Source organism: Oncorhynchus nerka, linkage group LG15, assembly GCF_034236695.1.
Source record: "Oncorhynchus nerka isolate Pitt River linkage group LG15, Oner_Uvic_2.0, whole genome shotgun sequence".
Taxonomy (NCBI): Eukaryota; Metazoa; Chordata; class Actinopteri; order Salmoniformes; family Salmonidae; genus Oncorhynchus; species Oncorhynchus nerka.
This window is the reverse complement of record NC_088410.1, coordinates 12,152,525-12,224,613: the sequence shown is the minus strand read 5'-3', so window position 1 is coordinate 12,224,613 and position 72,089 is coordinate 12,152,525. Positions and strand designations below refer to the sequence as shown.

At 41.4% G+C, this 72,089-nt stretch overlaps 2 protein-coding genes across 2 annotated transcripts; one reads left to right on the top strand and one right to left on the bottom strand.

Annotated features, from left to right (window-relative positions):
* The first annotated feature begins 11,590 nt into the window (after positions 1–11,590).
* Positions 11,591–32,506, top strand: LOC115122274 (myosin heavy chain, fast skeletal muscle-like). Its single transcript, XM_065000989.1, has 39 exons — positions 11,591–11,818; positions 12,186–12,332; positions 12,529–12,685; positions 13,283–13,310; positions 13,574–13,688; positions 13,811–13,903; positions 14,081–14,141; positions 14,288–14,386; positions 14,685–14,788; positions 15,205–15,343; positions 15,624–15,742; positions 15,903–16,052; positions 16,147–16,317; positions 16,534–16,837; positions 17,162–17,226; positions 17,320–17,407; positions 17,524–17,641; positions 17,791–17,914; positions 20,791–20,927; positions 21,416–21,671; positions 21,846–22,088; positions 22,434–22,610; positions 22,707–22,852; positions 23,319–23,409; positions 23,748–24,137; positions 24,268–24,394; positions 25,626–25,744; positions 26,859–27,055; positions 27,193–27,376; positions 27,483–27,648; positions 28,201–28,325; positions 28,493–28,801; positions 29,023–29,226; positions 29,377–29,502; positions 29,640–29,810; positions 31,475–31,579; positions 31,675–31,770; positions 31,889–32,020; positions 32,374–32,506. Exons 1-39 carry the CDS (start codon positions 11,603–11,605, stop codon positions 32,392–32,394), a joined length of 5,820 nt encoding a protein of 1,939 aa, XP_064857061.1. The 5' UTR covers positions 11,591–11,602; the 3' UTR covers positions 32,395–32,506.
* An 11,154-nt stretch (positions 32,507–43,660) lies between these two features.
* LOC115118685 (myosin heavy chain, fast skeletal muscle-like) lies at positions 43,661–63,494 on the bottom strand. Its single transcript, XM_065000964.1, has 40 exons — positions 63,450–63,494; positions 63,089–63,316; positions 62,590–62,736; positions 62,224–62,380; positions 61,191–61,218; positions 60,818–60,926; positions 60,559–60,651; positions 60,339–60,399; positions 60,106–60,204; positions 59,666–59,769; positions 58,391–58,529; positions 58,044–58,162; positions 57,729–57,878; positions 57,464–57,634; positions 56,945–57,248; positions 56,522–56,586; positions 56,341–56,428; positions 56,107–56,224; positions 55,834–55,957; positions 53,767–53,903; positions 53,041–53,296; positions 52,597–52,839; positions 52,152–52,328; positions 51,911–52,056; positions 51,640–51,730; positions 50,910–51,299; positions 50,662–50,788; positions 50,326–50,444; positions 49,428–49,624; positions 49,119–49,302; positions 48,817–48,982; positions 48,532–48,656; positions 48,044–48,352; positions 47,619–47,822; positions 47,336–47,461; positions 47,030–47,200; positions 45,070–45,174; positions 44,894–44,989; positions 44,340–44,471; positions 43,661–43,793 (listed from the first exon to the last, which is right to left on the bottom strand). The coding sequence occupies exons 2-40, from the start codon at positions 63,302–63,304 to the stop codon at positions 43,773–43,775; spliced, it is 5,814 nt and encodes a 1,937-aa protein (XP_064857036.1). The 5' UTR covers positions 63,305–63,316; positions 63,450–63,494; the 3' UTR covers positions 43,661–43,772.
* Between the last annotated feature and the right edge of the window lie 8,595 nt (positions 63,495–72,089).

Genomic DNA, 72,089 nt, shown 5'->3' with positions numbered 1-72,089 from the left:
GTGCGTTCTTGATCACTTCGGGTGTACCATAGCACTCTTCTAGTCATTGCCAGACCATGTTAAGCCCTGCTGTTGCATTGAAAATATGGGCAGATATTATTCTCTTTGCTTGCTCAGATGACTCTGCCCCCCTATAGCCACTTGGTAATTAGATCTAACTCTTCCCTGGCTGATAAATGTGTCTCTGGTCGCATTGAAAAAGGATCCTTTCCATGCCCAATCATTTTCAGGGCGATTATCAAACTTCAGGAGTCCGGAACTCACCATCTCACGGCGTAGGAGGTTCTAGATGAGGTCTGGTGACACCTGTGACTCAGGGAAGCTTTGTGTGTGTGACTGAAAGTGGGCTTGTTTTCCATTTCCACTGTGCTGCTGTTCAGTTCTTTTGACCGGAGTGTCTCTGTTCATGCTACTTTCTAGATTGTGGCATGTAGCTGGGTCAACACTAAGCTCTTGTGTCTACTTCAAATGGAAGTTCAGCAAAGTAGGGCCTAGCATGTTGTTGCACATACTCACATGTACGTTGGACTGGACTTAAGGGCTGTGTCCCTGTGTCTAGTTCTTTGCGATACTCTCTGCGTTCTGATCTTACAGCTTCTTCAAAGGCTGCAGCTTCAGCCAACGCAGCAGCTTCAGCCAATGCAGCAGCTTCAGCCAATTCAGCCAATGCAGCAGATTCAGCCAATGCAGCAGATTCAGCCAATGCAGCAGATTCAGCCAATGCAGCAGATTCAGCCAATGCAGCAGCTTCAGCCAATGCAGCAGCTTCAGCCAACGCAGCAGCAGCTGTTCTTTCAACTTGGAGAACATATAAACTTGCCTCGAGGTCAGCTTTTTCATTCAACAAGCTGGCCTCTATTTCCGCCTTTTGTTTCATCACAGAAGCTTCCTTATCAGTATAGGAGACTTGAGCACGCACTGCTTCCACCTTGGCGCATGCTTTGATGGCTGCAGAACTCGCCGTTAAGGATCTGCTTGACTATTTTGATGACCTTGATCTTGTAGAGTGAGACTTGGTCTCCAAGGCGTGACTTTTCTTGAATGAATATTTTTTTCACAACATAAACGTTTTCAATATATTCATTCAAGAAAAGAAACGCCTTGGGAGTTTTATTGAAGACTTAGTTATTAGCTATCTGTCCAGTTTTGCATGGGAACGCGATTCAAAGGCAGAATACACATTATAAACCAGGTAATACACATCATTAACAGGCTAAATACATTGCTCTGTTTCTGTTCCTCTGAAAATTATGTTATTTTGCGGTTTTTGGTTCTGCTCCCTGAAATGGTTAAAACCCCTAATATAATATACCATTGCTTGTACTAGCTAGCCATTACATACAGTTGAAGTGGGAAGTTTACATACACCTTAGCCAAATACATTTAAACTCTGTTTTTCCACAATTCCTGACATTTAATCCTAGTAAATATTCCATGTCTTAGGTCAGTTAGGATTACCACTTTATTTTAAGAATGTGAAATGTCAGAATAATAGTAGAGAGAATTATTTATTTCAGATTTGATTGATTTTATCACATTCCCAGTGGGTCAGAAGTTTACACACACTCAATTAGTATTTGGTAGCATTGCCTTTAAATTGTTTAACTTCGGTCAAATTTTTTGGGTAGCCTTCCACAAGCTTCCCACAATAAGTTGGGTGAATTTTGGCCCATTCCTCCTGACAGAGCTGGTGTAACTTAATCAGGCTTGTAGGCCTCCTTGCTCGCACCTGCTTTTTAAGTACACATTTTCTATAGGATTGAGGTCAGGGCTTGGTGATGGCCACTCCAATACCTTGACTTTGTTGTCCTTAAGCCATTTTCCACAACTTTGGAAGTATGCTTGTGGTCATCGTCCATTTGGAAGACCCATTTGCGACCAAGCTTTAACTTCCTGACTGACATCTTGAGATGTTGCGTCAATATATCCACATAAACATCCCTCTTCATGATGACATCTATTTTGTGAAGTGCACCAGTCCCCCCTGCAGCAAAGCACCCCCACAACATGATCCTGCCACCCCCATGCTTCACGGTTGGGATGGTGTTCTTCGGCTTGCAAGCCTCCCCCTTTTTCCTCCAAACATAACGATGGTCATTATGGAAAAACAGTCTTATTTTGGTTTCATCAGACCAGAGGATATTTCTCCAAAAAGTATGATCTTTGTTCCCATGTGCAGTTGCAAACCGTAGTCTGGCTTTTTAATGGTGGTTTTGGAGCAGTGGTTTCTTCCTTGCTGAGCGGCCTTTCAGGTGTAGGACTCGTTTTACTGTGGATATAGATACTTTTGTACCTATTTCCTCCAGCATCTCCACAATGTCCTTTGCTGTTGTTCTGGGATTGATTTGCACTTTTCGCACCAAAGTACGTTCATCTCTAGAAGACAGAACGCGTCTCCTTCCTGAGCGGTATGACGGCTGCGTGGTCCCATGGTGTTTATACTTACTATTGTTTGTACAGATGAACGTGGTATCCTCAGGTGTTTGGAAATTGCTCCCAAGGATGAACCAGACTTGTGGAGGTCTACACTTTTTTTCTGAGGTTGTGGCTGATTTCTTTTGATTTTCCCATGATGTCAAGCAAAGAGGCACTGAGTTTGAAGGTAGGCCTTTGAGCATTGAACAATATCTTCCTCTACAGCAATCGTTCCCAAACTTTATATAGTCCCGTACCCCTTCAAACATTCAACCTCTGGCTATACCCCCTTTAGCATCAGGGTCAGCACACTCTCAAATGTTGTTTTTTGCCATCATTGTAAGCCTGCCACACACACACTATACATTTATTAAACATACGAATGAGTGTGATTCTTTGTCACAATCCGGCTCGTGGGAAGTGACAAAGAGCTCTTATAGGTACAGGACACAAATAATAATATAACAATAATCAATAATTTTGCTCTTTATTTAGCCAACTTGTTCTCAACCTGCCTACCTGGTTAAATAAAGGTGGAAAAAAAACATCTTACAATATAAAATCTTATTTGTTCGTTGAAAATTGTGAATAACTCACCACAGGTTAATGAGAAGGGTGTGCTTGAAAGGATGCACATAACTCTGCAATGTTGGGTTGTATTTGAGAGAGTCTCAGTCTTAAATAATTTTCCACACACAGTCTGTGCCTGTATTTAGTTTTCATGTTAGTGAGGGCCGAGAATCCACTCTCACATAGATAGTGGTTGCAAAAGGCATCAGTGTCTTAACAGCGCAATTTGCTAAGGCAGGATACTCTGAGCGCAGCCCAATCCAGAAATCTGTCTGTGGCTTCTGATTAAATTGAATTTTCACAGAACCGCTTGTTACAATTTCGATGAGGCTCTCTTGTTCAGATATCGGTAAGTGGACTGGAGGCAGGGCATGAAAGGGATAACGAATCCAGTTGTTTGTGTCATCCATTTCAGGAAAGTACCTGCGTAATTGCGCACCCAACTCACTTAGGAGCTTCGCTATTTCACATTTGACATTGTCTGTAAGCTTGAGTTCATTTGCACACAAAAAATCATACCATGATGGAAAGACCTGTGTGTTGTCCTTGTTAATGCAGACAGAGAAGAGCTCCAACTTCTTAATCATAGCCTCAATCTTGTCCATTAAATGAAATATAAACATAAATAATAAACATTAAATATTGTTGCGGATAGTCCCTGTAATCCTAGATTCAGATCATTCATGCGAGAAAAAACATCACCCAGATAGGAGAAGCAGTCAGACAAGTGAAAAATATCACACAGATAGGAGAAGCAGTCAGACAAGTGAAAAATATCACACAGATAGGAGAAGCAGTCAGACAAGTAAAAAACATTACCCAGATAGGAGAAGCAGTTAGACAAGTGAAAAACATCACCCAGATAGGAAAAGCAGTCAGACAAGTGAAAAACATTACCCAGATAGGAGAAGCAGTCAGACAAGTGAAAAACATCACCCAGATAGGAGAAGCAGTCAGACAAGTGAAAAACATCACCCAGATAGGAAAAGCAGTCAGACAAGTGAAAAACATCACCCAGATAGGAGAAGCAGTCAAACAAGTGAAAAACATCACCCAGATAGGCAAAGCAGTCAGACAAGTGAAAAACATCACCCAGATAGGAGAAGCAGCCAGACACGTGAAAAACATCACCCAGATAGGAGAAGCAGTCAGACAAGTGAAAATCATCACCCAGATAGGAGAAGCAGTCAGACAAGTGAAAATCATCACCCAGATAGGAGAAGCAGTCAGACAAGTGAAAATCATCACCCAGATAGGAGAAGCAGTCAGACAAGTGAAAATCATCACCCAGATAGGAGAAGCAGTCAGACAAGTGAAAATCATGGTCAGTAAAGAAAAAGCTTGTCTCTCAATTTTTTAAAACGTGTCAATACTTTGGTAACCAGCGGACCTCTGTATGTTGTAAAAGCGTTACATGTTTGCTGCCCATATCATTGCATAATGTAGAAAATACACAAGAGTTCAGGGGCCTTGCTTTAACAAAGTTAACCATTTTCACTGTAGTGTCCAAAACGTCTTTCAAGCTGTCAGACATTCCCTTTGGCAGCAAGAGCCTCTTGGTGGATGCTGCAGTGTACCCAAGTGGCGTCGGGAGCAACTGCATACACACGCGTTACCACTCGACTATGTCTCCCTGTCATGGCTTACAGATACCAACACGAGCAACCTGCTCTACAGGATCGGTGCCCCCCCCCCATGGGACGGTTGAGCTAACGTGCGCTAATGTGATTAGCATGATGCTGAACATTTCCCAGGACATAGACATATCTGATATGGGCAGCACTGTCCAATTTACAGTAGCTATTACAGTGAAATAATACCATGCTATAGTTTGAGTAGAGTGTATAGTTATGAACTTGAAAATGTATTAATAAACCAATTAAGCACATTTGGGCCGACTTGATACAACATTTTGAACAGAAATGCAATGGTTCATTGGGTCAGTCTAAAACTGTGCACATACACTACTGCCAACTAGTGGCCAAAATCTAAATTGCGGCCTTTCTCTTGGATTTCAAAGATGATGCTACTAAAAAATGAAATAATAATAATAAATACGTTTTTTTCTTTGTATTATCTTTCACCAGATCTAATGTGTTATATTTTCCTACATTAATTTAACATTTCCACAAACTTCAAAGTGTTTCCATTCAAATGGTTTCCCAAATATTCATATCCTTGCTTCAGGTCCTAAGCTACAGGCAGTTAGATTTGGGTATGTCATTTTAGCTGAAAAAAAAGGCCATACGTTTGGCTACATACGGACTGTTAGTGGAATTCCCACGAGAGAGTAACGGTTAATGTGATTGGATGTTAATTATTTGTTAATTATGTTTGCTTTTTTGCTGAACACTAGATGGTTCAATTTTATTTTTGGCAGTGAAACGAGGCTACTCAGGCGAGAAAATAAACTCTACCAAATGTATAGCCCTGTCGGAAAATATAAATGGACTGTTTGAAAGTGTGAAGATTTAAAATAATAATAATAAAGATAAAAAAATATATAAAATTGTGAATCATGTTTTTATTTGGCGTACCCCCAACGACATTGTGCGTACCCCTTGTAGGAATACCTGATCCTTTGGAATGGACTGTCACTTGTCCTGACTCTTCAAAAGTCTTGGCTAGGAAGAGTCCCCTGCTCCCCCAGAGACACTTGTGTTCCAACAGCTGCAGCTGAAAGGAGGTTGTGGGATTCCAGTTTTATTTATGTTCTCTGTTATGGACCTGACTGTGTCTTCCTACAATCTATATCATATATGGTCATATCCTCTGGTGTCCGGCTCAAATGGAAGCAGATCTGCTGATGAAGCAATAAAGCAATGCCAAATTAACTGAGATATATTGCTGTGGAAGCTGGGATTATTTCTGACGCAACCATTTCTGAACATGTCCATATTGGGCTTGTACATTATCTGTGGCTTTGGTAACTCTGCTATGGACTGTATGGGATCAAATTGGAGTTTCAAGAACAGTTCAGAAGATGTGGTTTGATACCATCTCTTTGACGGAGGGACATAGAGCAGGCTGCATGTATTTCCGACAGCCAGTTGTGGATCATGGCCATAGTTGGAGGTCACTGACAGCCAGTTGTGGATCATGGCCATAGTTGGAGGTCACTGACAGCCAGTTGTGGATCATGGCCATAGTTGGAGGTCACTGACAGCCAGTTGTGGATCATGGCCATAGTTGGAGGTCACTGACAGCCAGTTGTGGATCATGGCCATAGTTGGAGGTCACTGACAGCCAGTTGTGGATCATGGCCATAGTTGGAGGTCACTGACAGCCAGTTGTGGATCATGGCCATAGTTGGAGGTCACTGACAGACAGTTGTGGATCATGACATCATAGTTGGAGGTCACTGACAGCCAGTTGTGGATCATGGCCATAGTTGGAGGTCACTGACAGCCAGTTGTGGATCATGGCCATAGTTGGAGGTCACTGACAGCCAGTTGTGGATCATGGCCATAGTTGGAGGTCATTGACAGCGAGTAATAATAACTACAAAGAGTTTATCCGTGTAAATGTATTAGATTAATATTACATTTAGCCCTCCATTGACTTCACACTGCGTGCTGAAAGGTGAACACCTCAAACCTTTACTGTAGACCACAGAGAGATCTGATACAGGCCAGCACATTATTTTGACCTTTTTAGTCGACCAGAAGGTCCTCACATTGCTGACACCATAATAGATCTACAGCGAAATATGTGACCTGGAAAACAAAACCTTAATTAGTCATTCTTGGTTGTCATGTGAATCCATGTCACAGCATGACCCCACCTCTCTTATTACTGGCTGTGACATTTGAATGGAATCATGTAAAGAAAATGCTGACGTGAGCCAAAGCGCTGGGGTGTCTCAGGCAAACTCCTGTCTGTGGTTAAAAAACTACTTTGTGAGCACAGACTGATTTGTTTAAAGCACCTTTAAAATTTATTGGATCAAGAGATGCTATCGTCCCAAGGCAATGCCAAAATACATCAAATATGTACAATTACTTTTATAATGATAGTTTGCTCAATTGCTTAATAATGTTTGGCAGTTAATAACAGTATATCAGGGGCCTTCAACACCTGTTCTGGACAGCACATCCTCATGGTGTGCAGACTCAAATTCCACCCAGCAATAACACAGCAGGTTCCTCTAAATCAAATTATCATAATCTAAAATATTGCCCTTAATTACTTGAAATCAGATTCAGTATGTTAGGCTGCGTTTAGACAGGCAGACCAAGTCTGAACTTTTTTTCAATCATTGGTATTTTCACCAATCAGATCAGCTCTTAAAAGGGGTGGTGAAAATACCAGTGAGGGAGTTCTATTAATGTCCAGTGCCCCGGGTCAAAGGGGTTAGTGTCTATTGCATTCATTTTGGAACCAGGCTGCCTCCCGGGTGTGAGCCAGGTTCCCCATTTTGTCCGAAGGCGAAGTCGTCTCAAAATAAAAGTGAATTAAATAAGAACGTGGAGTGATGAGTACGATTCCATGTTTTCACATACAAAAGTGATAACTTTTGATAAACAGTCTATCTGCCTTCCCAATGAAAACTAGTTTGAAAATTCAAACATATTTTATGGAAAAGAGGTGTTGTATGTTTCTGAACAATGAATCACATTGCCTTGTTGACAACATGACCGTGCGGCACATATTACTGTTAGACATGGGGCAGAGATACTTTTTTTTGCAATTTTAAGCTAATTTCCTTAAATTCTACCCATTTTGCCTTAGGGTGGAGAGAATTTTTTACCTTTATTTAACTCTGTAAGTCAGTTACAAACAAGTTCTTATTTACAATGACAGCTTACCAAGGAACAGTGTGTTAACTGCCTTGTTCAGGGGCAGAACAACTGAGTTTTACCTTGTCAGCTCAGGGATTCGATCCAGCAACCTTTCGGTTACTGGCCCAACCCTCTAACCACTAGGCTACCTGCCGACCTTATGTTGACAAAAATATAAATAGTATATAAAGTACAGATACCCCAAAAAACTACTTAAGTAGTACTTTAATGTATTTTTACTTAAGTACTTTACACACTGCTAATTTGATATACATCTCTTTTCGTAAAGCCATTGGGCATCTTCTCCATCCTTGAAGAGGAGTGCATGTTCCCCAATTCTTCAGACACCACCTTCAAGGACAAGCTGTACGCCCAGCATCTTGAGCATCTTGGCAAAACAAAGTCGTTTGAGAAGCCCAAGCCTGCCAAAGGCAAGGCAGAGGCCCACTTCTCCCTGGTGCACTACGCCAGTACTGTGGACTACAAGATCACTGGTCCAACGCTCTATCCACTAGGATACCAGTTCTACACATTTTGCAATGGGGCAGAGTTTTTTGTTTGTTGCTCCTTTAATGCCATGATTTTTTGCCATGTTAATGATATCTGAGTGAGATTGTTTAACAAAATCAATAGGGGCACCCCTGGAGTTTAGGGGTCCTCGGCACGTGCCCTACATGTCGGGTCGTTATTTTGCCATGATTAGATAGCTGGCTAGACTAATTTACCAATCTAAAAACTGTTAGCTGACATGCATAGTTGAGTGATTGTCAAAACTGCTGATGCATAACCAAATGTATAACTTGCACATTATTATACTATTGTAACTCTTAACAGTAAGTTGAGACCCTGACTGAATCCCCCTAGCAACCCCTGGGGCCCCCTTAGCAACCACATTGGTCACTTATGCTTGGAGCCGGCCCTGCAGGTGTACATATTACATTGTTGCACGTTAAAAAATAACTTAATGTCATAAACATTTAGTCTGCATGGTGCTAATGTTCTCTCCACCCACAAACACGTCAAGTAAATATCTTGTCTAATAACAGTGTCATCGGTGCCAGAATTAGGCTGTGTTGGCAGATATATCAAACAATAAACCTTGGCTGTAGTGAAGATGAGATCACAGTCCAAGAAATGAAAAGGCTTTGATGGGATCCTTCCAGATGGTCACCCTGCTCAACTAGTGTATCCGGCAGCTGCCCCCTATGAGGCTTCTTGCACTGATGTGCTGGGTGGACACTGAACCTGAACAAACAGGGTGTATTCAGTGAGGTGAAATGTTCTGAACGTTGCTGATAGAAATGTATTGTATAGAGCTGACACGATTCCCTGTTCAACCTGACAGACAGTTCTATCTGTTCTTAACAATACATTTCTATCTGAACGTTCTGTAAGGTTTCATCCTATTGAACATTAATTTAGCTGCACCATATTAGACACAAATCATTTAAAGGACTAATTGAATGTGAAGGTTTGAAAGCAGAAGAGATGTGATCAACACTGAAGAATGTGTGCAATAACTGACTTCAAAAAAGAACTTGCTTAATTACTTCAAAATAATTTCTCTCTACAAGTTGCTAGAGCTGTCTTTTATAAAAGTTATAAAAACTGTAATATTAATGATGGACTGAGATGTAATGTAAATGTAAAGAAATCTGTTACTTTATTGTAACTATTCCCTATTAATTTTATAACAGTTTTATTGAAGCCAGTTCAGCTGCTAAGCTGCTAAGTGGTTAACCTCAGAGAGTAATACATGTTTGAGACAGCTACATCGCTGTCAGCAATATGAGTGGATAAGATGATTGAAATACTGGTATGGTGTTTTTACCAACTGAAATGTGAGACAAATAGAACAAGTCTCCAGTATCTTCAATATATCAAACTGTAGATAAAAACGACACATTCAATTTATACGTTTTATAAACTGAAATTGAAATGTTTCCATTCTACCTGTTAAATATGAATTTAATGTTGTTCCACAGGGGTGATACATCAAAGTGAGCAAAGCACGAGGTAACGACCATCTACATCACAAGCATGAGGTGAGGAGACAGTTCAGATGTGTTTACAAGCTAAACAATATAAATAACAGGTGAACATATATATAAAGTTGTTGATGAGGATTAATGCCACTAAAATGGAACTAAATCAGGTCAGATTAGATTTAATGAAAACTATTTTAGTTGTAGTGGGGCAACATGGACTCAGTCCATTACAGTATATGAGGTTCAGTAGAAGTAACATGGACTCAGTCCATTACAGTATATGAGGTTCAGTAGAAGTAACATGGACTCAGTCCATTACAGTATATGAGGTTCAGTAGAAGTAACATGGACTCAGTCCATTACAGTATATGAGGTTCAGTAGAAGTAACATGGACTCAGTCCATTACAGTATTTGACAGTCAGTGGAAGTAACATTGGAATCAATTAGATTAATCAAACTTTTGATATTGTTATAACAATTAGTAATGAAATCTTGCTTAAGTAAATTCAGTGAAATTCAACTCAGAGACAAATATTACATTAAAAAGTCATGTCATGGGAGTGTGGTGCTCCTGGAAGTGGGAGGTGCTAGTGAGACACAGACACACAGAAGTCTCTCCTTCAATACATGTCCTTTCCCAGAGTGGTCCATAATTAACTTTTGCTTGGTTGGCACTTCCAACCAGATATAAGGAGTCTGAGGCCCCAGCATCCATAAGTCAGATACCTTCTTCCTCTGTGGTAAGACTCTCTCCACCTTCTTAGAGTTGTACATTTGTCTCATCTTTGTACTCAGCATCTGAGGCAGTAGCTAACTGCACTGTTTGAATTGACTTCTGCATGTCTCTTGTAAGATTTGACAATATGCAAACAAATGTAACAATTTTTTCTTACTTATAAATGCTTTACTTTAAATCTCTAATTTTTATTTGTTTGTAAATTGAAGGGTCTAGAATGTAACTGGGTTTTCAGCGGTATTCATTTGAATCAAATAACAAAATAGTGGTAAAGTGTGTTGTCACTAGGAAAATGAAAGTTACCAGTGGCACCTCAGCTCCTGAGTGACGCAGCGGTCTTTTATTTCACCTTCATTTAACCAGGTAGACTTGTTGAGAACACGTTCTCATTTGCAACTGCGACCTGGTCTAAGTCACCGCAACTCAGTGCTAGAGGTGTCACTGCAGGCCTTGGTTCGATTCTGTATCACAAACGGCTGTGATCGGGAGTCCCATAGGGCAGTGCACAGTTGGCACAGCCCGGGTTAGGGGAGGGATTGGCGGGGTTAGGCTGTTATTGCAAAATAAGTATTTGTTCTTAACTGCCTTGCCTAGTTAAATTAAGGTATAAAAGATGAATTGGACATGGCTGTAATGATTGAGATAAATGCTTTCTAGGCCTTCAGGGACTAAATGATGAGGCTTTGGACCACAGGAGGATGGTGGTACCTTAATTGGGGAGGATGGGCTTGTGGTAGTGACTGGAGAGGAAAAGGTGGAATGGTATCAAGTACATCAAACACATGGCTTCCAGGTGTCTGATGCCATTCCATTTGCTACGCTCCAGTCATTATTGTGAGCCCTCCTCCCCTCAGCAGCCTCCTCTGCTTTAGACTTGTGCTTTTTCACAACACCTTATGTTTCACAGGGTCCTTTAAGAAGTACACATTCATCTGTAGGAGGGGAAAAAGAAGGTGAGACATGGTTTGACTCTTCACATAAAAAGTGATGAGAATATTCTGAGAGAGATACCACTCACCTAACTCTGTTGACTAACTCTGTTGACTGGGGAGGAAGCACCACAGAGTCAATCATGTTTCTTGTTTAATCTCTTTCCTAGTTATCCGTCACCATGAGTACGGACGCTGAGATGAAAATCTACGGCAAGGCTGCCATATACCTCCGTAAATCTGAGAAGGAGAGGATGGAGGCACAAGCCACACCCTTTGATTCAAAGAATGCCTGCTATGTGGCAGACAAGAAGGAGCTCTACCTTAAGGGTTTAGTCACTGCCAGGGCTGACGGGAAGTGTACTGTAACAATCACGAAACCTGACGGCACTAAGGAGGTAACCCTGATCTGAAAAGTATTCAAGTTTGTGCAATTACTCAATTTCTTGAAAACTCATCGAAATGATCAAAAACATTTCAATATAAAATATTTAACTAAATAAATATTATGAAGCATTTCTTGTTTTTTTGTAAGCAGAATATAACCTTCAAACACATCATCTTTAACACAGCTACTTAACAATGGCATAGATTGTTTGTAATTGACTAGTCAAGAAACACCAGTTATGTGTCAGTGGGTGATAACAAAGTAGTTTAAATGTGGATGTATATTTTTTAAAGATTCAACATGTATTTAATGAGCAAAAAGCATTTCAGTCATGTCCACTTTGACCTGTGTGTAATCTAGATTTCTGACTGTTTCAGGAAGGAAAAGTGTTCAAAGATGCAGACATCTATGAGATGAACCCCCCTAAGTATGACAAGATTGAGGACATGGCCATGATGACCTACCTGAATGAAGCCTCTGTGTTGTATAACCTCAAAGAGCGTTATGCAGCATGGATGATCTATGTAAGAAACCCTCACATACAATCACACACACACATGAACATAATAAATATACACATACAGTACTACACATAAATGAAAGGTAGAAACCAAAACATATCAATACAGTAAACCCACATCAATTTACCAAAGTACACCCACATCCTCACATAAATCCAGGTAAAAGTACATCTCCTAAATTAATTATGCTTTCATCCAGACCTACTCGGGGCTCTTCTGTGCCACGGTGAATCCCTACAAGTGGCTCCCTGTCTACGACTCAGATGTTGTCAACGCCTACAGAGGGAAGAAGAGGATGGAGGCTCCACCCCATATCTTCTCCGTCTCTGACAACGCCTTTCAGTTCATGCTGATTGGTACGATATCTCATGGATGGATGGATAAATGGATCGACGGATGGAAGGATGGTTGGATGGATGGACGGAAGAATAGATTGTTGGATGGATGGATGATTGGATGGATGGTTGGATGGATGGATGGAAGAATGGATTGTTGGATGGTGGATGATTGGATGGATGGTTGGATGGATGGATGGAAGAATGGATTGTTGGATGGATGGATGATTGGATGGATGGTTGGATGGATGGATGGAAGAATGGATCGACTGATGGAAGGATGGTTGGATGGATGGACGGAAGAATGGATTGTTGGATGGATGGATGATTGGATGGATGGACGGATGAAAGGATGGTCGGTTGGATGAATGGATGATTGGATGGATGGACAAATGGATGCTCATGGATGGATGCATGCATCAATGGAAATTGAAATATGCTTCAGAGAGGTATCTTCTATTTTCTAGTCTAGGTAATAACAGTTTGCTGGGAATATCTGATTTCACTACCCTTGAATGGAAAATGTTCCAAAGTGAAATTCATGATTGATGCTTTGAATTAAATAATGTCCCCTGAATGTTGCTTGAGTATGATAAGTAATGTGTTTTTTGGTTCCAGATAAGGAGAACCAGTCCATCCTGATTACGTAAGTTGTTTACTAAAATGTCACTTGAGAAAGTGTTTCTATTGTAATAAATTGGGTCACTTGGTGTGATGAAATACATGACAATATGAATGGATTAGAGCATCAGGTTATGTGTAATAACGAGTCGATGAGAAGGATTATTTGTTAAAGACTTATGTCAGAACACAGGTTAACAGTGTATTTTTCTATGCTATTTCTTAGTGAAAGCCAATCTGACACTCAACATGTAACTAAAACCCCTCTTTCTCTGTCATATAAACCAGCGGAGAATCCGGTGCAGGAAAGACTGTCAACACCAAGCGTGTCATCCAGTACTTTGCCACCATTGCAGTGTCTGGTGGAGAGAAGAAGAAGGAAGTAGACCCCAGCAAAATGCAGGTAGGTTGTTCTTATGTTTGCCTTTTAATTTCAGTTTGGTTGAATCATGTTTGAAGAAAAGTGATCAATCGAGAAAAACGTGCTATACCAGTTTCTGAGCAAGTTGTGTTTGTCTCAATCAGGGGTCTCTTGAGGATCAGATCATTGCAGCTAACCCTCTACTGGAGGCTTACGGTAATGCCAAGACAGTGAGGAACGACAACTCGTCTCGCTTTGTAAGTAGTATGAAGGGCACACTGTGGAATTGACCTTATATTGGAAAAATGTATTTCAGTAATTCCCTATTGTCATTTCAATAGATGTGCAACAAACGGTAATGTTTAAAGGTGTCTATCAAAGTAAAATGTTTATTTATTTGTTGGCCTATTTCTAACCCCCATGCTCTACTACAGGGTAAATTCATCAGGATTCACTTCCAAGGTGGTAAACTGGCTAAAGCTGACATTGAGACCTGTGAGTTGGTTTTGATTATTTCTCAATGCCTTCCTAAATCCACACAGATCTTTTTTGTGAAGTTCATATAGACAAATATAATCTAATATTATATTATATTATATTATAATATACTCTCTCTCTTTCGCTCTCTCTTCCTCTCTCAGACCTGCTGGAGAAGTCCAGAGTGTCCTTCCAGCTGCCTGATGAGAGAGGCTACCACATCTTCTTCCAGATGATGACAGGCCACAAACCTGAGATAGTTGGTACGGCAAAGTAGAGGTTCAGGGGAAATTATTCCCACCCCCATCTGTGGAACTTGTTAAAAATATTCATAGTCCACACTAATAATACTATTACAATGAGTACATCCAAGGTAACAAGGCATCTAGACATGAGTCAGGTCTCTGGGAAATATCTATCAAGTAATACACTGTGATGCACTAGTAATACAACATGTATCATTGAGTCCATCTATTGAGTAAAAGAGGGAGAGATACTGTAAAGGTAGGAGAGCAGAATTCTAAGAGATTTAACTGACAAGCTGTTCTCCTTTGTCCACAGAAATGTCGCTCATCACCACCAACCCCTACGACTTCCCCATGTGTAGCCAGGGACAGATTACTGTGGCCAGCATTAATGACAAGGAAGAGCTGGATGCCACAGATGTGAGTCAAACAAAGGGTTAACCAAAGTCTACATACAGAATGGGTAGGACCACCATACACACTGAATGTACTGTGCAATTTCAACTTGGTGGGAATTTTCATGTATTTTTTGTTTGATTCTAAATGCCTTGTGTTAGTTAGACGTGTGCCTCAAGGAACACTTCAGGCCTTCACACTTCGCCTTGAGGCACATACATGTAAGACATCCACAAGAGAGCGCCACTAAGTGCCCTGTGGAACTGTGTAAAACTCATTTTGTGCTGCCATATACTAATGTGTTTTCCAAGCGTAATCATGTGGAACAGAGAAGCCAGTCAAATCTATCCATCCCATTTGTTCTGCAGTGAGCAGCACAGAACTGTAGTGTAACTGACCAAAGCTAGTTCATCACTGTTGTACTTCATCTTTAATGCCAGGATGCCATTACAATCCTGGGCTTCACTAATGATGAGAAGATTGGCATCTACAAGCTGACAGGAGCTGTATTGCACCATGGAAACTTGAAATTCAAGCAGAAGCAGCGTGAGGAGCAGGCCGAGCCAGACGGCACAGAGGGTGAGTCCCACTCATAGATATACAATATGTAGAGCATTAGTCCCATTCCCAGTCCCCAACATAGAAATAGAACACCTAAGACAGACAGTGCCACATGAAAATCAGGCAGGAGATCATTTTTGGAGAACAGGTACAACCTCCTCAAATGACTTGAAGTTATGGATGTGGGTGAATCAAAACCTAACCCACAAAGAAGTTATCCAAACTAATTTGCCAGTTTAACATCAGAAAAAAAACATTCTTGTGTGCCTGAATCTGTTGTTGTTGGTTCTCTCTCCAGTGGCTGATAAAATTGGCTACCTTCTGGGCCTGAACTCAGCTGAGATGTTGAAAGCTATGTGCTACCCCAGAGTGAAGGTCGGCAACGAGTATGTGACCAAGGGACAGACTGTGCCTCAGGTAAGACTGCAAAACACAGTATCTACCAATTTCTGAGCACCATAATTATTTTGGGGATGAGTGCATTGCTTTTAAAAAATTGTGATGCTGTTTATCTTAAGGTCTTATCACCAGACATGGACAATAGCTAATGTATTAATTTGAGGTATTATCATTGCAGGTTAATAACTCAGTCAGTGCTCTGGGCAAGTCCATCTATGAGAGGATGTTCTTGTGGATGGTCATCCGTATCAATGAGATGTTGGACACCAAGAATCCAAGGCAGTTCTATATCGGTGTTCTTGACATTGCCGGGTTTGAGATCTTTGATGTGAGTATGAGACCAGTACAAGACAATTAGTTCTGATTGAGATGGATTACAAACTTGTATGATGAAATTACCCCTTTTAAAACTCCATCAACAGTACAACAGCATGGAGCAGCTGTGCATCAACTTCACCAATGAGAAACTGCAACAGTTTTTCAACCACACCATGTTCGTCCTGGAGCAAGAGGAGTACAAGAAGGAGGGAATCGTCTGGGCCTTCATTGACTTCGGCATGGACTTGGCTGCCTGCATTGAGCTTATTGAGAAGGTAAGATGTCTGTGAGGATTATAATGGACCTCAACAGCAAAGCTCAAATGTAGCGCTGTGTGAGATATTATCAGCATCTGACTGTTGAGATCTCAATATGTTTCCTATTATGTGCCTCTAAATGAATATAATCCTATAACAGCATGTTTACTAATTTAATGAATGTGATCCTAAATGTAAATATCACTAATTTGATATACATCTCTTTTCGTAAAGCCATTGGGCATCTTCTCCATCCTTGAAGAGGAGTGCATGTTCCCCAAGTCTTCAGACACCACCTTCAAGGACAAGCTGTACTCCCAGCATCTTGGCAAAACAAATGCGTTTGAGAAGCCCAAGCCTGCCAAAGGCAAGCAAGAGGCCCACTTCTCCCTGGTGCACTACGCCGGTACTGTGGACTACAACATCACTGGCTGGCTGGAGAAGAACAAGGACCCCTTGAACGACTCAGTTTGTCAGTTGTACGGGAAGTCAGGAGTCAAACTTCTGGCTGCCCTGTATCCACCTCCCCCTCCTGAGGGTAAGACTAGCATCACGTCAAAAGATTTAATTAAGCACCAGTTACAATTTTCTTTAAAGTCCTTGAATATATCACAATTTCTTAGGGTTTATTACTGGGTTAATTTACTCATACAATAGGTGTAATTCTACACAATCTGATTGACAGCATTTGCCTCTAGATACGTGTGAAGTTAACCAGAGATTCTCTGGATTATAATTAGTGTGTTTGCTGAAGACAAGACCACTCTAGATTTCTTACATATTCTGATTATTTTTCTATTATTCCACCCGCTCTAGGAAATGTACTTTTCTAGTTATCTTTAACTTTTCCCCATTTTAACAGATAAAGCCAAGAAAGGAGGCAAGAAGAAGGGTGGTTCCATGCAGACTGTGTCCTCCCAGTTCAGGGTGAGCTTTTGAAATGTGCATATTTAGTCCTTCAAAAGTTGCATTGATTATCATAAATGATGTCTGAGAAAATGGTTTGTAACCCTCTTACAGGAGAACTTACAAAAGCTGATGACCAACTTGAGGAGCACTCATCCTCACTTTGTGCGCTGCCTGATCCCCAACGAGTCAAAGACTCCAGGTACAAGAAATATTGAGTTAAATATGTCATCTTATCAGTACAGTATCAGTGACTTTAACAATCCCAATCTTTAACCTGTTTATGAGTATTAAAAGAGACTTGTTTTGTTTTACCAGGTCTGATGGAGAACTTCCTGGTTATCCACCAACTCAGGTGTAATGGTGTACTGGAGGGTATCAGGATCTGCAGAAAGGGATTCCCCAGCAGAATCATCTATGCTGACTTCAAGCAGAGGTACATACGCACTCAAACACAACTGCACACACCCACCACATAACATATCTGCTCCAAGGGTTTTCCCAGCATCATAATATTCTTACCTTTTATGTAATATACCCAACTTATTACAACTTGACATACTTTAAAACTGTATTCTCATTCAGGTACAAAGTACTGAATGCCAGTGTCATCCCTGAGGGCCAGTTCATGGACAACAAGAAGGCTTCTGAGAAGCTGCTTGGGTCCATTGATGTGAATCACGAGGATTACAAGTTTGGACACACCAAGGTCAGTCAAAAAATCCCAGGAAAAGATGACAACAAAACATAACTATTATGATAATTTAAAATCACTTCAGTTGGTATACCCACTATTTTATCATTTCTTCTTCATTTAACTAACGGAAAAAGTGGAAAATCATTGTAGTTTTGTTTTCTTCTTCAAAGTCATTCATTACAAGTTTGGAAAAGAAACTAAAGTCATTATCATTTGCTTTTGTTAGTGGTATGGCTGCAGTTATCTGTATCTGTGTACGTTATTCATCTACAGAGCCTTCAGAAAGTATTCACACCCCTTGATTAAAAAAACCTTTTTTTTTTGTGAAAAGTTGTGATTTAAAAATATTTAATAGTGATTTATTGTCAATGAGCTACGCAAAATATTTAATAGTGATTTATTGTCAATGAGCTACGCAAAATATTTAATAGTGATTTATTGTCAATGAGCTACGCAAAATATTTAATAGTGATTTAAAATATTTAATAGTGATTTATTGTCAATGAGCTACGCAAAATATTTAATAGTGATTTATTGTCAATGAGCTACGCAAAATTTATTTATTTATTGTCATAGTGATTTATTGTATTTAATAGTGATTTATTGTCAATGAGCTACGCAAAATATTTAATAGTGATTTATTGTCAATGAGCTACGCAAAATATTTAATAGTGATTTATTGTCAATGAGCTACGCAAAATATTTAATAGTGATTTATTGTCAATGAGCTACGCAAAATATTTAATAGTGATTTATTGTCAATGAGCTACGCAAAATATTTAATAGTGATTTATTGTCAATGAGCTACGCAAAATATTTAATAGTGATTTATTGTCAATGAGCTACGCAAAATATTTAATAGTGATTTATTGTCAATGAGCTACGCAAAATATTTAATAGTGATTTATTGTCAATGAGCTACGCAAAATATTTAATAGTGATTTATTGTCAATGAGCTACGCAAAATATTTAATAGTGATTTATTGTCAATGAGCTACGCAAAATATTTAATAGTGATTTATTGTCAATGAGCTACGCAAAATATTTAATAGTGATTTATTGTCAATGAGCTACGTATTTAATAGTGATTTATTGTCAATGAGCTACGCAAAATATTTAATAGTGATTTATTGTCAATGAGCTACGCAAAATATTTAATAGTGATTTATTGTCAATGAGCTACGCAAAATATTTAATAGTGATTTATTGTCAATGAGCTACGCAAAATATTTGAATGTCAAAGTGGAAGAAAAATTCTAACATTTGTAAAAAAAAAAAAAGCAATTATGAAAAATAAAACACTAATACATCTTGGTTATTCAACCCTCTGAGCCAACACATGATAGACTTCCTTTTGGCAGCGATTACAGCTGTGAGCCTTTCTGGGTAAGTCTCTAAGAGCTTTCCACACCTGGATTGTACAATATTTGAACATTATTCTTTAAAAATTTCTTCAAGCTCTCTCAAGCTAGTTGTTAATCATTGCTAGATGATGTGTCTGTTTTCAGCCATTTTCAATTCTTGCCATATATTTTCATGCCGATTTAAGACAAAACTGAACTTGGCAACTCAGAAACATTCAATGTAGCCATTTTCAATTCTTTCCATATATTTTCATGCCGATTTAAGTCAAAACTGAACTTGGCAACTCAGAAACATTCAGTGTCATCTTGGTAACAACTCCAGTGTAGATTTGGCCTTCTGCTTTGGGTTATTGTCCTGCTGAAAGGTGCATTTGTTTCCCAGTGTCTATTGTAAAGCAGACTGAACCAGGTTCTCCATTAGTGTTTTTGCCTGTGCTTAGCTCTACTCCGTTTCTTTTTATCGTAAAAAAAACTGCCTAGTTTTTGTCAACAACAAGCATACCCACAACATGATGCAGCCACCACCATGCTTGGAAAATGAGGAGTGGTTCGCAGTGTTGTGTTGTGTTGGATTTGCCATAATGTGTTGTGGGCATAAAGTAAATTTCTTTGCCACATTCTTTTGCAGTTTTACTTAAGCGCCTTATTGCAAACAGGATGCATGTTTTGGAATATTATTAATCTGTACAGGCTTCCATTTTTTCACTCTGTCATTTACATTAGTGTTGTGGAGTAACTACATGTTAATCCATCCTCAGTTAAATTCTGTTTTAATGTCACCATTGGCCTCATGGTGAAATCCCTGAGAGGTTTCCTTCCGCTCTGGTAACTGAGTTAGGAAGGATGCCTATATCTTAGTATTGACTGGGTGTATTGATACACCATCCAAAGTGTGATCAATAACTTTACCCATCTACCAATAGGTGCCTTTCTTTGCAAGTCAAGGGAAAAACCTCCCTGGTCTTTGTGGTTGAATCTGTGTTTGAAATGTACTGCTCGATTGAGGGACCTTACAGATAATTGTATGTGTGGGGTAGAGATGAGCAAGTCATTAAGAAATCATGTTAAACACTATTATTGCACACAGAGTGAGTCCATGCAACTTATTATGTGACTTGTTAAGCACATTTTTACTCCTGAACTTATTTAGGCTTGACATAACAAAGGGGTTGGATACTTATTGACCGAAGACATTTCAGCTTTTCATTTCAAATTAATTCATTTGTAAAAATGTAACATATTTCCACTTTGACATTATGGGCTATTGTGTGAAGGCCAGTGACACAACATCTCAATGTAATTCATTTTAAATTCAGGCTGGAAAAAGTTGAGGGCTGTGAATACTTTCTGAAGGCTCTGTACAACATTACAACAACTAACCACTTAGAAACAACCTGTCACATGGTTTGTTTGTAACCATTGCAGAGTTAATGTTGTTTAAATCAATCTAGTGGTGTTGTTCCCCTCTTTTGATTCAACCCTTTCTATCTGTGGTTCCATTGACCATGTTAACCTGTGTCTCAGGTGTTCTTCAAAGCCGGTCTGTTGGGTGTCCTGGAGGAGATGAGAGATGAGAAGCTGGCCTCTCTGGTCGGCATGGTCCAGGCTCTCAGCCGTGGATTCCTCATGAGGAGAGAGTTCACCAAGATGATGGAGAGGAGGTGAGGAATAGTAGACATCTTGGCAAAGCTTTCTGTCAACCACCTGTATCTAATGCATTATGATTACATACTGTATATGCTGTGAGTTGTTCCGAATGAGAAAGTACATCTTATAATGGTCTACTACAGCTTTTGGGTTAATTCATTTAGTCCAGAAATGGATGTGGCAACTAAGGATTCAATTGTCATTTACATTTGTGATATTAACCCATTCATTTTTTGAAAAACATCAAATTCTTGTTGAGCTTAACATGCATGACCTTTCAGTCCTTGCATCTAGAGAGCTGTCTGAGTTTAAGATGGGTTACATTTCCCTACACCGATTCCTCAGCTGTATACAAAAGGGGGCAGAGGATTTGTTGTTCTTTTACTCCGACTTCAATTTCATGTTGAATTCACGTTAGTTGACAACTCAACCAAATGTAAATCAAAACAAAACGTTGAACTGAAGTGTCGTCACTCACCACTCTGTCCTTTCTGTTGAACAGAGATTCCATCTTCGCCATCCAGTACAACATCCGCTCATTCATGAATGTCAAAACCTGGCCATGGATGAAGTTGTACTTCAAGATCAAGCCCCTGCTGCAGAGCGCTGAGACTGAGAAGGAGCTGGCCAACATGAAGGAGAACTATGAGAAGATGAAGACAGACCTGGCCAAGGCTCTGTCCACAAAGAAGCAAATGGAGGAGAAGTTGGTGGCCCTGACACAGGAGAAGAACGACCTGTCGCTCCAAATAACATCTGTGAGTGAGCAACGACCTACATGAGGGCACATTTAAACACACATTTACATACACACACACATACCCATGTTATTTATATATTTCATGATTTGGTCTGACATATTTGACTAAATGAAGTCTATATTTTCATACACAAAAGTAATCCGCTGATTTTTTCTTCTGTTCTGAAACCAGGAAGGAGAGAGTCTGAACGATGCTGAGGAAAGGTGTGAGGGGCTCATCAAGAGCAAGATCCAGCAGGAGGCCAAAATCAAAGAGACGACCGAGAGGCTGGAGGATGAGGAGGAGATCAATGCTGAGTTGACTGCCAAAAAGAGGAAGCTGGAGGATGAGTGTTCTGAGCTGAAGAAGGACATTGATGACCTGGAGCTCACCCTGGCCAAAGTGGAGAAGGAGAAGCACGCCACTGAAAACAAGGTCTTGTGTCTTACCATAGACAGTCTAACCAAACAATAATAAACTCAAAACATAGCTTAACAGAAATGGAATTCAAGTTGTATTGTGGGTGCAGGAAAAATGAAGACACAATAGTAGAATTTCAGTTGCGGGGTACTCCCAACATTCATTGTATGTTCTGCTCCCCCTCATTTATGACTTCCATTCAGTACACTGGCATGGTGAACACTGCCATCTAGTGTTGAATCTATAGTACAGTAATTGTTGATGCAGTTCTAATCTAAACGAACTGAATGCAATATATAAGAATATATATACATAACTCCCCTTTATGGTTAAGTATAATTATGTTGTGGCCGTTTAAAGGTTAAAAACCTGACAGAGGAGATGGCGTCTATGGATGAGAGTGTTGCCAAGCTCACCAAGGAGAAGAAAGCCCTCCAAGAGGCCCACCAGCAGACACTGGATGACCTGCAGGCAGAGGAGGACAAAGTCAACACTCTGACCAAGGCCAAGACCAAGCTGGAACAGCAAGTGGACGACGTGAGTGGAGTTTGACATTTTGGCCATGATAGTATGTAAGATGATATTATCTTCAGATGTTTAGATTTTAACAATATATGTGTTTTTATCTTCTAGCTTGAGGGTTCTCTGGAGCAAGAGAAGAAGCTCCGTATGGACCTTGAGAGATCCAAGAGAAAGCTGGAGGGAGATCTGAAACTGGCCCAGGAGTCCATAATGGACCTGGAGAATGACAAGCAGCAAGCTGATGAGAAAATCAAGAAGTAAACACAAACAAATGACTACAGTATTACCTGCTATAATTGTTGTTCTTGACGAATTATTGTAATTGTGAATCAGCATTTACATGTGATTCTTAAAGAGATACTTCAGGATTTTGGAAGCCCTTTATCTACTTCCCCAGAGCCAGATGAACTTGTGAATACCATTTTTACATCTCTGCATGCAGTTTGAAGTTGCTAACTGTTACCGCAATGACTGGAATTCTATTGTAACTGCTAGCATGCTAGTAAGCATTGGCTCGCAAAACTACTTCTAACTTCCTTCATACTGGATGCAGAGACATACAACTGGTATCCACAAGTTCATCTGACTGTGGGGAAGTAGATACAGGCCATAATTGCCAAAATACTGAAGTATCCCTTTAAAATAAATGTGAATGGTATGATACCCTCACTTTACACTTCGAACTGAAACTAACTCTGCAATCGGCATATTTGTTTTTCTTAGGAAGGACTTTGAGACCACTCAGCTCCTCAGCAAGATTGAGGATGAACAGTCTCTGGGAGCTCAGCTGCAGAAGAAGATCAAGGAACTCCAGGTACAGTAGAGGATCTAGGGGTCTAAGCTCCAGACTCACCCAGGTACAAAGCTCCAGAACAGAAAAGCACAGACTTGAAAAACATTATTTTGGTAGCACACATTTTTCCTGGTGGATTCTGATGGATGAATAGGTTGGAAGATGGTGCTTCTTGCCGTTGTAAAGACAGTGCATCAAAATGGTAGTTTGGTTCCTAAATTGGACACTCTACTGAATATATTAACTGTCTTTGTATTAACACATTTATGCAAAATATACATACTATTATTATTTTGTGAGGTTCAATCGTTTCAACTGTATTGTAGTGTTCATCCCCCTGCTCCTGCCCCCTGTTCTAGGCCCGTATTGAGGAGCTGGAGGAGGAAATTGAGGCTGAGCGTGCTGCCAGGGCTAAGGTTGAGAAGCAGAGGGCCGATCTCTCCAGGGAACTTGAGGAGATCAGCGAGAGGCTGGAGGAGGCTGGAGGCGCCACTGCTGCTCAGATTGAGATGAACAAGAAGCGTGAGGCTGAGTTCCAGAAGCTGCGTCGTGATCTCGAAGAGTCCACCCTGCAGCATGAGGCCACAGCCGCCGCTCTGCGCAAGAAGCAGGCCGACAGTGTGGCTGAGCTCGGGGAGCAGATCGACAACCTGCAGCGCGTCAAACAGAAGCTGGAGAAGGAGAAGAGCGAGTACAAGATGGAGATTGATGACCTCTCTAGCAACATGGAGGCCGTCGCCAAGGCTAAGGTGAGTAGTGATGTTTTGATCAAGCAGTGTCAACTACATCAAGGAGGGTCAACTACATCACCATTCAAGTGAACTGAAGTTGACAGGAGTCACATATATAAAGTAATGATGGAACATGTTTCACTAACAGGGCAATCTGGAGAAGATGTGCCGTACTCTTGAGGACCAGCTGAGCGAGCTGAAGACTAAGAATGATGAGAATGTTCGCCAGGTCAACGACATCAGCGGACAGAGAGCCAGACTCCTGACAGAAAATGGTACCATCAGCAATGAACAACAAACTAATGCTTTACTTCACTAAACCACAATAAAATGTGTTGGGGATTTATGTCCATAGTCCACATTAGTGCCGATCGGTGATGTATAAGATGAAGGAGGACAATCATTTTTTTAGGAGCTTGGCCTTACTTCTATTACAGCATATTGGATGACTCTTTCATATTCGATTCATCCAGCTCAATGTAACATCGATAGGTTTAGAGTACTACATGATACTCAAATGTTCCATATACCCCCATCATGAGGTTGCTACAACCTAGCCTGTGAATGACAGTTTACAACGTATGTGCACAGGTAGAGAGAAGAATTTGAGTAATCGAGATGAGAAACCGTAATACATTCAATACTGCCTTGCACACTCTTGCCTGCATCTAGCTGATCTAGGTTGTAATGAAAAGTTGCAAACGAGAGTTTCTATTGGACAAAATGTTATCCTAATTTTGTTCTATTTGGTTCCGTTTAAGAAAGGTTTTCAACAGAATGTGCGGAATGAATACTACCCTGATCCCACGCAGACACAGTTCACTTTCATAGAAGCCACATACAAACAGCATGATCATTTTGCTCGTATAATTCCTTCTCGTATCTACGTGCTCTCCTCGTTTCCTCCTTTTCCCTTCTGGACTTCAGTTCAAAACACATCAGCTGTCTGTGATCAGATGAAAAAAATCTCTTAATTCTCTAGTCCTTTGATTGAGTGGACAACATGTCAGTTCATGCTGCAAGACCTGTGATAGGTTGCAGTTCGTAGTCATTATTACTGTGTAAGTCTATGGAAGGGGGTTAGAACCATGAGTCTCCTTGGTTTTGTATTGAAGTCAATGTCACCCGAGGAGGATGGAAACTAGCTGTTGAATGGAAACATGGCTACACCATGGTGCTACGCTACAGATTGCTGTTGAGGTACTGAGCTACTGTAGACCTTCATTGCATAACATTGTGTTTTAATCAATGATTTGGTGGTGTGAATATATATGGTATAGTTTACTTTTTCTAACTTTTTTAATGTTTCACTATTTTTATTTTTATTAATTTCACTGAGGAGGATGGTTCTCCCCTTCCTCTTCTGAGGAGCCTCTAATGGTCCACATAGTTTCTTTTCTACTGTACAATTCACCACCGAACAACATTCCCCATGTTACATTAAAATACATTTTCAATCCAAGAGAACAGAGACCCTATTAACAAGATGTCCCTCTGTCCCTGCAGGTGAGTTTGGCCGCCAGCTGGAGGAGAAGGAAGCCCTGGTGTCTCAGCTGACCAGAGGAAAACAGGCCTTCACCCAGCAGGTGGAGGAGCTGAAGAGGGCGATTGAGGAGGAGGTCAAGGTAAGGGACCCAAAATGGACTCCACCGACCCCAGAGTTTAGTGCAGGGATCATCAACTAGATTCGGCCGTGTGCTGATTTTTTTTCTTCTTGTGGGGATGGTCAGGACATAATTACAAATCATTTGTAGACTTCCAATTGAATGCAAGAAGCACAGACAGATATAATATTTGACTAAAACATAATATTTTCAAACCTTGCTTACATTTGTATGCGATCACGTACAGGGACATAATACACCCCCCACCCCCCCAAAAAATCTGATGGGTCACAAAGTATGTGATGGTGGCTGGGGGTCCAGTCAGGTTAGGCCCCTATCCTGAAGTTGGAGATTTTTGCATTTTTCAAACACCTGAAACATCTTTTCCTGCAATCTATAGTCATAATCTTTATACTTAATTCATTGTAAAAAAAAAAAAAAAAAAACAGTTTCAGCTGTCTGTGTCTTCCTGACTGGTGGTTCTTTTTTTTAAAGAAACGAAATATGCTTCTCTTCATCTCTGCTAAAATCTGGGTAAAAGATTGAAAGGAATTTGAGTCTTATTCAGTACATTTAGTTATTGCTTGCTTTTCTTAAGTCTACCAGCCTTTCTAGCAGGCATGCAAACTAAGATAGTTAGACAAGCTAGCCACTCTACCTTGATTGATAGCCTGAAATGGCTTCTTGGTAGCTAGTTATGAGGTTGGGATTTTGGGAACCTATGGTATCTGGGCTGACTAAAGCCAACTTCAGAAAATTGCAAGGTAACTAGTAGTATTACAGAGAAACAACAACAGGACAAATCTGAGGGGGCACGTGCCCCTGTGCCCCCTATGGGCATGACGCCTCTGATCACATAGATCTGTCTGTTGTGCATGGGAATACTTTGGAACAGATTTCCAAAATTAAAATCACGGAGCAGATTTGTTGGTGTTTTTACAGTCTTTTACATCCCCCTGACAAAAATTATATTTTTTATTCAGAAAACGTGAGGGGCCAAATAAAATCGCGGCCTTCCAGCTCGAGAACCCTGGTTTAAAGACATATCTTGATATACATGGTGACTACACCACCATCAGAGACTTCTACTATAATTGGTTTGACTCCAATCTTTCTTTGTCTTTCTCTCTCACAGGCTAAAAACGCACTGGCCCATGGTGTTCAGTCTGCCCGCCATGACTGTGACCTCCTGAGGGAGCAGTTTGAGGAGGAGCAGGAGGCCAAGGCAGAGCTGCAACGCGGCATGTCCAAGGCCAACAGTGAGGTGGCTCAGTGGAGGACTAAGTATGAAACTGATGCCATCCAGCGCACAGAGGAGCTGGAGGAGGCCAAGTGAGTCGCACGCAACAGACAAAACTCAAATATAGGGTATTGATGGTGAGGGTGGATTGGGCTCTGAGGAAATGTTACATCAACATGTATTGTAACATTTGTTTCAGCTCATTAAACCTCCCTCTCTTGTCCAATAGGAAGAAGCTGGCCCAGCGTCTGCAGGAGGCAGAGGAGACCATTGAGGCGACCAACTCCAAGTGCGCCTCCCTGGAGAAGACCAAGCAGAGGCTGCAGGGAGAGGTGGAGGACCTCATGATTGATGTTGAGAGAGCCAACGCATTGGCCGCCAACCTCGACAAGAAGCAGAGGAACTTTGACAAGGTGAAAACAAAGAAACCTCACCCTAGGGTGATATTTTCTGTCTGCTATATGATTACTTGGAGCATATTTCTGATTCATCTAATGAAAATCCCATGGATTCTCCTAGGTTCTGGCAGAGTGGAAGCAGAAGTATGAGGAGGGCCAGGCTGAGCTGGAAGGAGCTCAGAAGGAGGCTCGCTCTATGAGCACTGAACTCTTCAAGATGAAGAACTCCTACGAGGAGGCTCTGGATCATCTGGAGACTCTGAAGAGAGAGAACAAGAACCTGCAACGTGAGCATTTGACAGCAGTTCTATTTGGCTCATGTTTGACTAGTGTTTTGAAAATGGAGAGAACTGTAAGCATCAAATGTACAGATCAAAATATATATTTATTTTACTTGTGATCACTATTCCTTTGAACAACCAAAGGATGTGGAGGGCAATTGATTTGCAAGACCATATGAATTGCTGTTAATTAATTAGCTGTTATTATGATTCAATGTCAACTTCAGTACATTTTTTTATTTATTTTATTTTACCTTTATTTTACTAGGCGAGTCAGTTAAGAACAAATTCTTATTTTCAATGACGGCCTAGGAACAGTTGGTTAACTGCCTGTTCAGGGGCAGAACGACAGATTTGTACCTTGTCAGCTCGGGGATTCGAACTTCCCCGACATTGGCAATATCCACATAAATTCTCCCAAGTCTAAACTGCTCCTGTGTGTGTGTGTGTGTGTGTGTGTGTGTGTGTGTGTGTGTGTGTGTGTGTGTGTGTGTGTGTGTGTGTGTGTGTGTGTGTGTGTGTGTGTGTGTGTGTGTGTGTGTGTGTGTGTGTGTGCAGAGGAGATATCTGAACTGACTGAGCAGATTGGAGAGACTGGCAAGAGCATCCATGAGCTGGAGAAGGCCAAGAAGACCGTGGAGACAGAGAAGTCTGAGATCCAGACCGCTCTGGAGGAGGCTGAGGTACAAACTACAGCTGTTAGATGGGGAAAGCAGTGTTAAGCTAGCCAACGCCAGCTACAGGATAATGCTCCCTGTAATGGTGTTTAGCGTAGTCATATATATATATATATAATTCCTACATCTAAATGTATTGAACACATTTCGCCTGACTGCTTCTGTTTGTCCAGGGCACACTGGAGCACGAGGAATCTAAGATTCTGCATGTACAGCTGGAGCTGAACCAGATCAAGGGTGAGGTGGACAGGAAGATCGCTGAGAAGGACGAGGAGATGGAGCAGATCAAGAGGAACAGCCAGAGGGTGGTTGACTCCATGCAGAGCACCCTGGACTCTGAGGTCAGGAGCAGGAATGATGCCCTGAGGGTGAAGAAGAAGATGGAGGGAGACCTGAACGAGATGGAGATCCAGCTGAGCCACTCCAACAGGCAGGCCTCTGAGGCCCAGAAACAGCTGAGGAACATCCAGGGACAGTTCAAGGTAAAGGGACTTGGACATCAGGTTCAAACACCTGAACATGGAGTGGGATTTGTTTGTGAATCTGTAGAAAATAAAAGAACAGTGGAATTGAATAGATTGAACTATATACTGTAGAAAGGTAGGGATATTGAGAAAATTCTTACCAATGAACGTTTCTATCACCCATCCTACCACCCCTAATTCCACAAGTCCTAATGAACCTATGTCATTGTGAACCCCAGGATGCGCAATTGCACCTTGACGATGCCGTCCGCGCTGCAGAGGACATGAAGGAGCAGGTAGCCATGGTGGAGCGCAGAAACAGTCTGATGGTGACTGAAATCGAGGAGCTGAGAGTTGCTCTGGAGCAGACAGAGAGAGGCCGCAAAGTGGCTGAGACTGAGCTGGTAGACGCCAGCGAGCGTGTTGGACTGCTGCACTCCCAGGTATGGGTCAAAGATATTTCTAATAAAACTCAACCAAGTATACCGTTTACATACACCTGGGATTCGACAGTCTTTGCTTGAAGATTTTCAGAATTTCAGCCTTGTAAATTCTCTTGAGAGTCAAACAAATCATCTTGTTTCCTCCTTCAGAACACCAGCCTTCTGAACACCAAGAAGAAGCTGGAGACTGACCTGGTTCAGGTGCAGGGAGAGGTGGACGACATCATCCAGGAAGCAAGGAATGCAGAGGAGAAGGCCAAGAAGGCTATCACTGACGTGAGTCCTTGAATTACATCTACTTGACTTGTCCTCAAGGGAAATGGTAGCTGTGCTGGTTAACCACAATAAAGATGTAAGAGGGATGTTATGATATGTGCAAATTGGTGCATAAATGAAACAAACTACTTTCTCAGGCGGCCATGATGTCTGAGGAGCTGAAGAAGGAGCAGGACACCAGCTCTCACCTGGAGAGGATGAAGAAGAACCTGGAGGTCACAGTCAAGGACCTGCAGCACCGCCTGGATGAGGCTGAGAATCTGGCCATGAAGGGAGGCAAGAAGCAGCTCCAGAAACTGGAGTCCAGGGTGAGTTATCAGCAGGGTGGATTAAAAGACTGATTGCTGGACATGTAGTTATTTTTCACATTGAAGGCTCAGGTATTTGAACCAGCAACATTTAACTGCTAGGATACCTGCCACCCTAAACCACCTCGATCAAGGGTTCCCAAACTTTTTGACACGGGACCCCTTTGGTGATAGAAAATTCATTAGTGACCCCCTCATAATATCAGAATACAATTCCTACTTTAGAGTGTAGTAAAAATAGCATCCAGGTAGTTTTACCACCGTGTTTCTAACCCCAGAGGTGCAACACTGCAAGACTTCCGGGAATGCTTGTGATTCAGACCAGACCAGGGTTGGAAAATTCATCCTTCTTTGTTAATTTTCTTGAAATCTCAAGGCAAGACCTATACTTGAGTAAATGTATTAAGATAATGGAGTGCAACTTTAAGTAGCTGAAACTGTCATTACTACAACCTAGTGAAAGTTTTAATTTTCATCAAAAACAACTTTCTACCGAAGGAGTGCTTTTGACTGCATGAACATGTGCAGTTCAGCACAACCGTTAGACCCAATGTTTCTGTGCATGAGCTTAGCTAGCTAAGGTCGCAATGGGATTGTCTACAAGTCTTCATCTTTTGGATTTGCTACGATTTCTGCAGTGCATGGCTGGACTAATCATGTCTTGGCCCCTGGGAAAGGACATTTTAAAGTCACCTTCTGGCATCAGAAACAACATTTTGCAGTTTTAAAACAAATGTTCAGCTATTCTACACATTTTTCCTTTGGACAGAAATAATATTTTGTCATTTTAGAGCTAATTTCTTGAAATTCTACACATTTTGCCATGTGGCGGAGAGAAAATGTAGCAGTTTTAAAAGCTTAAATCAGGATGTATTTACATTCAAAATCAACATTTTGGGGAATATGTTACACTTATTTAGTGGAGTTGAGAAGAATTGTAGCTAAGACCTTAAAATATAGATATACAAATGTATTTATCTAGTTGCTTCGTTCAGGCTTTTACAGTTGTCTTGGCAGACTTCTTCTAAACTGCCATTTCATTCATAATAATAATAATAATAAAAATACAAATTCTAAATAAATATCAACACACGATATAATATACTGTACATGAATCCAATTCATCTCATTGTAATAATTTGTTAGGCTTCATCTAGTTACATTGTTTTATTTCTCTCTCTCTAGATCGCTAGCTACTCATTCACTCTGCTGCAAAAGGGCTGTTGCTAGGGAAGCCAGCGTTGCTATGTGGGGCTACCAGCTAGAAGGCTAAATTAGCTTGTAGGCTAGCGGACTTTCACAAGTTCATAAAAACGTGATAAAACAACATAAAATCGTAGCAAACATATGTACATTCTCTGGAAACATTACTTTAACATGGTGCTTTCTCACTTACCTTCCAAATTAATTTATGAATTTAATTTGCTTCTGTCTCGCTTCTGACTATCAATATTCATAACAATTGAAATGTAAATTCCACTTTAGGAACCACTGACCGAGAAAATGAAAAGTTGTTATAATTATAGACCCCTTCAATAAAAATTGTAAATAGTACATAGGAACAGACAACAATTGTGCCTCCTTGACTAGGTAGAAGACTACCTGTTTTTTACATCTGATTTCACCAGCTCAAACAAATGCCTACATTTATTTCTTCCACAAAGGTGCGTGAGCTCGAGACTGAGGTGGAGGTCGAGCAGAGAAGAGGTGTAGAAGCAGTCAAGGGAGTCCGCAAGTATGAGCGCAGAGTCAAGGAGCTCACTTACCAGGTAAGAGAAAGTGCATTCTTCACTCACTTGATACTAACACAGATAGGTTTGTGTATATAATTATGGGGCATTGATCATTTGATCTTCTCCCACAGACTGAGGAGGATAAGAAGAACGTTGGCAGACTTCAGGACCTGGTAGATAAGCTGCAGATGAAAGTGAAGGCCTACAAGAGGCATTCTGAGGAAGCAGTGAGTCACAGACTTAGTCAAATACTCTGAAAGCATACATTCGAAAATATATCCATCTTCAGAAAAAGGTATATAATGAATGCTGATGTTCTGCTCTCCGACTCCTTTCCTCACCCAGGAGGAAGCAGCAAACCAGCACATGTCTAAGTTCAGGAAGGTTCAGCATGAGCTGGAGGAGGCTGAGGAGCGTGCTGACATCGCTGAGACTCAGGTCAACAAGCTCAGAGCCAAGACCCGTGAATCTGGAAAGGTACAGAACTGCTGCTAAACCTGTACCTGACTCATGTTCAGATATGACCACATCAACACCACCTATGATTCAGTCTTCTCAGAGGTCAATACAGACCTTTTACACTCAACTGTATTGAAGATCCCTAAGAAGAACATTTCAGGAAGGGCTAAACAATCTAATGAGAGTTATTCAGTTGGTACTTCAACATCAAATATCCAAGCGGAGTACTGAGCACTAAAGACTTGATCCATTATATTCTATCCATATATTTATCATGTTGATTATTATTACTGATCCATTATATTCTATCCATATATTTATCATGTTCATTATTATTACTGATCCATTATATTATTTCTTTCTTCTTACAGGGAAAAGAAGTTGCTGAATAAACAAGACCAAAGTATTGAAGATCAAAGTCTTACCATTTTCCTGTGATGCATAAAATATGATTTTCATGGTGAAATGTTGAGCATTGATTAAAAACATGTGGATCTACATACACTTCCTTTGTGACTGTGGATTTATTACTCAGTAAACAGCTTTTCATACCATAAAATATTGTACTTTAATTAAAGGAGCAATCTGGGATTCCAACAACAACAAAGTGGTACCACAACAAAGCAGTCACTTTTTTTGGTAAACAGCTGAGGGATGAGGCTGGAGAAATGCAGGTTTGGGAAGGTTATTTTCTAAATGTAATCCATTACAGTTACTAGTTACCTGTCCCCAAAAATGTAATCAGTAATGTAACTTTTGGATTACCCCAAACTCAGTAATGTAATTACATTTCATTACTTTTAGATTACTTTTCCCTGAAGAGCCATTAGAAGAAGACAATAATGTATGTTAACATTTGAACGACATCTATTGCAGGATAAATCTATGTTAATGTTTCCATAGCTGGCCATATATGGATGTTACATTTTACTTTGTGGTGGTTATGTAAGCTTCTTCTAACCCATCGCTTTCCACTTCATATAATAATACGATTAAATTATATCTTTACATTAAAAACCAAAGTCTATCAGAATTCCAGGCATTCCAATAATGTTATACCCCTTGATCTTCAAGAATAGGACTTGGAAATATGGGAGTATAGATTAGCCTAATTGTTTTACCAGAGCTTAACCCCAAAACGAAGGACTTGTTAGCCAGCCCTACTCTGTTGTTTATGATTTTGTTGTCATGTAGGACTGATTTGGCTCATTGATTCGAGCTGAAAAGGAAATGCTGCGCTCATGCTTTGAGCTCGACTGAAAAGTGCTATTTACATGTGACAAATGAATGCCATATGCTCCATTTGCTCTTGACCTTTTTGTTGGTAACAATTTGATATATTGATAATATGCAGCTTTTCAAAGGGAAAATCGACAGATGAAACAATATCAAAACGGCCACCCTGCCTCTGTTTTGGTAAAATATAACCACTCTCAGATGAACAGACATAGCTATGAATGCAAGTACTGACCATCTATGACATCAAAAGTATTGTTTTATCCATGTTATGAGGCTCTCACAGTGTTTGTTTACATTAACAATGTTTTCAAACATTGGAATACAACAAGCTTATATTTTGGATTCTCACGGAGTGTGACAGACGAACTAAGTTCATGAGGCATTTATAAGTTATATTCTTCGATAATAAATGTATATATATATACATGTATGTCCAGTATATGTAAGAACTACAGATTGCCCCTTGAAGTCTATCAAAAGTGTCTGAGTTTGAGCAAGTGTCCATTAGTCCTATTGATATATATATTTTTATCAGCATGAATTAGATTGAGCAATAAAAGCCTCACTTTTATTCTATAGGCTGGGATCCTCACTATGCAGCTGTTGTCCCACAGGCTGGGATCCTCACTATGCAGCTGTTGTCCCACAGGCTGGGATCCTCACTATGCAGCTGTTGTTCCACAGGCTGGGATCCTCACTATGCAGCTGTTGTTCCACAGGCTGGGATCCTCACTATGCAGCTGTTGTCCCACAGGCTGGGATCCTCACTATGCAGCTGTTGTCCCACAGGCTGGGATCCTCACTATGCAGCTGTTGTTCCACAGGCTGGGATCCTCACTATGCAGCTGTTGTCCCACAGGCTGGGATCCTCACTATGCAGCTGTTGTTCCACAGGCTGGGATCCACACTATGCAGCTGTTGTCCCACAGGCTGGGATCCTCACTATGCAGCTGTTGTTCCTCACTATGCAGCTGTTGTTCCACAGGCTGGGATCCTCACTATGCAGCTGTTGTTCCACAGGCTGGGATCCTCACTATGCAGCTGTTGTTCCACAGGCTGGGATCCTCACTATGCAGCTGTTGTTCCACAGGCTGGGATCCTCACTATGCAGCTGTTGTCCCACAGGCTGGGATCCTCACTATGCAGCTGTTGTTCCACAGGCTGGGATCCTCACTATGCAGCTGTTGGGATCCTCACTATGCAGCTGTTGTCCCACAGGCTGGGATCCTCACTATGCAGCTGTTGTTCCACAGGCTGGGATCCTCACTATGCAGCTGTTGTTCCACAGGCTGGGATCCTCACTATGCAGCTGTTGTACCACAGGCTGGGATCCTCACTATGCAGCTGTTGTTCCACAGGCTGGGATCCTCACTATGCAGCTGTTGTCCCACAGGCTGGGATCCTCACTATGCAGCTGTTGTCCCACAGGCTGGGATCCTCACTATGCAGCTGTTGTTCCACAGGCTGGGATCCACACTATGCAGCTGTTGCCCAGCTGTTGTCCCAGGCTGGGATCCTCACTATGCAGCTGTTGTCCCACAGGCTGGGATCCTCACTATGCAGCTGTTGTACCACAGGCTGGTATCCGCACTATGCAGCTGTTGTACCACAGGCTGGGATCCTCACTATGCAGCTGTTGTACCACAGGCTGGGATCCTCACTATGCAGCTGTTGCAAGAGCGCATTTTTCACTGGCTGTCCACTGGTTTCAAAAACAATGATTGATAGGCAACTTAAACTTCTTGAATTCTACCATTATTGGGTTAAAATACACATTTAGATGTGTGAACAGCCATCCAGAACCACCACAATCCGTAAGGTGCAAATACCTAAATGAGAGAGCAGCAGTGTGATTCACATCAATATGCTATATAGATATCAATAATAAGTGATATCCGTATCGCCGTAGATGACACCACTGCTGTCATCCTCACCTACAAGCGTTTATATAAGCTCTTTTCCCCGATCCGTCAAACACATTTGTTGTGCCATCATAGTGTTCTCTGAGTCATGGTCAGACTCGCTCACGTTGAACATATTTTAACTTGCGTTTTTTTTAAATGTTGATTTGAATGTCATTGAGAAAACTGAGGTGTCGAAGATTTTTTTCAGAATTGAAAAGTAATCATCTAGTTTTTCAAAATAATCTAATCTGATTACAATATTTTTTCTGGTAACGTAACGGATTACAGTTACAGTTGTTTAGTAATCCGTTACTCCCCAACCCTGGAGAAATGTAACTGTAACAGTATAACTTTAGACCGTCCCCTCGCCCATACCCGGGCGCGAACCAGTGTGAACTGTCTTGCCTAGTTAAATAAAGGTTAAAAAAATTTTTAAAATCTGTATGAGGGCTGATAAAGCTTATTATAGAAATCTGAGAAATAGAGCGTTTGGCCAAACTTAGGGCTATTTCTGCCTAGCGCGTTTCAGACGCGGGTAGGCTCAGTCATTATTCATTTCTCGAGCGAGGACAAAAAGCCAGCCGATTGAAATTCAGGAGATATAAGCTTGACCAGCGATATGTATCTCTGTCTTCCTCAGTAGACCACGGTGTTGAATGTTCCCAACATTTGATCTACTGTTTACACTTATGATATCCAATCAATGGAGATTGTATGGATTATCGTCTCATTCAATTTAATAAGTTAAATTGTTGAACATACATGTTCTTCCAATCAAATGAGACACTTTTAAACTTCTCATATTAACCTGGATGAAGCAACTTCTCAGGTTATTAAAGTTTAATACCCAGATAGCCTACCCAGGTAGGATTAATCATTGGCATTGATTCATTAATTCAATTTGCTTTTGCAAATTCATTCATGTCCAACTTCCACATTACTGGTACGATACTGATGGTTCGTCAACATCTATAAATAGATTAAACTTGTCTTTTCAGCTTCCAATGAATTCCAAACCCAAACTTTGAAAAAGAAAAAGGAACATTTTTCCTCTAAATTTTTCTAATAATGTGCAAGCTATCAGAGGTGGTCACCACTCCTCCGCCAATTAGTGAACCTCCCCACCTAAAATGATTGATATCTGACCTCAGCAGCAATACCAACCCTAATTATGCCATTAGCGAAAAAACAGCCGAAATTGCGAACGCTCCAAAATCAACCATCAAACCATCATCAAAATCAACAGGCTTTGTGACGGTTCTCTCCACTTTTGCACTGATGAATCGCCATAAACATGTGGCATCTGTCCAATACCACAGTGCACAGCTGAAGCACGTGCCAGACATGGCTAACATGATGGGGCAGGTGGAGAGAACTGAGCAACTATTGACAAAAGCAGGAAATTAAAACATTCTGCTAGTCGAGGTACTGCGTTTGAAATCTGAACAATTAAAAGTAATTGCAAATATTTATGACGATGAACGAGCACAAACTCTTCAACAAAATCGTTGACTCCAGGAAGAACTGGATTTAGCCAAAACTAAATGCGAGGTAGTCCACTCCAAACTAGATAAATATGTTGAGTTATCTACAAACAGGAGCGCGCAATTTGATAACATGCAGGCAGTTTTGTTGAATGTTACTCAGAGTAACACGGTTCTACTCAAAATTCTGCAGACCAAAGACAATCAATTAGTGAACACAATGACTAAGTTGGATGACAGGGAGTTGGATGACAGGGGACAGGGAGTACCCCTCCAGGTTTCCTTTATCTGGGGGGGACTGGAACTGTCAGCTGGGTAGTGATAAACTGTGGTGAGAATTCTAGAGAAGAAGAAAGCTCTCCCAATGTTAGTGTGCATGTGTGTGCATGTGTGTGCATGTGTGTGCATAGGTTAGAAGAATGTTATAAAAGGAACATATTTGTATGTGAAATGGGAGAGCTCTCGTGAATACACTTGTGTTTGACTAATTGTGAGCTGGGAATTTTGTCAGTTTCATTTAAACCAGAACTTTACACACTCTGGGTTGCAGACCGATTAGGATAATTGAAATGTTTGAAAATTGATAACATCAACATGTCAATGATTCTATATCAACATGTCAATGAGCACTGGGACTGGTTGGAGCCAGGTCCACCTAGGCAGGGCTTCCAGCGAGGATGTCATTGGTCTGGCCAGGTGTGATTGTAGGTCCTGAAGTCTCGAGCGTGTGACACCCCACTGTATTGTCGGAACTAGAAGCACAAGCATTTCGCTACACTCGCATTAACATCTGCTAACCATGTGTATGTGACAAATAAAATTAGTTTTGATTTGATTCGATTTGATTTGATTTGTATGTGGTATTGAAGTTGACTGACTGAAAGGGGACCATCGGTGTTTCTGCGAACGTCTTCGCTTGACAAGACCACAGCTTACAGCTGCCGCTGAAAACAACAGGGGAGACTGAAGTACTCACACTAAATGATGATTGTTTATCAGAGGTGAAGAACCCCCTCCCCCCAACCCCACAACACAACAGGCCTAAGAATTTGCAAGACAATTATTGAAATAGGACAGAAATAGACCCGTTTAGGACAAAAAAAAAATAATGTATTCTGTAATGTTATACTTATATAGATTTACCAGAGGGTTCAAATTTCAATGTGTTTGAGGCTACATATCTTTGTCGCCAGAGCGGAGGCTTCACAGTTTTATGAGAAGGCTATAAATAGAATCCACAGTGGTGGGAGAGGTTGGAATGAAGGCCCAACAGTCAGCCAACACAGACTAGATACATGGTGTCAGAAGGCAGTCATGGAGCAGTGAGCAGTTCTGTCAGCTTACTTTCATTTGCAGGTTTTGTGACGTCTGTGGTTCTTAAACACAATTGCAGATGCATGCTAGATCTCATAACCGCTTGATGTTTACAAAATTACACATTTGTTTCCTTACACTGTATGACAGCAATGCATACTTTGGTTTAGTTTCCTTGGCACGGTTTCCAAATGCTAACGTTTTAGAATTTGTGGCACAAATCCCATTTATGTCCTGGGAACGATATATATATTTTTGCCCAAATCATTAAAAACTATCTAAAAAGGAATTGTGGAGGTCAACAAAGTCCCTTATAGATGATTTGAACATGATGCATAAAAATATTGGTCCGATGAGATTTGTACCACAAAATGTTATTTAGAAGCAGTGCCAGCCACTGCCAAGGAAACTAAACCAAAGCATAGATTGCTGTCATACCTTGTCCATAGACTGCTTACAGGGTTAAGGAAACAAATGTGTAATTTGGGTGAACTATCCCTTTAACAAAGCAGCTAAACGCATCATATGATATTTCAATCTGACGTGGCACGCAACCATTAAGAGACTCTGGAATCATGATTCTATATGACCAAAGAGAAAGGTCCTGTCCCAGGGCCTTGGAGTGTGAGGGCAAGTTGATCAGACACATTGGTTCCACACTAATGTCATTTCAATGTTGAGATTTTGAACAAATGTAGTGTTCAACATGTAAATAGGAAGAGGGAAGTGGATTATGAACAGGTTCTGAAAGAGGAAACATTAACTACTGGAGAAAGGAAGGTTATCTAGAAAGTCAGTCTGTGTGTCACATTATTCTAGCTATTAGAAAGCTGTTGGGGTGATTCCTCACCAAACTGGAACAAACAAAATACCATGGTTTCTTATTGGATTTAAACAACATTTAATCCATAGATAGTATCTTCACAGTTCCTAAATTCTAAACAAATTCAAGGAAACCCATAGTATTATATAGAGCCATGATCACATCAAAATGAGCTACAGAAAATACATTTAAAATAACACCTCGCGGCACAATGCCTCTCCCCTATCTGACCTAAATAACTTGTAGGCCTGTATACTGATAGGTATCTGTGTACCTGATAGATGCTAATGCTTAAGTATGTTAATGTAGGTCTACAGTAATAGGTATCTCTGTTTATCTCAGTGTTGTGTCTGTACAGGACTTTTTAACTTCCATTCTTATTGTTTTAAATGTATGTAGTTCTGTCCTTGAGCTGTTCTTGTCTATTAAAGTTCTGTATGATGTCATGTTTTGTGTGGACCCCAGGAAGAGTAGCTGCTGCTTTAGCAACAGCTAATGAGGATCCTAATGAAATTCTAACCCAAGAAGGGTTGTTGACATCTGTATCATAACATTTACATTTACATTTAAGTCATTTAGCATAACACATTTTTGAGAAATAATTCAATGAATTCAATTAAAAATCAGGTGGTTCTCGGAAACGGAACATGATGAGAGGCTCATTGCTCAAGGCTCATTGAAATTGTTGTCATATTGGCTTAGATGTGATGGAATTTAACATTGAGCATTGAACAAGAAGCCACCGGCTTATAGTTTTGCTACGGTGTGCCTAATGAACACCGCCCTGATTCTGATCCAACAAGTTGAGTACAACATTATTTATATAATTGCGATACTAAAGTTGACTTTTATTATGACTGTTTAACATATTATGACTTTTTGGTTCATGGCCCTGTTTGTGGGATAAATTACAGGACTATTAAGCAGAGGCTCCTATCATCAGGTCTTCAGTCATCCCAGATATAACAGCTGCCATAGAGGTCAAAGCTATTACCAGAGCAGCAGTTAAACTGAACAAACTTCTATTCAACACCTTCTATTCAACTCATTCACAGGCAGACAGGAACACTCAATTTTTCCCATGATTTAAATCCGTCTTCCAATTAATCGTTTCTAAACATAGATCATTGGTAGATCGGTCTGCCACTTGTCCTGACTCTTCAAAAGGCTTGGCTAGGATGAGTCCCCTGCTCCCCCAGAAACACTTGTGTTCCAACAGGCTTGGCTAGGATGAGTCCCCTGCTCTCTCAGAAAGGCTTGTGTTCCAACAGCTGCAGCTGAAAGGAGGGTGTGGGATTCCCAGTTTTATTGATGTTCTCTGTTATGGATTTACTTTTATTGTCATTGACTGTGTCTTCCTGCGATCTCTGTTGTTTTTACAAAAAAAAAAAAATACTAAACATTGATCATTGGTGGGGTCATGTAGTGGAATGGACTGTCACTTGTCCTTTCTGTTCCAACAGGCTTGGCTAGGATGAGTCCCCTGCTCCCCCAGAGATGCTTGTGTTCCAACAGCTGCAGCTGAAAGGCGGTTGTGGGATCCCAGTTTTATTTATGTTCTCTGTTATGGAGTCCTGACTGTGTTTTCCTACAATATATATCATATACGGTCATATCCTCTGGTGTCCGGCTCAAATGGAAGCAGATCTGCTGATGAAGCAATAAAGCAAAGCCAAATTACCTGAGATATATTGCTGTGGAAGCTGGATGTATTTCTGACACACCTGTTTCTGAAAATGTCTATATTGGGCTTGTAAATGATCTGTTGATTTAGTTTGCTTCCTGTAACTCTGTCATGGACTGTATGGGATTAACTTGGAGTTTCAAGAACAGCTCAGAAGATGTGGTTTGATACCATCTCTATGACGGAGGGTCATGAATCGATCCTAAACGACCTCAGGCTGCATGTATTTCTGACACCCAGTTTCGGCTCATGGTTGGAGAAGGTTACTGACAGTAATCATTTTGACTACTTGTTTGTCCAAAGATCTGTAAATCTTGCTGAAAAACACAACTCCCCATTTTATCCAAGTGTTCAACCTTGTAAATGTAAATGTATTAGATTATTTTACATTTAACCCTCCACGTCACGCTGCATGTTGAAAGGTGGACACCTCATACCTATATTGTGGACCACAGAGAGATCTGATACAGGCCAGCACATTATATTGACCTTATTAATCAACCATAAGGTCATCACATTGCTGCCACCGTAATAGATTTACAGTGAGATATGTGATCTGGGAAATAAAATCTGAATTAACCGAGCCAAGATTGGTTGTTTTGTGGATACATGCCACAAGCATTTGACATTTCACATCCAGATTTAGATTTTTACTGGCTGTGACATTTTAATGGATTGAATCATGGAAATAATTCTGACGTGAGCCAAAGCACTGGGGTGTCTCAGGCAAACTCCTGTCTGTGGTGATAAAACTACTTTGTGAGCACAGACTGACTTGTTTAAAGCACCCTTAAAATGTATTGGCTCAAGAGTTGCTATCCAATCCTCCCAAAGCTCTGCTAAAATACATCAAATGTGTACAAACAGTTTTGTAATGACAGTCACCTCAAATGCTTAATGACAGTTAATAACAGTATATCAGGGGCCTGCAACTCTGGTTCTGGACAGCCCATCCACATGGTGTGCAGGCTCTTGTTCCATCCCAGCACTAACACAGCACTAACACAGTGCAGCCCCCCCCCCCCCCTGGAGCTTGAGGGCACCAGGCTGCCCTGCATCACGCACTCCTTCCATCTATTACGCACACCTGCCTTCCCTCGTCACGCGCATCAGCGATATTGGACCCACCTGGACTCATTCATCACCTGCTTATTTCCTCCCCTATATTTGTCAGTTCCCTGCTGCTGCATTAATAGTTTTTTGTCTGTGTTACCTGTTTGCTGACGCTGTTCCTGTCTCGTTCCATGTCCGTTCTATATTAAATGTTTTACTTACCTGCTTCGTCTCTCCACCATGTGACAGAATGCAGCAGCCAACACACAAAGCATCGGGGAGCACTGGCGTTCCTGGTTGGTATGGTGGCATCCGCTCTGGGTTGCCACCAATGGAACCAGGGATCCTTAACACGGAACCCAAACCGGCTGTGTGTGTGCGCCATCGTGCATAAATGTATTTGTCCCCCCACACCAAACACGATCACGACACGCAGGTTAAAATATCAAAACAAACTCTGAACCAATTACATTAATTTGGGGACAGGTCGAAAATAATTAAACCTTTTTGGCAATTTAGCTAGTTAGCTTTCACTTGCTAGCTAATTTTCCTATTTAGCTAGCTTGCTGTTGCTAGCTAATTTGTCCTGGGATATAAACATTAAGTTGTTATTTTACCTGAAATGCACAAGGTCCTCTACTCTGACAATTAATCCACACATAAAGCGGTCAACTGAATCGTTTCTATTCATCTCTCCTCCTTCTAGGCTTTTTCTTCTCTTGAATTTATATTGCGATTGGCAACTTTCAAAAATTAGGTGCATTACCACCACCGACCTCGTTCCTCTTTCAGTCACCCACTTGGATGTAACCAATGAGGAGATGGCACGTGGGTACCTGATTCTATAAACCAATGAGGAGATGGGAGAGGCAGGACTTGCAGCACAATCTGCATCCGGAATAGAACTGATTTCTATTTTAGCCCTTGGCAACACAGACGCTCGTTGGCGCCGAATAGAAATTTCAAAATGCTAAGTTTGTCGCGAATGCACTGATATAAGTGGATGCAAGCAAAGCTGATGGAAATGTTTTCTTGTGTCTTGAATTTACGGGTAGCCAGAGGCACACTCCAACACTCAGACATGATTTACAAACAAAGCGTTCGTGTTAGTGAGTCTGCCAGATCAGAGGAAGTAGGGAGGAGCAGGGATATTCTCTTGATAAATACGTGAATGATGGGACCATTTTCTTGTCCTGCTAAGCATTCAAAATGCAACGAGTACTTTTGGGTGTCAGGGAAAACATATGGAGTAAAAAGTACACTATCTTCTTTAGGAATATAGTAGGAGTAAAAATGGTCAAAAATATACTTAAACTTAAAGTAGTTTTACTTAAGTACTTTACATTACTGATAAATGTGCTTTAGCCATTCCCCTGGACTGATATTGGCTACACTGTCTAACTACACTGTCTAACTACACTGTCTAGCTACTTCCCATTTCTTACTGAGGAAAGCAGGATATAGAACACTGTGCCTGCCTCATGTCATTGTGTTGCCGGTGAAAACTCTCCCCATTGAGCAGTGTAGACTGTATCATCGTGGCATCCAAACGGTGACTACCAATATTACAAGTATTTTCTTGTGTAAACTAGCCTGACGACTCACACTAAATCCTTCCGCTGATCTGTCGTTTGCTACACACTTCATTGCGGAGAGAAAACTAGCGTCCCCGGACGTGGCGTAGTGTTTGGCCGGAGCATGGAGTCTGGGAAGCTAGGCAACATGTAGGCTGCTATCTTACTCGAAATAAAATCAAGTGCGATGGAACAAATTGGAGAGAGTGACTAAAATATCACTGTAAGCCTCCCAGGGACGTTGTGCCTCTAAGTGTTAAGAACCAACATAGTGGATTAATAATTTTGTATTGTATTACACTCTCTAAACGTTTTCTTACTTTCAATTTGGGCCTGTCCATATAGGACAATTCCCCTGACTGTAAAGGGTTAAAACTAGAATTTTGATGTTTAGCTGGTCAGACTTTACATCCATAGCTCAGTCTATTCATTTGAGTGGTTACATTTCTCCATTCTAATCCCTCAGCTGATGTGTCTGCTTTGTTGTTGTTGGAATCCCAGATTGCTCCTTTAATTAAAGTACAATATTTTATGGTATTAAAAAGCTGTTTGCTGAGTAATAAATCCACAGTCACAAAGGAAGTGTATGTAGATCCACATGTTTTTAATCAATGCTCAACATTTCACCATGAAAATCATATTTTATGCAACACAGGAAAATGGTAAGACTTTGATCTTCAATACTTTGGTCTTGTTTATTCAGCAACTTCTTTTCCCTGTAAGAAGAAAAAAATAATATAATGGATCAGTAATAATAATGAACATGATAAATATATGGATAGAATATAATGGATCAGTAATAATAATGAACATGATAAATATATGGATAGAATATAATGGATCAGTAATAATAATGAACATGATAAATATATGGATAGAATATAATGGATCAGTAATAATAATGAACATGATAAATATATGGATAGAATATAATGGATCAGTAATAATAATGAGCATGATAAATATATGGATAGAATATAATGGATCAGTAATAATAATCAACATGATTTATAGTGCTCAACATGTAAATCAGCTTGGATATTTGATGTTAATGGAAGTACCAACTGAATTACTAGAATATAATGGATCTCATTAGATTGTTTAGCCCTTCCTGAAATGTTCTTCTTAGAGTTTAGATCTTCAAATACAGTTGTTGAGTGTAAAAGTTCAGTATTGACCTCTGAGAAGACTGAATCATAGGTGGTGTTGATGTGGTCATATCTGAACATGAGTCAGGTACAGGTTTAGCAGCAGTTCTGTACCTTTCCAGAGTCACGGGTCTTGGCTCTGAGCTTGTTGACCTGAGTCTCAGCGATGTCAGCACGCTCCTCAGCCTCCTCCAGTTCATGCTGAACCTTCCTGAACTTAGACATGTGCTGGTTTGCTGCTTCCTCCTGGGTGAGGAAAAGAGAGGGAGAGCAGAACATCAGCATTTAAAGTTTGAAGCTTCAGGTAGCAAATTAATATTCTGTTTTTAGGATAACAATGTATACAGGGAGCTAGATGATACAGCAGAGGAAGTGAGTGGCAGAACAGGGGATCAAACCACTGCCTCCAGCACGATCACTAGACCAGCCCCTGGCACAGCAAATTCATATTCAACCCCCTCTCCTTTATGTTGGTAACGAATAGGAGGCACTCACGAATGTGTACAATTTCATCAGCAATTACTTGCACTATCAATTGTCATTGTTGACTGATGTGCTGTAGCAACACTTACTTCAAACTACATTTTATGGACATTAAGTTTTGTAATGTTTACTATGGATTTTTTTTCTTTAATGTTTTTTTCATTTTGACTAAGTCTGTGACTCACCGCTTCCTCAGAATGCCTCTTGTAGGCCTTCACTTTCATCTGCAGCTTATCTACCAGGTCCTGAAGTCTGCTAACGTTCTTCTTATCCTCCTCAGTCTGTGGGAGAAGATCAAAGAATCAATGTCCCATAGTTTTATACACAAACCTGTCTGTGTGAAGAATGTACTTTCTCTTACCTGGTAAGTGAGCTCCTTGACTCTGCGCTCATACTTGCGGACTCCCTTGACAGCGTCTGCACCTCTTCTCTGCTCAGCCTCCACCTCAGTCTCGAGCTCACGCACCTTTGTGGAACAAATACATTTAGGCATTTGTTTGAGGTGGTGAAATCAGATGTAACAAATCTTGTAAAACAGGTAAAGTCTTCTACCCAGTCAAGGAGGCACAATTGTCTGTTCCTATGTAATTTTACAAGTGGTTCCCAACGTGCAATTTCAATTTTACATTTGTTTATTTTACATTTGCTTATGTTTGCTAGCAACAACAGATGAAACTACAGAGGAGCTGTGGAACAAGATTAGAAGGTCCAATACAATGTAATATTAATCATCCTCTGTTTATGTTCTTAACCCCTAGATGTACAACATGGGCCTGGGAGGCTCACAGGGATACTGGTATGCACGGTGTTACAACAATGACCAATTGTTTCAACTCAATTCTCATTTTATTTATAATACATTTGACTTTTTATACATTTTGGCATGCATTTAGCGGTGTATGATGCAGTACCAGTATGACCACTAGATGCCACTGTTTAAATATTGTGAGCAGGGTTTGCCATGTTGCGGTTTTCCAACAAAATTGCTCTACTTTGAAAACGACGTTTAATTATATTTTCTCTTGCAATATATTTCCTTTATCAGTCACATTAGCTCACAATAATGATTATTTAAATGTGCTTTTGCTTTTCTCTTGCTTTTGAATTATTATTTTTGGCGTGTTTTCAGGCCTTGTGGGCAGGTTTTGGGTCGTCATTGGTCTAGAAATTTTGGCTGAGCATGACAACCCTGGTTGTGACGTGACTTCAATTATGGGCTCGCGCTGTTGACAGAAGTTTGTCCAGTGAGTCAACAGCAAGACAAAAGCAGCTAAATTAATACATTTTTGATGTATTTATTTTGAAGGTAAGCAAATGGAGAAGCACCATATTCCAGTGTAATGTTTCCGGGGTATGTACATATGTTTGTTGAGATTTTATGTTTTTATGAACTTATGAAAGTCCTCTAGCCTACAAGCTAATTTAGCCGTTAGCCTTCTAGCTGGTAGCCCCGCATAGCAACGCTAGCTTCCCTAGTAACGGCCCTTTTGCAGCAGAGTGAATGAGACATGAAGTTGATAGCGATCTAGAGAGAGATAAATTAAACAACTGTAACTAGATGTAAATCAAATATCACTATGAGATGAATTGGATGAATGTGTGTTTATGTATCAGAAATTGTATTATTATTATAATTATTATTGATTCTATTAATTGAATAGCAGTTTAGAAGAAATGTACAAGCCTAAATGAAACAACTAGATAAATACATTTTTTATGTCTTCAATTTATTTGAAGATCTTGGTTCCAATTCTTCTCAACTCCACTGCATAAGTGTAACACATTCCCAACATTTTTTATTTGGACATAATTGCACTGTAATTATTTGTATTTATTTAACCTTTATTTAACTAGGAAAGTCAGTTAAGAACACATACTTATTTACAATGACGGCCTACCAAAAGGCAAAAGACCTCTGCGGGGACAGGGGCTGGGATTAAAAATGTCAAAATAAATAACATATAAATATAGGACAAAACACACATCACGATAACTGAGACCACACAACGCTACATACAGAGAGACAAATTTAAGCTGTATAATGTTCTTTACCAGGGTCCGAGACTTCATTAGTCCAACCATGCACTGCAGAAGTAATAGTACAACTGCTTGGAAGCTATGTTTTATCACACTCTCATGTAGGAATTGTGTTCTGATATTATGAAGGCGTTCCTGATCACAAAATGGGTCCCCAATGCAAAGAAGTTTGGGAACCCCTGATCTAGAAAAAGTCATGACACAATGCTCCTTTGTATTTTACATGATCAAATACTTTTCCAGCAATCAGTCAATCACCCTAATCCACCCTGCTGGTAACTCACCCTGGACTCCAGTTTCTGGAGCTGCTTCTTGCCTCCCTTCATGGCCAGATTCTCAGCCTCATCCAGGCGGTGCTGCAGGTCCTTGACTGTGATCTCCAGGTTCTTCTTCATCCTCTCCAGGTGAGAGCTGGTGTCCTGCTCCTTCTTCAGCTCCTCAGCCATCATGGCCGCCTGGAAAAGTAGTTTGTTTAATTCATGCACCAATTGGCACCAATCATGACGTCTCTGATATCTTTGTTGTTCTTAACCAGCCCAGCTATCATTGGCCTTAGGGACAAGTCAAGTTGATGTAATTCAAAGACTCACATCAGTGATTGCCTTCTTGGCCTTCTCCTCTGCATTCCTGGCCTCCTGGACGATGTCGTCCACCTCTCCCTGCACCTGCACCAGGTCAGTCTCCAGCTTCTTCTTGGTGTTCAGAAGGCTGGTGTTCTGAAGGAGGAAACAAGACAATTTGTTTGACTCTCGAGATAACCTACAAGCACAAGCCTGAAATTATGAAAGTCTAAGGGCAAGAACTGTTGAATTCCAGGTGTGTGTAAACAGTTTGCTTGGTTGATTTTCATTAGAAATGGCTTTTGACAGATACCTGGGAGTGCAGCAGTCCAACACGCTCACTGGCGTCAACCAGCTCAGTCTCAGCCACTTTGCGGCCTCTCTCTGTCTGCTCCAGAGCAACTCTCAGCTCCTCGATTTCAGCCACCATCAGGCCGTTTCTGCGCTCCACCATGGCTGCCTGCTCCTTCATGTCCTCTGCGACGCGGACGGCGTCATCAAGGTGCAATTGGGCATCCTGGGGTTCACAATGACATACGTTCATTAGGACTTGTGGATGAAGGGGTGATAGGATGGGCGATAAAAATGTTCATTGTGAAGAATTTACTCAATATCCCTACCTTTCTACAGTATATAGTTCAATCTATTCAATTACTCTGTTCTGTTATTTTCTACAGATTCACAAACAAATCCCTCTCCATGTTCAGGTGTTTGAACCTGATGTCCCAGTCCCTTTACCTTGAGCTGTCCCTGGACGTTCCTCAGCTGTTTCTGGGCCTCAGAGGCCTGCCTGTTGGAGTGGCTCAGCTGGATCTCCATCTCGTTCAGGTCTCCCTCCATCTTCTTCTTCACCCTTAGGGCATCATTCCTGCTCCTGACCTCAGAGTCCAGGGTGCTCTGCATGGAGTCAACCACCCTCTGGCTGTTCCTCTTGATCTGCTCCATCTCCTCGTCCTTCTCTGCAATCTTCCTGTCCACCTCACCCTTGATCTGGTTCAGCTCCAGCTGCACACGCAGAATCTTGGATTCCTCGTGCTCCAGTGTTCCCTGGACAAACAGAGGCAGTCAGGCCAATTGTGTTCAATACATTTGTATGTATATAACACAAGGATGTAAATATATATATATATATGACTACAATAAACTCCAATACAGGGATTATTGGACTGTAGCTGGTATTGGCTAGTGTAACAGTGCTTTCCCCAACAAACAGCTGTAGTTTGTACCTCAGCCTCCTCCAGAGCGGTCTGGATCTCAGACTTCTCTGTCTCCACGGTCTTCTTGGCCTTCTCCAGCTCATGGATGCTCTTGCCAGTCTCTCCGATCTGCTCAGTCAGGTCAGAGATCTCCTCTGCACACACACACACACACAGGAGCAGTTTAGACTTGGGAGATTTTCAGTGGATATCGCCAATGCACTGAAGTTGACATTGAATCATAGTGAATTTAATAACAGCAATTAATATTGCTAATGAAACATGAGCCAAATAGATTTGCTGTCAAATGCTCACGTTGCAGGTTCTTGTTCTCTCTCTTCAGAGTTTCCAGATGATCCAGAGCCTCCTCGTAGGAGTTCTTCATCTTGAAGAGTTCAGTGCTCATAGATCGAGCCTCCTTCTGAGCTCCTTCCAGCTCAGCCTGGCCCTCCTCATACTTCTGCTTCCACTCTGCCAGAACCTAGCGAAATACATGGGATTTTCATCAGAAGTCATTGATGAAGAGTTTTGAATCAGAAAAATGCTACAATTTTACTACAATTGATCATATAGCAGTCAGTAAATATCAGCCTATGGTAAGGTTTATTCATTTTCACCTTGTCAAAGTTCCTCTGCTTCTTGTCGAGGTTGGCGGCCAATGCGTTGGCTCTCTCAACATCAATCATGAGGTCCTCCACCTCTCCCTGCAGCCTCTGCTTGGTCTTCTCCAGGGAGGCGCACTTGGAGTTGGTCGCCTCAATGGTCTCCTCAGCATCCTGCAGACGCTGGGCCAGCTTCTTCCTGTTAGACAATAGAGGTCGGTTTTACAGTTTGAAAGAAATGTTAAATCATATACTAACCCCATCATATACCACCCTCACCATCAATACCCTATATTTGAGTTTTTTCTGTTGCGTGCGACTCACTTGGCCTCCTCCAGCTCCTCTGTGCGCTGGATAGCATCAGTTTCATACTTAGTCCTCCACTGAGCCACCTCACTGTTGGCCTTGGACATGCCGCGTTGCAGCTCTGCCTTGGCCTCCTGCTCCTCCTCAAACTGCTCCCTCAGGAGGTCACAGTCATGGCGGGCAGACTGAACACCGTGGGCCAGTGCGTTTTTAGCCTGTGAGAAAGAAAGACAAAATGCAAAGAGAGATGAGAGAGAAAGACAAACAAATGACAGTAGGGGTCTCTGAGGATGGAGAGACAGTAGGGGTCTCTGAGGATGGAGAGACAGTAGGGGTCTCTGAGGATGGAGAGACAGTAGGGGTCTCTGAGGATGGAGAGACAGTAGGGGTCTCTGAGGATGGAGAGACAGTAGGAGTCTCTGAGGATGGAGAGACAGTAGGGGTCTCTGAGGATGGAGAGACAGTAGGGGTCTCTGAGGATGGAGAGACAGTAGGGGTCTCTGAGGATGGAGAGACAGTAGGAGTCTATGAGGGTTTAGAGACAGTAGGAGTCTCTGAGGGTGGAGAGACAGTAGAAGCCTCTGAGGATGGAGAGACAGTAGAAGTCTCTGATGATGGAGAGACAGTAGGGGCCTCTGAGGATGGAGAGACAGTAGAAGCCTCTGAGGATGGAGAGACAGTAGAAGTCTCTGATGATGGAGAGACAGTAGAAGTCTCTGATGATGGAGAGACAGTAGGAGTCTCTGATGATGGAGAGACAATAGGAGTCTATGAGGGTTTAGAGACAGTAGGGGTCTCTGAGGATGGAGAGACAGTAGAAATCTCTGATGATGGAGAGACACTAGGAGTCTGAGGGTGGCGTAGTCACCGTCTATGTAAATATATGGCTCTAAACTCTCCATCTTGGGTCCCTTACCTTGACCTCCTCCTCAATCGCCCTCTTCAGCTCCTCCACCTGCTGGGTGAAGGCCTGTTTTCCTCTGGTCAGCTGAGACACCAGAGCTTCCTTCTCCTCCAGCTGGCGGCCAAACTCACCTGTAGGGACAGAGGAACATCTTGTTAATGACATCTCTGTTTTCTAAGATTGAAAATGTATTTTAATGTATCTTGGGGGCAATGTTGTTCGGTGTTGAATAGTACAGTAGAAACTATGTGGACCAGTGGAGACTCCTCAGAAGAAGTGGTTACAGCCCACATTACTTTGTGTTTTACTGAAGGAAAGCATTGGGTTGCTGTTCATTGTTTATGGTACCATTTTCTGTCAGGAGTCTGGCCCTCTGTCCGCTGATGTCGTTGACCTGGCGAACATTCTCATCATTCTTAGTCTTGAGCTCACTCAGCTGGTCCTCAAGAGTACGGCACATCTTCTCCAGATTTCCCTGTTAGTGAAACATGTTCCATCATTACTTTATATATGTGACTCCTGTCAACTTCAGGTCACTTGAATGGTGATGTAGTTGACCCTCCTCAACACTGCTTGATCAAAACATCACTACTCACCTTAGCCTTGGCGACGGCCTCCATGTTGCTAGAGAGGTCATCAATCTCCATCTTGTACTCGCTCTTCTCCTTCTCCAGCTTCTGCTTGACGCGCTGTAGGTTGTCGATCTGCTCCCCGAGCTCAGCCACACTGTCGGCCTGCTTCTTGCGCAGAGCGGCGGCTGTGGCCTCATGCTGCAGGGTGGACTCTTCAAGATCACGACGCAGCTTCTGGAACTCAGCCTCACGCTTCTTGTTCATCTCAATCTGAGCAGCAGTGGCGCCTCCGGCCTCCTCCAGCCTCTCACTGATCTCCTCAAGTTCCCTGGAGAGATCGGCCCTCTGCTTCTCAACCTTAGCCCTGGCAGCACGCTCAGCCTCAATTTCCTCCTCCAGCTCCTCAATACGGGCCTAGAACAGGTGTAAAAGCAGGGGGATGAACACTACAATACAGTTGAAACAATTGAAACTCACAAAATTATAATAGTATGTATATTTTTCATAAATGTGTTACGACAAGGATAGTTACACTAATTTATTCAGCAGACAGCGTTCCATGCAGGAACAAAAACCACAATGTTAATAAGCACCATCTTTACAACTTTTGGAAGCACTAGTAAACAGCATCACCTTCCAACCTACTCAGCCATCAGAAGCCACCGGGAAAAATGTCTGCTACCAGAATAATGTTGTTAAGGAACTGATTCAAGTCTGTGCTTTTCTGTACTGGAGCTTATATCCTGTACTATACCTGGAGTTCCTTGATCTTCTTCTGCAGCTGAGCTCCCAGAGACTGTTCATCCTCAACCTTGCTGAGGAGCTGGGTGGTCTCAAACTCCTTCCTAAGAAACACAAATAGGTTGATTGCAGAGTTAGTTTTGTTTTGATAGTGTAAAGGGAGAGTATTATACCATTCACTTTGCTTGTAAGAATCTCCATGGAAATGCTAATTCATAATAACAAGTATTAGCCAAGAACAACCATTATAGCAGGTAATACTGTAGTCATTTGTTTGTGTTTACTTCTTGATTTTCTCATCAGCTTGCTGCTTGTCATTCTCCAGGTCCATTATGGACTCCTGGGCCAGTTTCAGATCTCCCTCCAGTTTTCTCTTGGATCTCTCAAGGTCCATACGGAGCTTCTTCTCTTGCTCCAGAGAACCCTCAAGCTAGAAGATAAAAACACATATATTATTAAAATCAAACAACTGAAGATAATTTAATCTTACATATTATATTGGCCAAAATGTCAAACTCCACTCACGTCGTCCACTTGCTGTTCCAGCTTGGTCTTGGCCTTGGTCAGAGTGTTGACTTTGTCCTCCTCTGCCTGCAGGTCATCCAGTGTCTGCTGGTGGGCCTCTTGGAGGGCTTTCTTCTCCTTGGTCAGCTTGGCAACACTCTCATCCATAGACGCCATCTCCTCTGTCAGGTTTTTAACCTGTAAATGTCCACAACATAATTATACTTCACCATAAAGGGGAGATTTAGTTTGTTATATATTGCATTCATTTAATTTAGATTAGAAATGTGTCAACAATTACTGCACTGTAGATTCAACACTAGATGGGAAGTAACCCACAACTGAAATTCTACTATTGTGTCTTAATTTTTCCTGCACCCACAATACAACTTGAATTCCATCTCTTTTCTGCTATGTTTTGAGTTGATTATTGTTTGGTTAGACTGTCTATGGTAAAACACAATACCTTGTTTTCAGTGGCGTGCTTCTCCTTCTCCACTTTGGCCAGGGTGAGCTCCAGGTCATCAATGTCCTTCTTCAGCTCAGAGCACTCATCCTCCAGCTTCCTCTTCTTGGCAGTCAACTCAGCATTGATCTCCTCCTCATCCTCCAGCCTCTCGGTCGTCTCTTTGAGTTTGGCCTCCAGCTGGATCTTGCTCTTGATGAGCCCCTCACACCTTTCCTCAGCATCGTTCAGACTCTCTCCTTCCTGGTTTCAGAACAGGAGGAATAATCAGAGGCCTCACTTTAGTGAAAGATGTCAGAGCAAATCAATAGACATTCATGAAACATACACAGCATATAACATGGGCAATAGAAATGTGAGTTGGCCACATACTTCACAGAGTGTTAATGTGTTTCTATTCATGTGTGTGTAAATGTGCCCATTTGAGGGTAGTTTTTCACTCACAGATGCTATTTGGAGCGCCAGGTCGTTCTTCTCCTGCGTCAGGGCCACCAACTTCTCCTCCATTTGCTTCTTTGTAGCCAGAGCCTTGGCCAGGTCTGTCGTCATCTTCTCATAGTTCTCCTTCATGTTGGCCAGCTCCTTCTCAGTCTCAGCGCTCTGCAGCAGGGGCTTGATCTTGAAGTACAACTTCATCCATGGCCAGGTTTTGACATTCATGAATGAGCGGATGTTGTACTGGATGGCGAAGATGGAATCTCTGGTCGACAGAAAGGACAGAGTGACATGGTGAGTGACATACTTAAAGCTACATTCTGGGATTAGATGAACATCAAAACAGAACCACCTGCCACTGTTTGTTTACAGCTGAGGAATGGGGCTAGGGACATGTAACCCCTCCTAAATTCATAGACAGTGGTCTAGATGCAAGGCGGGTCATGCATTTTAAGCTGAATGAGGCATTTTATATACTTCAAGAATGAATATTTAAATGCCACACATTTAAATGACAATTGAACATCCAAATCCCAAACTGCAGCTATAAAGCTAGAATCCTTAGTTGCTATATCCATTTCTGGACTAACTGAATTCACCCAAAAGCTTTAGTAGAGAATTATAAGATGTACCTTCTCATTCTGAACAACTCACAGCATATACAGTATGTAATCATAATGCATTAGATACAGGTGGTTGACAGAAAGCTTTGCCAAGATGTCTACTATTCCTCACCTCCTCTCCATCATCTTGCTAAACTCTCTCCTCATGAGGAATCCACGGCTGAGAGCCTGGACCATGCCGACCAGAGTGGCCAGCTTCTCATCTCTCATCTCCTCCAGGACACCCAGCAGACCGGCTTTGAAGAACACCTGAGACACAGGTTAACATGGTCAATGGAACCACAGATAGAAAGGGTTGAATCAAAAGAGGGGAACAACACCACTAGATTGATTTAAACAACATTAACTCTGCAATGGTTACAAACAAACCATGTAACAGGTTGTTTCTAAGTGGTTAGAGCCTTCAGAAAGTATTCACAGTCCAACTTTTCCCAGCCTGAATTTAAAATGAATTACATTGAGATGTTGTGTCACTGGCCTTCACACAATAACCCATAATGTCAAAGTGGAATTATGTTTTTAGACACATTTTTACAAATTAATTCATTTGAAATGAAAAGCTGAAATGTCTTCGGTCAATAAGTATCCAACCCCTTTGTTACGTCAAGCCTAAATAAGTTCAGGAGTAAAAATGTGCTTAACAAGTCACATAATAAGTTGCATGGACTCACTCTGTGTGCAATAATAGTGTTTAACATGACATTTTAATGACTTGCTCATCTCTACCCCACACATACAATTATCTGTAAGGTCCCTCAATCGAGCAGTAAATTTCAAACACAGATTCAACCACAAAGGCCAGGGAGGTTTTTCCAATGCCTCACAAAGAAAGGCACCTATTGGTAGATGGGTAAAGTTATCGATAACACTTTGGATGGTGTATCAATACACCTAGTAACTACAAATATATAGGCATCCTTCCTAACTCCGTTGCCAGAGAGAAAGGAAACCGCTTAGGGATTTCATCATGAGGCGAATAGTGACTTTAAAACAGAGTTTAATGGCTGTGAGAAAACTGAGGATGGATCAACAAAATTGTAGTTACCTCACAACACTAACGTAAATGACAGAGTGAAAAGAAGAAAGCCTGTACAGATTAAAAATATTCCAAAATATGCATCCTGTTTGCAATAAGGCACTAAAGTAAAATTGCAAAAGAATGTGGCAAAGAAATGTACTTTAAGTCCTGAATACAAAGCATTATGTTTGGGACAAATCCAACACAACACTAAGTACCACTCCACATTTTTCAAGCATGGTGGTGGCTGCATCATGTTGTGGGTATGCTTGTTGTTGACAAAAACTATGGAGTTTTTTTTAACGATAAAAAGAAACGGAGTAGAGCTAAGCACAGGCAAAAACCCTAAAGGAGAACCTGGTTCAGTCTGCTTTACAATAGACACTGGGAGACAAATGCACCTTTCAGCAGGACAATAACCCAAAGCAGAAGGCCAAATCTACACTGGAGTTGTAACCAAAATGATATTGAATGTTCCTGAGTGGCCAAGCTACAGTTTTGACTTAAATCGGCATGAAAATCTATGGCACGACTTGAAAATGGCTGTCTAGCAATGATCAACAACCATCTTGACAGAGCTTGAAGAATTGTTTAAAGAGTAATGTTCAAATATTGTACAATCCAGGTGTGGAAAGCTCTTAAAGACTTACCCAGAAAGGCTCACAGCTGTAATCACTTCCAAAAGTAAGTCTAACATGTCTTGGCTCTGAGGGTTGAATACTTATGTAATCATATTTTATTTTTCATAATTGTTATTTACAAACGTTTGAACTTTGACATTAGAATAGTTTGTGTCACTCATTGACAACAAATCATAATTAAATCCCGACTTTTCACACGACAAAATGTGGAAAAAGTCAAGGGGTGTGAATACTTTCTGAAGGCACTGTAGATTAATAATGTACACAGATACAGATAACTGCAGCCATACCACTATAACACCATGCGCATGATAATGACTTTAGTTTCTCTTCCAAACTTGTGATGCATGACTTTGAAGAAAAAAACTGGACAATGTTTTTCCACCTTTTCCATTAGTTAAATGAAGAAGAAAGAACATAAGGATGGATAGATCACCTGGAGAGATTTTATATGGTACCGGTTTAAATTATTATTCAAGCTGTGTTTTGTTGTCAGTTTTAGCTGGGGGTTTTGACTGACCTTGGTGTGTCCAAACTTGTAATCCTCGTGATTCACATCAATGGACCCAAGCAGCTTCTCAGAAGCCTTCTTGTTGTCCATGAACTGGCCCTCAGGGATGACACTGGCATTCAGTACTTTGTACCTGAATGAGAATACAGTTTTAAAGTATGTCAAGTTGTAATAAGTTGGGTATATTACATAAAAGGTAAGAATATTATGATGCTGGGAAAACCCTTGGAGCAGATATGTTATGTGGTGGGTGTGTGCAGTTGTGTTTGAGTGCGTATGTACCTCTGCTTGAAGTCAGCATAGATGATTCTGCTGGGGAATCCCTTTCTGCAGATCCTGATACCCTCCAGTACACCATTACACCTGAGTTGGTGGATAACCAGGAAGTTCTCCATCAGACCTGGTAAAACAAAACAAGTCTCTTTTAATACTAATAAACAGGTTATAGATTGGGATTGTTAAGGTTACTGATACTGTACTGATAAGATGACATATTTAACTCAATATTTCTTGTACCTGGAGTCTTTGACTCGTTGGGGATCAGGCAGCGCACAAAGTGAGGATGAGTGCTCCTCAAGTTGGTCATCAGTTTATGTAAGTTCTCCTGTAAGAGGATTACAAACCATTTTCTCAGACATCATTTATGATAATCAATGCACCTTTTAAAGGGCTGAATATACACATTTCAAAAGCTCACCCTGAACTGGGAGGACACAGTCTGCATGGAACCACCCTTCTTCTTGCCTCCTTTCTTGGCTTTATCTGTTAAAATGGGGAAAAGTAAAAGATAACTAGAAAAGTACATTTCCTAGAGCGGGTGGAATGAATATAATAATTAGAAAAGTATGTAAGAAATCTAGAGTGGTCTTGTCTTCAGCAAGCACACTAATTATAAACCAGATCATCTCTGATTAACTTCACACGTATCTAGAGGCAAATGCTGCCAATGAGATTGTGTAAAATAAGACACATTGTATGATTAAATTAACCAAGTCTATGAGTAAATCAACCCAGTGATTAACCCTGAGAAATTGTGATACATTCTAAGACTTTAAAGAACATTTAGATCGGAGTTGTAACTAGTGCTTTATTAATTATTTTGACGTGATGCTAGTCTTACCCTCAGGTGGGGCAGCAGGATACAGAGCAGCCAGAATTTTGACTGCGGACTTCCCGTACAGTTGACAAACTGAGTCGTTCAGGGGGTCCTTGTTCTTCTCCAGCCATCCAGTGATGTTGTAGTCCACAGTACCGGCGTAGTGCACCAGGGAGAAGTGGGCCTCTGCCTTGCCTTTGGCAGGCTTGGGCTTCTCAAACGCCTGTGTTTTGCCAAGATGCTGGGCGTACAGCTTGTCCTTGAAGGTGGTGTCTGAAGACTTGGGGAACATGCACTCCTCTTCAAGGATGGAGAAGATGCCCAATGGCTTTACGAAAGAGATGTATATCAAATTAGTGATATTTCCATTTAGGATCACATTCATTAAATTAGTAAACATGCTGTTATAGGATTATATTCATTTAGAGGCACATAATAGGAAACATATTGAGATCACAACAGTCAGATGCTGATAATATCTCACACAGCGCTCCATTTGAGCTTTGCTGTTGAGGTCCATTATAATCCTCACAGACATCTTACCTTCTCAATAAGCTCAATGCAGGCAGCCAAGTCCATGCCGAAGTCAATGAAGGCCCAGACGATTCCCTCCTTCTTGTACTCCTCTTGCTCCAGGACGAACATGGTGTGGTTGAAAAACTGTTGCAGTTTCTCATTGGTGAAGTTGATGCACAGCTGCTCCATGCTGTTGTACTGTTGATGGAGTTTTAAAAGGGATCATTTCATCATACAAGGTTGTAATCCATCTCAATCACAACTAATTGTCTTGTTCTGGTCTCATACTCACATCAAAGATCTCAAACCCGGCAATGTCAAGCACACCGATATAGAACTGCCTTGGATTCTTGGTGTCCAACATCTCATTGATACGGATGACCATCCACAAGAACATCCTCTCATAGATGGACTTGGCCAGAGCACTGACTGAGTTATTAACCTGCAATGATAATACCTCAAATTAATACATGAGATGTTGACCATGTGTAGTGATAAGGTGATACAAGCTTGGGAAAAACATCACTATTCAAAAAAAGTATAGCACTCATCCCCACGAAAATCCCTGTGCTCAGAAAATGGTAGATCCTGTGTTTGGCCGCCTTACCTGAGCCACAGTCTGTCCCTTGGTCACATACTCGTTGCCGACCTTCACTCTGGGGTAGCACAGAGCCTTCAACATCTCAGCTGAGTTCAGGCCCAGCAGGTAGGCAATTTTATCAGCCACTGGAGAGAGAACCAACAACAACAGACTCAGGGACACAAGATCACTTGTTTCTGATGTCACACTGACAAAATAGTTTTGCCAAATCATATCCGAATGTAGTATTTTGGTCTCCAAAAATGATCTCCTGCCTGACTTTCATGTGGCACTGTCTGTCTTAGGTGTTCTATTTCTATGTTGGGGAATGGGACTAATGCTCTACATATTGTATATCTATGAGTGGGACTCACCCTCTGTGCCGTCTGGCTCGGCCTGCTCCTCACGCTGCTTCTGCTTGAATTTCAAGTTTCCATGGTGCACTACAGCTCCTGTCAGCTTGTAGATGCCAATCTTCTCTTCATTAGTGAAGCCCAGGATTGTAATTGCATCCTGGCATTAAAGAGGAAGTACAACAGAGATGAACTGAACTGTAGTTTGCTCAGTTACACTACAGTTCTGGGCTCACTCTGTAGGAGTAAGCGCTTAGACATAGAGACAGATATGACAAAATAGAGTAAGGACAGGTGTACATTAGACCACAAACAGAAAGCGGACAGGAAACCAAGGATTAAACAGACATAAGTGTAATGGCCGAAGCCATACGTGCTTTACTGTGCATAAGGGCTTAGGGCAAATACATGATCTATTATGGAAAGAGCAGGACACCATTATAAAGATTAGATAGAGAGGAACAAACATAAACAGTGTTTAGGGTAAAGGACATAATTGCTTAGGTTAAAGGCCATAAGTGCTTAGGGTAAAATAGACATATATTAATTTTAGGACACGAGAGGGTCCTGCCACCATTGTAATCTAATCAAGAGCGGATACAGGTGTTATGGGGCATGAACAAGCAGGAAGTCTGGACTGAAAGATAATGGTGGCAGATGACCTGATGGAAGTAACTTCATTAACATATGGAATGGACTCATATGCTGTGTGTGTATAAATACAGAGCCAGTGCTCTGGGCAAGTGTGTGTTCCGTGGACCATCTTGGCTTCTGATATACTTGTATTAAAAGCCTATATTGAATTCACATGTTCTTGTAAGTGTTATATTTTGAAACGATCCTCCACGACAACTCCAGAACGAATGTGATGAATAGATATGACTCTGTGCCAACACATTAGTGATGGAAACACAAAAGGAGTTTTACACAGTTCCACAAGGCACTTAGCTCTCTTGTGGAAGCTTTACATGACGAAATGTGAAGTTATGAAGAGTTGCTTGAGGCACATGCCTAACTAACACAAGTAATTTGTCTCGTGTATCTTGGTTGGTAGAGCAGGACACTTGCTACGCCAGGGTTGTGGGTTCAAATCCCACGGGGGACCAGTATGAAAATGTATGCACTCACTTACAGTAAGTCTCTCTGGATAATGGAGTCTCCTAAATGACTAAATTGTAAATAAAAAATCATACATTCTCAGCTGCTACCAACTTTTAATTGCACAGTACATTCAGTGTGTATGGTGATCCTACCCATTCTATATCTAGAGTTTGGTTAACCCTTTGTTTGACTCACATCTGTGGCATCCAACTCTTCATTGTCGTTGATGCTGGCCACAGTGATCTGTCCCTGACTGCACATGGGGAAGTCGTAGGGGTTAGTGGTGATGAGCGCCATTTCTGTGGACAATGGAGAACAGCTTGTCAGTTAAATATCTTAGAATTCTGCTCTCCTAAATTTACAGTATCTCTCCCTCCTTTACTCAATAGATGGACTCAATGATACATGTAGTATATAATGAATAGCATCAAAAGAGGAGACGGAGACTTGTGGACTAGTGCATCACAGTGTATTACTTGATAGATATTTCCCAAAGACCAGTCCCATGTCTAGATGCCTTGTTACCTTGGATGTAATCATTGTAATAGTATTATTAGTGTGTATTATGAATATTTTGTATATATTCCATAGATGGGGGTGGGAATAATTTCCCCTGAACCTCTACTTTGTCGTACCAACTATGTCAGGTTTGTGGCCTGTCATCATCTGGAAGAAGATGTGGTAGCCTCTCTCATCAGGCAGCTGGAAGGACACTCTGGACTTCTCCAGCAGATCTGGGAGAGAAAGTTTTAGTGACACAAGGAGAGTGAGAAAGAGAGAGAACATGAGATAACATTCAATGATATAATCTCCCCCAAAAAGTATTTGAATTTAGGAAAGAATTGAGAAACAATCAAAACCAACTCACAGGTCTCAATGTCAGCTTTAGCCAGTTTACCAGCCTGGAAGTGAATCCTGATGAATTTACCCTGTTGAGGATTATGGGGGTTATAAATAGGTCAACAAATTAATCAACATTTTACTTTGATAGACAGTTTGTTGGACATCTATTGATATAACAAAAGGGAACTACTGAAATACATGTTTCCAATATGAGGTAACTTCCACAGTGTGCCCTTCATACTTACAAAGCGAGACGAGTTGTCGTTCCTCACTGTCTTGGCATTACCGTAAGACTCCAGCAGAGGGTTAGCTGCAATGATCTGATCCTCAAGAGACCCCTGGTTGAGACAAACACAAGTTTCTCAGAAACAGGAAAAGTGGTAAAGTTTGTTTTTCTCAATGACTTGAACAAATTTCTTGAAACATGATTCACAGCTGGAAAAAAGGTTTGCTCAGAAAACCAAACTGAAATGTGATTAAAAGTCAAACATAAGAACAACTTACCTGCATTTTGTTGGGGTCCGCTTCCTTCTTGCCACCAGACACTGCAATGGTGGCAAAGTACTGGATGACACGCTTGGTGTTGACAGTCTTTCCTGCACCGGATTCTCCACTGGTTTATATGACAGAGAAAGAGGGGTTTTAGTTACATGTTTGAGTGTCAGATTGGCTTTCACTAAGAAATAGCATAGAAAAATACACAGTTAACCTGTGTTCTGACATAAGTCTTTAACAAATAATCCTTCTCATCGACTCGTTATTACACATAACCTGATGCTCTAATCCATTCATAATGTCATGTATTTCATCACACCAAGTGACCCAACTTATTACAATAGAAACACTTTCTCAAGTGACATTTTAGTAAACAACTTACGTAATCAGGACGGACTGGTTCTCCTTATCTGGAACCAAAAAACACATTCAGGGGACATTATTTAATTCATAGCATCATCATGAATTTCATTTTGGAACATTTTCCATTCAAGGGTAGTGAGATCAGATTTTCCCAGCAAACTGTTGTTAACTAGACTAGAAAACAGTAGATACCGACCTCTCTGAAGCATATTTTAATCCACCCATCCATCCATCCATCGGCACTTGTGGACATTTTTATGTATTGGTCTGTCTATCCATGTGAGAGATGCAGACTCTGTCTCAACCTTTCAGTCTTTACTGAAGAATAGGGCTTGGGTCTGTCTGTCTTATCTGGTATCCTGTGTGAACCTAAGTATTCTCTCTCTCTATCTCTAAAGCCCTGAGCCCTAGGACCATGCCTCGGGACTATCTGGCCTGATGACTCCTGGCTGTCCCTAGTCCACCTAGATGTGCTGCCGCGACAGTTTCAACGGTTCTGCCTCCGGCTATGGAACCCTAACCTGTTCACTGGATGTGCTACGTTGTCCTTGACCTGCTGTTTTTCGACTCTCTCTCTCTCCCACACTCTCTCTCTCTCTCTCTCTCTCTCTCTCTCACACCCTCTCTCTCTCTATACCCCACCTGCTATCTCGACCTCTGAATGCTCGGCTATGAAATTCCAACTGACATTTACTCTTGAGGTACTGACCTGTTGCACCCTCTACAACCACTGTGATTATTATTTGACCCTGCTGGTCATCTATAAACGTTTGAACATCTTGAAGAACAATCTGGCCTTAATGGCCATATACTCTTATAATCTCTAACCGGCACAGTCAGAAGAGGACTGGCCACCCCACAGAGACAGGTTCCTCTCTAGGCCTTTCTATGGAGTTATTCTAGCAACAGTGCTTCTACATTTGCTTTGCTTGCTGTTTGGGGTTTTAGGCTGGGTTTTTATATAAGCACTTTCTGATATCTGCTTATGTAAAAATCGCTTTATAAATAAATGTGATTGATTGATCCAACCATCCATCCATGAGATATCATACCAATCATCATGAACTGGAAGGCGTTGTCAGAGACGGAGAAGATATGGGGTGGAGCCTCCATCCTCTTCTTCCCTCTGTAGGCGTTGACAACCTCTTCATCGTACACAGGGAGCCACTTGTAGGGGTTCACCGTGGCACAGAAGAGCCCCGAGTAGGTCTGGATGAAAGCATAATTAAGTTAAAGGATTAATAAAATCAGATAGACTTTTACCTGGATTTATGTGAGGATGTGGGTGTACTTTGGTAAACTGATGTGGTTTACTGTATTGATTTGTTTTGGTTTCTACCTTTCATTTATGTGTAGTACTGTATGTGTATATTTATTATGTTCATGTGTGTGTGTGTTTGTATGTGCAGGTTTCTTACATAGATCATCCATGCTGCATAACGCTCTTTGAGGTTATACAACACAGAGGCTTCATTCAGGTAGGTCATCATGGCCATGTCCTCAATCTTGTCGTACTTAGGGGGGTTCATCTCATAGATGTCTGCATCTTTGAACACTTTTCCTTCCTGAAACAGTCAGAAATCTAGATTACAACACAGATCAAAGTGGACATGACTGAATGCTTTTTGCTCATTAAATAGAAGTATAATCAGTAACAAAATGCCCACATTAATCCAACTACTTTTTTTACCACCCACTGACACTTAACTGTTTTTTTACTAGTCAATAACAAACAATCCATGCCATTTTTAAATAGCAGCGATGAAAATGATGTACTTGAAGGTTATATTCTGCTTACAAAAAACATGAGTATTTATTTATTTGTTGTTGCATTTAGTAGATTTGACAAGAATTAGAGTTACATACTTGAATTAGAGTTACATACTTGAATTTGAATACTTTTCAGATCAGGCTTACCTCCTTAGTGCCGTCAGGTTTCGTGACTGTTACAGTACACTTCCCTTCTGCCCTGGCAGTGACTAAACCCTTGAGGTACAGCTCCACCTTGTCTGCCACATAGCAGGCGTTCTTTGAATCAAAGGGTGTGGCTTGTGCCTCCATCCTTTCCTTCTCAGATTTACGGAGGTATATGGCAGCCTTGCCGTAGATTTGCATCTCCGCGTCCGTACTCATGGTGACGGATAACTAGGAAAGAGATTAAACAAAAAACATGATTGACTCTGTGGTGCTTCCTCCCCAGTCAACAGAGTTAGGTGAGCGCTATCTCTCTCAGAATATTCTCATCACTTTTTATGTGGAGACTCAAACCATGTCTCACCTTTTTTTCCCCTCCTACAGATGAATGTGTACTTCTTGGAGGACCCTGTGAAACATGAGAGTGTTGTGAAAACACACATAACCAAAGCCTTATCAATTAGCCCCGAATGGCTAGAAAACATGTAACTCAATCATTACAGCCATGTCAAATTCAACTACAGGTGCAACTGATATCTTTTATTTTTCTATTGGCAACTCACTTTACTAAGCATTCTTTCAGGAATTCAAATAAATTCCCATAAAACCCAGTTACATTCTAGAACATCCTTTCAAGTGCAGGAGCACCACTTTTGACTGTAAATGAAAGTTACCAATTTGAAATAAAACACATAATACAAATATATATTTTTTTTTACATATTTTTTTAGAAATGCCACTTGATTGCATATTGTCAAATCTTACAAGAGACATGCAGAAGTTAATTCAAACAGTGCAGTTAGCTGCTGCCTGAGATGCTGAGTACAAAGATGAGATAAATGTAAACATCTAAGGAGGTGGAGAGAGTCTTACCACAGAGGAAGAAGGTATCTGACTTATGGATGCTGGGGCCTCAGCCTCCTTATATCTGGTTGGAAGTGCCAACCAAGCAAAAGTTAATTATGGACCACTCTGGGAAAGGACATGTATTGACTGAGAGACCTCTGTGTGTCTGTGTCTCACTAGCACCTCCCACTGAGTCCATGTTGCCCCACTACAACTAATACAGTTTTCTTGAAAATCTAAGCCTTATTTAGTTAAACTTTAGTGGCATTAATCCTTATCAACCACTTTACATATACAGTACATACAGTACCAGTCAAAATTTTGGACACACCTACTCATTACAGGGTTTTTCTTTATTTTTACTATTGTCTACATTGTAGAATAGTAGTGAAGACATCAAAACTATGAAATAACACATGGAATGATCTAGTAACCAAAAAAGTCTTAAACAAATCAAAATAGATTTGAGATTCTTCAAAGTCGCCACCCTTTGCCTTGATGACAGCTTTGCATACTCTTGGCATTCTCTCAACCAGCTTCATGGGGTAGTCACCTGGAATGCATTTCAATAAACAAGTGTGGAATTTATTTCCTTCTTAATGTGTTTGAGCCAATGAGTTGTGTTGTGACAAGGTAGGGGTGGTATACAGAAGATAGCCCTATTTGGTAAAAGACCAAGTCCATATTACGGCAAGAACACCTCAAATAAGCAAAGAGAAATGACAGCCCATCAATACTTTAAGACATGAAGGTCAGTCAATTCAGAAAATTTTCCTCGAGTGCATTCACAAAAACCATCAAGAGCTGTGATGAAACTAGCTCTCATGAGGACCGCCACAGGAAAGGAAGATCCAGAGTTACCCCTGCTTCAGAGAATAAGTTAGTCATTAGAGTTTCCAGCCTCAGATTGCAGCCCAAATAAATGCTTCACAGAGTTCAAGTAACAGACACATCTCAACATCAACTGTTCAGAGGAGACTGTGTGAATCAGGCCTTCATGGTCGAATTCCTGCAAAGAAACCACTACTAAAGGACACCAATAAGAAGAAGAGACTTGCTTGGGCCAAGAAACACGAGCAATGGACATTAGACTGGTGGAAATCTGTCCTTTGGTCTGATTAGTCCAAATTTGAGATTTTTGGTTCCAACCGCCGTGTCTTTGTGAGACGCAGAGTAGGTGAACGGATGATCTCCGCATGTGTGGTTCCCACCGTGAAGCATGGAGGAGGTATTGAGTGGAGATTGATGAGGGCCATTTAAAAAAAAAAAATGTTTTTAGAATAAGGCTTAACGTAACATCATGTGGAAAGGGGAGGGGTCTGAAAACTTTCTGAATGTAAATAGAAAAGTATTTGGACATCCCTTCAAATTAGTGGATTCGGAAATTCACCCGTTGCTTACAGGTGTATAAAATCGAGCATACAGCCATGCAATCTCCATAGACAAACATTGGCAGTAGAATGGCCTTACTGAAGAGCTCATTGACTTTCAACGTTGCACCCTCTTAGAAATCCAATTTTCGAACAAGTCAGTTTGTCGAATTTCTGCCCTGCTAGAGCTGCCACGGTCTGGTAGTAAAGTCAGCGCAAGAACTGTTCGTCGGGAGCTTCATGAAATGGGTTTCCATGGCCGAGCAGCCGCACACAAGCCTAAGATCACCATGCCCAACGCCAAGCGTTGGCTGGAGTTGTGTAAAGATGGCCGCCATTGGACTCTGGGGCAGTGGAAGCGCGTTCTATGGAGTGATGAATCACGCTTCATCATCTGGCAGTCCGACAGACTAATCTGAGTTTGGCAGAACGCTACCTGCCCAAATGTATAGTGCCAACTGTAAAGTTTGGTGGAGGAGGAATAATTGTCTGAGGCTCTTTTTCATGGTTCGGAATAATGACTTTTGGAGTTAGATGTTCGAAGGCAGTCCACATACTTTTGGTCTTGTGGTGTATTGCTCTTGTTTTGAATCTCTCCATGTTCATTATTATTAAACTCACCACTGTACCTGCTTCCTGACTCCCTGCATCTCTGTTAAAACTCTCGTTTTAATATGATGAATCTATTCCTTTTAAAATATTTTTTATAATCAAATATTGGTGTAAAAGCAGGTGAGCTGGTTCTACTCTTTTTGTTTTGTGGTCGAAATCTAAAGGGGTCAAGAGTTACATATCAATCTTCTTACCATAGATAAACAGGCTAGAAATGTTATAACCATATATTTTTTTAATTGTGAAGCTTGCATTCAATTGCCCTTCCCTGTTGCACACAACTGATTTCAAACCCTGTTACAGTCCACCCTGTTACTTTATTTGGCACTTAATAGCCATGTATTTCTTTTATTTAACCTCTTGAGATGGTTAAACATGTGTTTTATTAAGTTGAACACATGCTGTCTATGAAGGAATGTTAAACTTAGGTGAAATAAAATGTTTTCATTCACCAAGTTTCACTACCCAAAAGGGACTCATTTAGTGGAATGACCCATGTTTCACTACCCAAAAGGGACTCATTTCGTGGAATGATCCAAGTTTCACTACCCAAAAGGGACTCATTTCGTGGAATGACCCATGATCTATTAAAGATTCTGGAGGCACTTTTATTTGTCTCACATGTCAGTTGGCTAAAACGGTCCAGTAGGATTCTTATGACTTACATATCACCAGTACAGTATTTCAACAATCTTTTCCACTCATATTGCTGACAGCGATATAACTGCCTCAAACGTTTATTACACTCTGAAGTTAACCGCTTAGCAGCTGAACTGGCTTCAATGATGACCTTTATTTATGACCTTTTCTGTTGGACATACATTTTCTGAGCGATAACTGAGCTTCACTCAGGGCAAAATATGCATACCCTACAAAGGGCTAAATGTATGAAAATAAATGTGTCACAATATTCTCTATGCTCTGAAATGGCACACTGAGAGAACTCATCAAAACTCTGCTTAGATTTCGAGAGACACAATTTGATTTATACGATTGGTATGAAACATTTTGTGATGTCATATATTTTGAGATGGGGGGGGATTATCTGAATAGAGAATACACCCCCAAGTCAGGAACATTTACAAGCTGAACAAAAAACCTTATTGGAATGATGTGTTATTAAGGGACCTGTGGTCTGTAATGTGCAGAGCGGAGCACTTATTTATACAGTGTAAAGATAGGAATACAAGAGGCCATCTTAGAAAGCATGTGTTTTATAGAAGACTGCCTATTCTAACAGATATCAGAGAGGGCAGTTACTACACCTTGAGTAGATACAGATATGAAATACTCTACAGTTCTGGAATCTAATAAGTTAGGAACAAAACAACACAAAAAATTCCATTGGAAGTCCAGGATGAGCAGGTGGAGGTTGAACTCTGATAACACACAGGTACTTAATGAAGAGCAGGGGGAGGTTGAAATCTGATAACACACAGGTACTTAATGAAGAGCAGGGGGAGGTTGAACTCTGATAACACACAGGTACTTAATGAAGAGCAGGGGGGGTTGAACTCTGATAACACACAGGTACTTAATGAAGAGCAGGGGGGGGGTTGAACTCCGATAACACACAGGTACTTAATGAAGAGCAGGGGGAGGTTGAACTCTGATAACACACAGGTACTTAATGAAGAGCAGGGGGAGGTTGAACTCTGATAACACACAGGTACTTAATGAAGAGCAGGGGAGGTTGAACTCTGATAACACACAGGTACTTAATGAAGAGCAGGGGAGGTTGAACTCTGATATCACCAGCTGGCAGTCCGACGGACTAATCTGAGTTTGGCGGATACCAAGAGAACGTTACCTACCCGAATGCATAGTGCCAATTATAACGTTTGGTGAAGGAGGAATAAAGGTTCTGGAGCTGTTTTTCATGGTTTGAGCTAGGCCCCTTAGTTCCAGTGAAGAGAAATCTTAACACTACAGCATACAATGACATTCTAGACTATTCTGTGCTTACAACTTTGTGGGAACACTATGGGGATGGCCCTTTCCTATTTCAGCATGACAATGCCCCCATGCATAAAGTGAGGTCCATGTGGTGTGGAGATCAGTGTGGAAGAACTTGACTGGCCTGCACAGAGCCCTGACCTAAACCCCATCGAATACCTTTGTGATGAATTGGAATGCCGACTGCGAGCCAGGCCTAATCGCCCAAATTAGTGCCAGACCTCACTTGTGTGGCTGATTGGAAGCACGTCCCTACAGCAATGGTCCAACATCTAGTGGAAAACCTTCTCAGAAGAGTGGAGGCTGTCATTGCAGCAAAAGGGGGACCAACTCCATATTAATACCCATGATTCTGAAATTAGATGTTCGATGAGCAGGTGTCCACATACTTTTGGTCATCTAGTGCATATTATGTACAACCTACCTAAAAGCAAAATACGCAACGTGCACAGGTAAGATCAGGGACATTTCCCCTGCGTATTGAAACAGGTAAGATCAGGGACATTTCTCTGCGTATTGAAACAGGTAAGATCAGGGACATTTCCCCTGCGTATTGAAACAGGTAAGATCAGGGACATTTCTCTGCGCATTAAAACAGGTAAGATCAGGGACATTTCCCCTGCGTATTGAAACAGGTAAGATCAGGGACATTTCTCTGCGCATTGAAACAGGTAAGATCAGGGACATTTCCCCTGCGTATTGAAACAGGTCGATATTTTGGTGAGATAGAAGAGGAAAGACTGTTGTGACCTCATAGAGAATGAAATACATGTATCCTTACTGCAGAAAGCCCACCACCTATACCCTGGCATTATGTGGCTGAGCCATGAGGGGAAGCCCACCATCTATACCCTGGCATTATGTGGCTGAGCCATGAGGGGAAGCCCACCATGAATACCCTGGCATTATGTGGCTGAGCCATGAGGGGAAGCCCACCACCTATACCCTGGCATTATGTGGCTGAGCCATGAGGGGAAGCGCACCATCTATACCCTGGCATTATGTGGCTGAGCCATGAGGGGAAGCCCACCATCTATACCCTGGCATTATGTGGCTGAGCCGTGAGGGGAAGCCCACCATCTATACCCTGGCATTATGTGGCTGAGCCATGAGGGGAAGCCCACCATCTATACCCTGGCATTATGTGGCTGAGCCATGAGGGGAAGCCCACCATGAATACCCTGGCATTATGTGGCTGAGCCATGAGGGGAAGCCCACCACCTATACCCTGGCATGTGGCTGAGCCATGAAGGGAAGCGCACCATCTATACCCTGGCATTATGTGGCTGAGCCATGAGGGGAAGCCCACCATCTATACCCTGGCATTATGTGGCTGAGCCGTGAGGGGAAGCCCACCATCTATACCCTGGCATTATGTGGCTGAGCCATGAGGGGAAGCCCACCATCTATACCCTGGCATTATGTGGCTGAGCCATGAGGGGAAGCACACCATCTATACCCTGGCATTATGTGGCTGAGCCATGAGGGGAAGCCCACCATGAATACCCCGGCATTATGTGGCTGAGCCATGAGGGGAAGCGCACCATCTATACCCTGGCATTATGTGGCTGAGCCATGAGGGGAAGCCCACCATCTATACCCTGGCATTATGTGGCTGAGCCATGAGGGGAAGCCCACCATCTAGGGGCATTATGTGGCTGAAGCCCACCATCTATACCCTGGCATTATGTGGCTGAGCCATGAGGGAAGCCCACCATCTATACCCTGGCATTATGTGGCTGAGCCATGAGGGGAAGCGCACCATCTATACCCTGGCATTATGTGGCTGAGCCATGAGGGGAAGCGCACCATCTATACCCTGGCATTATGTGGCTGAGCCATGAGGGGAAGCCCACCATCTATACCCTGGCATTATGTGGCTGAGCCATGAGGGGAAGCGCACCATCTATACCCTGGCATTATGTGGCTGAGCCATGAGGGGAAGCCCACCATCTATACCCTGGCATTATGTGGCTGAGCCATGAGGGGAAGCCCACCATCTATACCCTGGCATTATGTGGCTGAGCCATGAGGGGAAGCACACCATTATGTGGCTGATTCCACCATGGCATTATGTGGCTGAGACATGAGGGGAAGCCCACCATCTATACCCTGGCATTATGTGGCTGAGACATGAGGGGAAGCACACCATGTATACCCTGGCATTATGTGGCTGAGCCATGAGGGGAAGCTCACCATGTATACCCTGGTATTATGTGGCTGAGCCATGAGGGGAAGCCCACCATCTATACCCTGGTATTATGTGGCTGAGACATGAGGGGAAGCACACCATGTATACCCTGGTATTATGTGGCTGAGACATGAGGGGAAGCACACCATGTATACCCTGGCATTATGTGGCTGAGCCATGAGGGGAAGCCCACCATGTATACCCTGGTATTATGTGGCTGAGCCATGAGGGGAAAGGCCTTTTCATTTCTTGGACTGTGCTCTCGTCTTCACTGCAGCCAGGGTTTATTGTTTGGTATATCTGCCAACGCAATATATTTACTTGCCGTGTTTGTGGGTGGAGAGAACATTAGCACCATGCAGACTAAATGTTTATGACATTAAGTTATTTTAATGTGCAAAGATGTTGCATGATCTATGGCCTGCGTTTTTGTATTTGAGGGACATGTTTCTCTATGCTCCAAACTTGCTCTTGGCAGAAGTTACCCTCTGGGATAAAACTGACCTTAGATCAGTGTCAGAGGAATATGTACAGCTGTCATACCCAACTAGACAACTGTGCATTTGGCCACAAAGACCTCAACTGACTTTACAGCCATGGGTCTTCTCACTATGCATATCAGGGGTCATTTCAAGTCAATTCAGGAAGTTAACTGAAATATTTTTTTAAAAGGAACGCATTGTGAAAATGTTTAATTTCAGTTCACTTCCTGAATTAAACGAATTGTATTTCTTCCACTCCAGCATTAACATACTGGACCTTATTTCAAGTAATTAAGGGCTGAATTGAGAACATGATTAGTTGTAAATCAAATGTTATTGGTCACGTAACACATATGTTGCAGATGTTATCACAGGTGCAGCGAAATGCTTATGTTCCTATCAGTGCAGTAATACCTAACAATACAATACAGGCAAATCCCCCCAAATAAGATGTTTTCATTGGTCAGAATGCAATGAGGAGATTGAGATTAAGAATCCAGGTTCAGTATTTATTACACAGCGGAACAGGAACACAGAGCAACATGAGGGTTTGATTAAGGTTTAGGAGTTGGAGTTGGGGCTTGTAAAGGCCGATGTGAAGGTTAGGTTGTGGAAACATAAAGTTGTATTTTTAAACATTAGACAAACCACTTCCCATGTGACATTGGCTTGTCATCTCGTGGGTTACGGCCAATATTATACCCTTTTGCAGTTTGACTTATCAAGGAAACTTATCACGTGTGTACAAACTGGTGTTGGTACTTTAATAGATGTGCAGTGAAATCAAGTGGGACATTTATCCTAACTGAGTGCAGTGAACCACTTCTTTATATCAGTAAGACTTGGCCTCTCTCTCTATTTGCGTCTAGCATTTCATTGGAATCAAGCTATTTGTGGTTTTGTACATGAACTATTTCCCTATCAAAGATCAGAACTTAACCATTACTCAATCAAAAGAGTAATATTACAAATAAAAGCTATTTTCTGGTATTTGGGTGTACTCCTATCATTCATTCAGAAGGCTTGTGTTGGGAACCTTAATGTCTTAGCATTTTGGAGCTCCACTTTGCTCCTGTGAAAATCAAGGAGTGGCATAGTACAGCTACAGTCATAAACATTACATAGGAGCAATAGCATTTAGCATAAACTGAGGGCATGAATATGAGGATTACCATAGGGCAAGTTCAAGGCAGAATTACTTTCTCATGTTCCACACAAAGAACCAACAGAATCAGGCATCAACCAGCATGAACTAGTACTCAGATAGAAGCATGCTGCTTATATGGGAAATGAAAGGGGTGGAAAATGATTAGGGGGCAATTAGGGAGTGGGAACAGGTGTGGAGGGAAGAGGCGTGGCCTAGGGTAATTAGGAGCAATTGGGAGTCCTGTCGGAGTGGCATGACTCTTCACAACAAGTTGATTTATCCAAAGATTGTATACTATATTGACAAGAAATTTGAGTGACCACTCTAACATTGGAAATACATGTCCTCAAAGATGGAAAGCAGGTGGGAGGAGGCGAGACGAGGTGGGAACAATTTAGCC

Excerpts from the sequence above, each read along its gene's own strand:
- LOC115122274 (XM_065000989.1), top strand. The coding sequence starts at position 11,603 with ATGAGTACGGACGCTGAGATGAAAATCTACGGCAAGGCTGCCATATAC. Across the intron at positions 12,333-12,528 it reads ATGCAGCATGGATGATCTAT|ACCTACTCGGGGCTCTTCTG; the intron begins GTAAGAAACCCT and ends GCTTTCATCCAG. Across the intron at positions 15,344-15,623 it reads CGAGCCAGACGGCACAGAGG|TGGCTGATAAAATTGGCTAC; the intron begins GTGAGTCCCACT and ends TTCTCTCTCCAG.
- LOC115118685 (XM_065000964.1), bottom strand. The coding sequence starts at position 63,304 with ATGAGTACGGACGCGGAGATGCAAATCTACGGCAAGGCTGCCATATAC. Across the intron at positions 50,445-50,661 it reads CAGACTCCTGACAGAAAATG|GTGAGTTTGGCCGCCAGCTG; the intron begins GTACCATAAACA and ends CTGTCCCTACAG. Across the intron at positions 47,823-48,043 it reads ACGTCCAGGGACAGCTCAAG|GATGCCCAATTGCACCTTGA; the intron begins GTAAAGGGACTG and ends TGTGAACCCCAG.